The following is a 72,089-nucleotide window of genomic DNA, read 5'->3' on the forward strand; positions in this document are numbered from 1 at the left end:
GTGCCGCGTGACATTATTGCCTCCAAACACACACACCTCCAGGAGAAGGAAATCACCTTTCAAACAAATTGCCAGTATTTCCTCAACTGCTTACCTTAAAAGAAAAAGAGTTTCAAGACGAAACATGAACTTTCTCTCATTTCCTTCACACATACCCCATCTTTTAATCATCATAAAAATAAATGAAACTTTATTTATACCCTGTCACTATCTCTCGAAGGGACTCAAGGTGGCTCACAAAGCAAAGGTGAAAAACAAGCAAAATACAAAAAGTGCAACGAAAATAACACAACGCAATAACAACTAACATAAACATCATCTTTTGACTAAATTGGCAGTTTCTGTAAATCCTAGTAACTAAATAATAATAATAATAACAACAACAACAACAACAACAACATTTTCCAAAGATTCAGAGATCACCTAAATGTTAGAATGAATGCAGCTTTAAACTTGCCATAGGAACTTGGGAGCATTATGGATCTTCTAAAACTACAACTTCAAGGAACCCATAGTATTGAGCCACGGCAGTCAAATTGGTATCAAACTGCATTAATTCTATAGTGCAGATGTATCCCCAGTGCTGTTTGTTTGGCTTAAAAAAAAACTTCACATAGGAAATCAATAAGATTAATGGGAATCTTCGGAATCAAAATTTGGCCACAGATCTCGGTGCATTCAGGATAATGTGCATTCCCCTCCCGATGCTCTCCCTCCTCTTTTTTGTCCAGAATCATTTAATGGGTCCCATTTTAGCCTTGAAGACCACAGCTTCTAAATATAGCAACAAGGGGCTCTTAGTCAGAATACCCCTGCTGTGCCATCCAGATAAACTTCCATCAGTTAAGAGCAAACAAGTTGTTCAGGAAACTCACAACAACCTTTTGTTACAAGACAGACTGTTTTCCTAATGAGCAAAGAACTCCAGAGGCTTTGTTATTTTCCTGCTGAGGAACCCGTTGTCACTTAAGAATATATATAATCAAAGGGAACAAGCAAGATTAGCGAGGCAGCGTTGGCTGGGTGCTGCCCACGGACTCAGCCACAATCCGTGCCCTTTGCTGATGAGAACTCAGTGGGTCGCCTTCCTTTTCTCAGAAGGGAAGTGGCTGTTTATTAAGAGCTCCATGTTTTAAGTCAAGAGAGATGCTTCTCAAGTGAGGTTACAGATCTTAATGTGTTTGCTTATTTGCAACTAGTAGAAACATGTAAGCAGGATAAGAAATAATTGGTTGCAAAGACTGGATAAAATGAATTTTATTCAGAATGGTATAAGGCTGATGAATATGGAATTTAATTCAGTTTCCAGATTTATCTGGTGTGGGATGTTGAGTTCCCCGTTTGAAACCATAGAGGTGGAATGTTTGGCCTGAAATATGAGGTCATGGAAATGTTGTGGATTGCCACATTACCAATGTTTCACGGTGTCCTACAACAATACTTTTCCAACATACTTTTAGTAAATCAAATTTCCTTGGATTGTTTTTCATGCTGTTTATTGATGTTTTCTTGGGGAAAAATTAGTTGCTTCCTTGAGCATTTTCTCTTTTTGGAAGAGAAAGTATGGGGTTCAAGCTGGGTAGATGCAGGGAATGCCGTGGATGTAGCGTATCAGTAAAGCTTTTGACAAGGTCTCCCATGACCTTCTGGCAAACAAACTAGTCCAGTGTGGGCTAGGCAAAACTACAGTTAAGTGGATCTATAATTGGTTAAGCGAACGAACTCAGAAGGAGTAAATTTATTAAATTTCTAAAAAAAAAGAACAAATACAAATGATTATAAAAGCAGAATAAAGAATTATCTCGATTAAGACTTAAAACACACGCTAGGTGGCAGGTATATCAGGAATATTAGGAAAAAGAATTAAATAATACCACTAGAAGCGATCTGGAAGTGACAAGGAAAAACTGATAAATGTATGTTTGTCAGGTGAGTTTTGAGGTGGATACTCCACCTCAGACATCAGAAGAGCTGCAAGACCAAGAACAAGCCACGAGAGTAAAGATGAAGATCCACCCAGAGGAAAAATGTTCCTGCCATACATCAAGGGAACAACTGACCGCATAGGGAAGCTGATGAGGAAACACAACATACAAACCACCTACAGACCCACCAAGAAAATCCAACAAATGCCACGTTCAGCAAAGGACAAGAGGGATTCTCTCACCTCTGCAGGAGTCTACTGTATTCCATGCAGCTGTGGAAAAGTCTACACAGGGACCACCAAATACAGCACTGCCCAAACACGAATCAAGGAACATGAAAGGCACTGCAGACTACTTCAACCAGAGAAGTCAGCCATAGCAGAGCACCTGATGAACCAACCTGGACACATCATATTATTTGAGAACACAGAAATGCTGGACCACTCTCACAACCACCAAGTCAGACTACACAGAGAAGCCATTGAAATCCACAAGCATGTGGACAATTTTAACAGAAAGGAAGCAACCATGAAAATGAACAAAATCTGACTACCAGTTTTAAAAAAACTCAAAAATTACAACAGCAAAACAACAGAGAGTAAACAATCAGGCACATCAAATCACCTCTCAAAGAAAGATTCCCCTAGGCACTTCCAAGCCATTAAATGCTAATCAAGGCAGTCAGTTGAAACATTCACACCTAGCTCCAGCAGACAAAAGTCCTTTGCCCCACCCTGGTCTTTCCAAAGATATATAAACCCATTTTCCTACTTCCAACAGACCTCACTACCTCTGAGGATGCTTGCCATAGATGCAGGCGAAACGTCAGGAGAAAATGCCTCTAGAACATGGCCATATAGCCCAGAAAACCTACAACAACTCTTTGAGGTGATTGTTGTACTGCCCTTTCTTTTACTGTTTTTTTCTCTCCTTTTTTCTATTTCTTTTCATTCTAATCTTTATATTCTCTTTTTATGATGTTCCCCTACTTTCGCTGTTCTAAAAACTAATATCAATGTATAGGTATGTATAGGATATTTTAAACATTCATGTGTACAAAAATTTTGTTCAATGTTCAATGTCTTTTATGTTAGTCATCAATAAAAATTATTAAGCAAAAAAAAAGGTGATTCTCCCCAATGCTTCCTCTTCATCCTGGAAAGAAGTGACGAGTGGTGTGCCATAAGCAGGGTCCCGTCCTGGGCCCGGTCCTGTTCAACATCTTTATAGATGACTTAGATGAAGGGTTAAAAGGCTTGATCATCAAGTTTGGTCAAACTTCGGCTTTGGACGTCAACTCCCACAATTCCTAACAGCCGGTAAACAAGCTGGGATTTCTGGGAGTTGAAATCCAAAGCACCTGAAGGGCTGAAGTTTGCCCATGTCTGCTATAGACCATGTGCAAACCTCCAGGGTCTTCTTTGTGGACCATGAACTATTCATAAGGATTTGGCAGAGACTATGCCAAATAATCCTATGATACTATTTCATCTGCTTTTAAAATGTCCTCTTCCTACTTTCTCCCTTTGTCCTCAGCTGACTGCTCCAAACGGAGACCAAAGTGCAAAAGTATTTTACAGGAAGTAAGCTCAGCAAAGGGGAAAGGCAAAGAGGGGGTAAGACCTCATCCTTCCCAGTTGGTTCAAGCAACGGTAAACTGCTGCAGTCTGATTTCACTTGGCCCCATGTGTCATCCAATAAGCCTGAATTCTCCAAGAGCTTCAGCAACACAAAACCATGGATTTTGATCTGTGGCTGCATTTCATGATATCTGAAAACAGCAGCTGTTGGGCTTCTGCCTTGCTTCTCCTTGAGCAAGCCCGAGAAACAGGCCAAGTATAAAGCCTGAATAATTTGTCTGGCTTTTTGACAGAGGCACAATCTAAACTGATACTACATTAGGGACTCACGAGAATGAAATCGTAGACTGCGGGTTCATTGTTTATCTGTTCTCGCTGCAAGATGGAGTAACTGGAAATTTAGCTGATCCCTGACAAATCAGAATTCTACTGAAATCTAAACCACAAAATCAGTCTCATTCTTAAAGGGTCGAAGGTACCAGGTCCTCTTTGTACTAAGGATCAGCCCTTGATGGGAGATCATCAATTCACATCAGACGTTGTGGGCTATATTTCAAAGGAAGGAACTGGCGAAACTACCTTTAAGTATTCTTTGCCTTATAAAACCCTATGAAATTCATAGAGTCAACATAAGTCGGGATTGTGTAGCACTGGGATGTGGCGCAGCTGGCTGGGAGTCAGCTGCATTAAGATTAAGATCACTACTGACCGAAAGGTCATGAGTTCGAAGCCAGCCTGGGTCAGAGTGAGCTCCCAACCAAAATTGTGTAGCACGTTGTTGACCTTTGCAGGTCGAAAGACAGTTGCATCTGTCAAGTAGGAAAATTAGGTACCACCTTGTGGCGAGGCTAATTTAACTGATTTACGAGGCCATAAAAATCTCCAGGAAGTATGCAAAGAATGAGGAAGCAACAGCTCCCCTGGTGGCCAGAAGCTGGGATATTAATAGCCTTTGAGTGTCTGTCTATATATGTTGTGTGTCTATGGCATATGTGTCTATTACAGGGAAAGCCAGCTGATCTCCAGCCCATCTAAAACACAGACATGTGCCTTTCACCTTAAGAACAGACAAGCATCCCGAGCTCTGAGGATTACCTGGGAAGGAATCCCACTGGAGCATTGCAGCGCACCCAAATACCTGGGAGTCACCCTGGACCGTGATCTTACCTACAAGAAGCACTGCCTGAACATCAAGCAAAAAGTGGCTGCTAGAAACAATATCATACGAAAGCTGACTGGCACAACCTGGGGGATCACAACCAGACACAGTGAAGACATCTACCCTTACGCTGTGCTACTCTGCTGCTGAGTACGCATGCCCAGTGTGGAACACGTCTCACCATGCTAAAGCAGTGGATGTGGCTCTTAATGAGACATGCCGCATTATAACGGGGTGTCTGCGCCCTACACCACTGGAGAAATTACACTGCTTAGCCGGTATTGCACCACCTGACATCCGCCGGGAAGTAGCAGCCAATAATGAAAGGACCAAGGCAGAGACATCTCCAGCTCATCCCCTGTCTGGGTATCAGCCAGCACGTCAACGACTTAAATCTAGAAATAGTTTTCTAAGATCTACAGAGACACTTGCTGGAACACCTCAGCAAGCGAGGGTCCAAAAGTGGGAGGCTCAAACCCAGAACCTCAACCAATGGCTGATACCAAATGAGAGACTCCCCCCTGGGCACACAGAAAACTGGGCAACTTGGAAGGCGCTGAACAGACTGTGCTCTAGCACCACAAGATGCAGAGCCAACCTTAAGAAATGGGGCTACAAAGTGGAATCCATGACATGCAAGTGTGGAGAGGAGCAAACCACTGACCACTTGCTGCAATGCACCCTGAGCCCTGCCACATGCACAATGGAGGACCTTCTTGCAGCAACACCAGAAGCACTCCAAGTGGTCAGCTACTGGTCAAAGGACATTTAATCAACTACCAAACTCACAAATTTTGCACTTTGTCTGTTTGTTTGCTTTGTTCTGTTAGAAATGTAATATAATTGACTGGTTGCCCTGACACGACAAATAAATAAATATGGCATAGAATGTTTGCCATGCACATGTACATTGTAATCCACCCTGAGTCCCCTGCGGGGTGAGAAGGGAGGAATATAAATACTGTAAATAAATAAATAAATAAATAAGTCAGGAGGCATCTTGAAGGCACATAAACACACAGACACGCTGAGTGATTGCAGCTTCCAGATGTTGGTACTAAAAACCAGATTGTGACCTTCTCCTTTCTAGTATAATTAATTAATCCACAGAAGTCTGAGGTTAGAGGTTCTGCTAATGGGCAGGAATCGAAAGGCTCGGAGCCCACCCCGATGCATATGGCCTCTTCCCCTTTCTCCAGTGCCACAGCTTACCAAACCCATTATTGTTCAAACTGCAGATCCACCCTCTGACCTGCCTTCAGCTTCCCTGCAGAGATACTGTATTCATGAACCTGACACCATTAGCACAGGTTAATAGACAATTCATAAATGATTATAAACATTACCATGGCAAAAGGAGGAGGAGATGTGAGCAGAGAGAACACAGTAACTTCATGCCACAGGGGTCTGTCCTGGGCCCAGTGCTATTCAACATCTTTATCAATGACTTGAACAATGGAATAGGGGGCAGGTTTATCAAATTTGCAGATGAAACCAAATTGGGAGAGATAGCTATATTTCCAGAAGACAAGATCAGATTCCAAAATGACCTTAAAAGATTAGAGAGCTGGGACAAAACAAACAAAAGGTATCTCAAGAAGGAGAAATGTAGGATATTACACGTAGGCAGTGAGAATTAAATGCACAAATACACGATGGGTGACACCTGGCTTGAAAAGAGTCCATGGGAATGGGATCTAGGACTCTTTGGAGCCCACAAACTGAATATGAATCAACAGTGTGATGCAGCAACTAAAAAGCCAATGCAATTCTATCCATCAATAACAGTAGAGTCAATATGGAGGAAAATCACAATCCCACTCTATTCTGCTTTGCTCAGATCTCATCTGGAATGCAATGTCCAATTCTGAGCAGAATTCAAGAAGGATTTGACAAGCTGGAAAGTGTCCAGAGGAGAGCGACCAAAATGATCAATAGTTTGGAAACCAAGCCCTATGAGGAACGTCTGAGGGGCCTGGGTATGTTTAGCTTGGAGAAAAGGTGGCGGAGAGGGGACATGATAGCCACGTTTAAGAATTTGAAAGGATGTTTCATTGAGGAAGGGGCCAAGTTTGTTTTCTGCTGCTCTGGAAAAGAGATTCCACCTACACATTAGGAGGAATTTCCAGACATAGGAGATGTTTGGTAGTGGAATATGCTGCCTTGGAGTTTGGTAGAGTCTCCTTCTCTGGAGGTTTTTAAGCAAAGGCTGCATGGCCATCTGTCAGGGCTGCTTTCATTGTGTTGGGTTGGACTGGATGGCCTTTGTGGTCTCTTCCAACTCTATCATTCTAGGATTTTACAAACACACGAGGGCATTACTCGGTTGGGCAACTCGTGGCCTTTCAGATACTGTTGGACTGCAACTCCTAGTGGCCTTAAAGGATGCTGATAATTGTAATAAAACAATATGGGGAGGATTAGAAGTTGCCCTGCCCAGGTTCACAACTAGGCGTATGACACTACAGTGGCCCTCCATATCTATTAGAATCTGGTTCCAGGGAAAGGCATGGATTCGTGAGCCTCATTATATACAATGGCAGAGTAAAACGATGTACTTTATCCGAAATGGCAGAATCAAGGTTAGCTTTTGGAATTTAAAAAATTCAAGCCATGCATAGTTGAATCCATTGATACAGGTTCCAAAATCAGCTCACAACATGCAATAAATAACAACAACTTTATTTTTGTACCCTGCCTTCATCTCCCCGAAGGGACTCGCGGCAGCTTACATATGGCACAGAGTGCCTAAAACAACACATAAAATAAACACACCGTACAATATAAAATAAACCCAGTAGTATATAAAACAACAACTTGAACTCTGAACAGCGCCCAATAACCTATAGTGTTAACTATCATAAAAATATGGCCAACTATACCCAAAAAGATGGGAAAGATATAGTGCAAGTTGTGGCTAAGGAACAAGGGCATGGGATGAAAGTGCTGAGATGTGTCATAATTGCGGGGCATTGGATTTGTCTAAACATCCAAGTCTTCCATTCCTTCCAGAAGAAGGACAGGGTGGAGGTCTGCCTAATCTCTATGGGGAGGGTGTTCCAAAGTTGGGGGTCCACCACCGAGAAGGTCCTCTTCTTTGTCCCCACCAACTGTGCTTGTGATGGTGGCGGGACCATGAGGAGGGCCTCCCCGGCAGATGTTAAAGCTCGCGCAGGTACATGGGGTGGGGGAGTTCAGTCACGAAGATAGGGTCCAAACTGCTTAGGGCTTTATAGGTGATTATTTCACTTTGAATTGGGACCAGAAACTTATCGGCAGCCAGTAGAGCTGTTTTAATAGGGGCGTTGTGTGCTCACTATAATTAGCTCCAGTAAGCACCGGGACTTTGATGCCGCTGGCTGAGTGTCAGCTGCATTAAGATCACTACTGACTGAAAGGTCATGAGTTCAAAGCTAGCCTGGGTCGGAGTGAGCTTCCGACGAAATTTGTGTAGTTTGTTGTCGACCTTTGCAGCCCGAAAGACAGTTGCATCTGTCAAGTAGGAAATTTAGGTACCACTTTGTGGGGAGGCTAATTTAACTAATTTACGAGGCTATAAAGATCAGTGAGCATGCGGGGAATGTGGAAGTACTTCAATAGTGTTGCAGATGGACGGTGAAGCAACAGCTCCCCTAGTGGCTGGAAAAATGGAATGTTAAATAGCCTCTGACTGTCTGTCTATATGTGTTGTGTGTCTAAGGCATTGAATGTTTGCCTGTATATGTACATTGTACTGAGTCCACTGCGGCATGAGAAGGGTGGAATATAAATACTATAAATAAATAAATAAGCAATCTGGCTGCCGACCTTTGCACCAGTTGTTGTTTCCAGGCTGTCTTCAAAGGCAGCCCCACATAGAGTGTGTTGCAGTAATCCAACCTGGATTATACAATATACAAGCCCACAGAACAATCACTGATGCACATTTGCTGTTCATGAAGAGCCTGATCAAAATCAATCCACATTAACTAGTGACCTGCCTTCCATTATTTATGCATCACATTTTCAGAGTAGTCTTTTAAATAGAAATAATAACCCATTCTGTACTCCTCTGCTTTTCCAATTGCATTTGGCGAGACATAAATCCTATCTCCCTTTCCACAATGTTAATACTATTTCAGGCATGTTTGCCCAGTGTCTTCCCAATTACAAGCAATAACATTTGGCATCTACAGACAACCATAACTGTGCACAATACTTTCACAAAGGCTAAGCCATTTGTTAACTGTCAAACAGTGGGCATGTTCTTTTTTAAAAAAAAAAACTGCTGCTGCTGGAAGCAGTTGTTTCCATGGCACCCCAGCCATATCTACCTTCACACCGAAAGAGTAAAGTGCTTCCTAAATCAAGTCAAACTACGGATCTACAAATGAGCAGTTAATGGCACACGTCATGCTTGGCATTCATCTCAGCTCTTGACACCTGTCATTATTCCAACCGGTTGAGGCACATGCCAGCATCACGGTGAGAGATTTGTATCATTTGCCTTTTATAAAAGACCTGTTGAATGAGAAAGCATATGATGGAGAATGACAGATGATGAGAAATGTCAAGTTAGGATATAGCTCACAACAAAGCTAACCATTCTTTTTATATAGATCTTGCTACCTGCTCGCAATATCAGAAAATGGGAACAGATCATATTTTTTCCTAATAGGAAAGGAAAAAGGAAGTCACCATATGGATCCATAAGATAACAAAATCCACAAAGAAGCATTGTCTTGTGGTTGGTCCTAATGAAGGTTTTTTCCCACTTATATTTTTGCAGGAGTTTGTGTTGCTGTTTAGGTGTTTCTGTCTGGTCTGGCTCAGCTACTGCTAGGAGCAGGTCTTCAACAGAAGAGGACTCTTCCCAGTATTTCCAGCAAGCTTGGGAAGAGTTTATGATTCTTTGGAACAAGGAAAGGGTTGCAGGCTTCAGTGATTAGTGAAGGAGCCTGGTTGAGATTACTTCTAAATCAAGAAGCCTCCGTGGAGTAACTCTTGGTAGACAACTTCATATCTTTGTTCTGGACCCTGCTCTGCTGCCCATAGGTTTCCAGGAATTCCTGGCATTGGATTTTTGGACTCTGAGCTCGGATTACTTGCTTTGGACTCTGTTTGTATTCCTGATTTCCTAGCTTGTGACTTATGGATTTAGACTTTGTATTCCTAGATTCCTGGCCTTTGTTTTATGGACCCTGACCACTGAATTCCTGACACTTTACTACTGAATTGTGATCCTGGCTATTGTTTGTTGTTGTTCCTGACCTAACTCTATACTACTCTGCTTGCCTTAACTAATTGGACTTTTGACTCCAACATTGCCTCATCATTATTAATTTGCATTTTAGAAATTTTGTTATTTTGGCTGAACTTGGAAAGACTGAAGACTTTAGGTTTCTTTATGAACAAACTGAGATATTTGGCTTATCTTCCTTTTGCTTATTTGAACCTCAGCTCTGTTATTGTGACAATGCAATACAACTGAATTGCAGAATCTCTCTACCGACTTCATCAGGAGAAATCAGTGGCTGACTTTATAGTTTCCAAAGGTCTATTTCTTTGGCACCTGGTAGCACCAATGTTAGCAGGGTAATAAATCAATTCCATGTTCTAGGGTGTGTTTAATCTGCAGAATTAATGCAGTTTGGCACTATTTTACGTGCAATGGCTCAATGCTGTGGAATACATGGGAACTGTAGTTTTACAAGGTATTTAGTTTTCTGTGCCAAAAAGTACTGGTACCTGAGCAAACTATGAAATGCAGGATTCCATAGCATTCAGACATGGAAGTTAGTGGTGTTAAACTGCATTAATGTATTGTCGAAGGCTTTCATGGCTGGAATCACTATGTTCTTGTGGGTCTTTTCGAGCTATAGGGCCATGTTATTATTATTATTATTATTATTAGCTTTATTTCTATACCGCATTTTTCAGCCCTTAACAGGCGACTCAATGCGGTTTACATGGTACAATTATCAAACAGTGTCAGTGCAATTAAAACATAACAATGCAACAAACAGGATCAACAGCATCAATCCACAACAGTTAACAATCAACAAGACAGAACAACTTGGTAGTGAGGTACCTCTGAGGATGCTTGCCATAGATGCAGGCGAAACGTCAGGAGAAATGCCTCTAGAACATGGCCCTATAGCCCGAAAAGACCCACAAGAACCTAGTAAACTGCATTAATTTTGCAGCATCGATGCACTCTTAATCTGATCTTTAAGAGACATATCCAAGGTGCTGAAACCTAGTCTCTAAATCAGTGGTTCCCAACCTGTGGGCCGCAAGACCTAAAATATGGTCTGTGGCTCTAGACCAGGGGTCCTCAAACTAAGGCCCAGGGGCCAGAAATGGCCCTTCAAGGTCATTTACCCAGCCCTCGCTCAGGGTCAACCTAAGTCTGAAACAACTTGAAAGCACACAACGACAACAATGGCAATTCTATCTCATCAGCCAAAAGCAGGCCCACACTTCCCATTGAAATACTAATAAGTTTATATTTGTTAAAATTGTTCTTCTTTTTAATTATTGTATTGTTTTTAAGCGTCTTTTGCACTACACATAAGATACGTGCAGTGTGCATAGGAATTCATTCATTTTTTTTCAAATTATAATCCGGCCCCCCAACACTTTGAGGGACTGTGACCTGGCCCTCTGTTTAAAAAGTTTGAGGACCCCTGCTCTAGATTATTAAATATTGTTTTCCAGATGGACACTATTGGATGACATATGTTCTGTATCAGAAACTAGAACTGATGTGGTCTATCCAATGCAATTTTCAGCACTCCACATAACCAAACGGAATCCAAAGTTGATCAAAAACTGATTCGTAACCCTTTTGGTACTAATGTTGGAGAGTGGTCCCTGGACAAAGTGGTCTCTGGTCAAAAAAAGGTTGGGAACCACTACTCTAAATCAATTCAGCAGGTTGGATAGCTTTTTCTCAAACTAATTCCCAAACAGGATTCACTACCCAACTGTTATTAAGCCTGTCAGCTTCCTTTGGGATCTAATGCAGAAGAACATAAAATGTGGTTGAATAAGTTTTCAGGATACAACTAGCAATTTCAGCAGGCTGGAAGTTCTTCTCCAAAACCACTTTGTGCAACTAGTATGCACACAGTTCAATGACCACATCTTACACCATTTCCCCAACTGCTTCTACCGGCTGACACCATTTCCCTGTAAGCTACTATGACTTCTTTCCCTTTCCCGGATTAATTGGTTAAGTCTTCAATTCAGTTAGGGGATCATGTTGCAAACAGAGTGACATCAGAATGTTTTGGAGCCACTCAAGTTCGATATCTCTGACAGCAAGTGACACTAATGAAAAGGAATACATTTTTTCACAAGGACTGCCAAAAATGGCCAAAAGGCAAATGGATATTTTGACATTGTCAGATACATTCATACAAAATTGGAAGTAGTTTTAAAGTGATGTTTTAAATGAATGCACAATTCAACATTTATAATTTACTGTGTTTTATTGAAGGTGCAAATATATCCCGAACCACCTTTTTCCTCTTAGAAAAGGGCAAAATAAATAAATAAATATGTGTGTGTGTGTATATATCAAAGCCAGAAGTATTCATGTATATATGCATGTCCACTTATACCACAAAGGCTCTTACATGGCTTGATGGATCTGAACCAAACTTGGCAGACATACTCTTCCTTATTCAACTTCAAATACGTCGGGGGTTTAAATGAAAAGAACCACACCTTTTGGACCCAGAGCAGAGGGAAATAAAAGGATCAAAGGAGATCAACTGTGTCTAGGTGAAGGATTGGCTGTTGCTAGGTGAAGTGGCCCATGTGATGTCACTGGAAAGAAAAGAAGTGAAGCAGCTCAACCACTACTAGGTAACATGCGTATGAGCAGAAGGGAGGAAAGAAGGAAAAAGAAAACGAAAGGAAAGAAGGGAAGGGGTAAGGAAGAAAGGGAAAGCAAAGGGAGAAAGCTATGAGAGAAGGGGGACTTGCAAGGGAAAGTAAGGGAAGAAGAAAATAAAGCAAGAGGGTGAAAGTGTAGGAGGAAAACAAAATAACGCAAAAAGAGCCTGCACACCATTGCCAGTGTTGCATGAAGACATTGTGAGGAAGCCTTCTCAGAGCTGGAAAAGAAAGAAAGCAGGCAAGCAGCGACTCCTCCGATACCCTTGGCCCTTCCACCCATCTGAAAAAAAAAACCCACATCCAAAGCAGATATTGTGGAATTTTCTGCCTTGATATTCTGGGTTATATAACTGTGTGGAAGGGCCCCTAGTATATAAATAAAAGATTTTTTTCATCAGCCTCAACCACAGGACAGAATGAATCAATACGAACACAGGAAACTTTTAAACTCTGTCACTAATTACTGAGCACTTGAGCAATACGTGGAAATATTACATTTATACATGCCTAAATCCTTACTTCCTTTTTTAGGCTGCACTGCCTCCCTTCCTACCACAAATTCTTTGAGCAAGTTTATAAAGGAAAATCACACTCAGTTTAGTCTATATCAGTGTTTCTTAACCTGAGGGTCATAATCCCTGCGGGGGGTCGCAAGGGGGTGTCAGAGGGGTCGCCAAAGACTATTTTCTGTTTGTCATGTGGGAAGTTTGGCCTAATTACATTGTTGGCAGGGTTCAAAATGCTCTTTGATTGTAGGTGAACTATAAATCCCTGAAACTACAACTCCCAAATGTCAAGGTCTATTTTCCCCAAATCCACCAGTGTTCACGTTTGGGCATATTGAGTATTCATGCCAAGTTTGGTCCAGATCCGTCATTGTTTGAGCACACAGTGCTCTCTGGATGTAGGTGAACTACAACTCCAAAACTCAAGGTCAATGCCCACCAAACCCTTCCAGTATTTTCTGATGGTCATGGGAGTTCTGTATGCCAAGACTGGTTCAATTCAATCATTGGTGGAATTTAGAATGCTCTTTGATTGTTGGTTAACTATAAATCCCAGCAACTACAACTCCAAAATGACAAAATCAATCCCCCGCCAACCCCACCAGTATTCAAATTGGTCCAGTATTGGGTGTTTGTGCCAAATTTGGTCCAATGAATGAAAATACGTCCTGCTTATCAGATATTTACATTACAATTCATAACCATAGCAAAACTGCCGTTATGAAGTAGCAACTAAAATAATTTTATGTTTGGGGGTCACCACAACATGAGGAACTGTATTAAGGGATCGCGGTATTACGAAGGTTGAGAAACACTGTCCTACATGAACATACTTCTGACAAATAAAATGAAACTAAATTTGGACAACATGAAAGTGGTGGCAAGGGAAATCCCAATATTCATGAAGGCATAAGAACCATAGGCAACGGCACAAAGCCCAAGAATGCTTTTTGAAAAATGCATTTGAATCTTTCTTTTTTTTTTTTTTCAGGCTAAGGAATCCTGTCACATTTATCCATGCTTGTGTAATCTGCAGGATTGGCTTTACAAGAGGATGTGCCAAATGAGGACTCAGAAAGTGTTGTATGGAAAGTCACAAATTGTTTCCAATTTTTGGAGTGCTTCCTGGCAGTTTTTATTGCCCACTCCTGTCTCGCTAATGCAAATATTTCCATCTTCCCTTTGTAATCCTCTTATATTTGCTTGCCATTTCTTTTTCACAAAAAAAAAAATAAATCCATTAACAGGGAAAGAGGAGGCAGAACAGCTTTCCATTTGGAAGCAACTTGCTGCCTTCTGGTAAGAGTTTTTCTTTTAAAATGATAGTTTTTTAAAAGGTAAATAAATTAAAAACATGTATTCAGCTCAGTTCTAGTCATCTGTAAAGCTTCCTGTCAAATCAGTTGGTTTTCACTAGCTAAGATCATATACCAAGCCTAAATGAGTTTCTCCACAGAGCTGTAGTGCCTGCTGTGTTGACTTTAGTTTAGTGTATCTACAACTGTAAAATTAATGTTGTGGTTCAATGTTATGGCATCCTGGGAGCTGTAATTTTGCAAGGTCTGTAGCCTTCTTTGCCAAAGAGGGTTGGCTTAAAAATTTCACAGCAAACCTAGTTTCTTGGGAATATCTCTGCAATAGCTTTGTCTAAATAACACCACACTCTTAAAAGCTAACACATTCAAGGAAGGTCAAAGTGTAGCAAAGTAATGAAAGTTAGAACAACAGACTGGTTCAAGATTGGGAAAGGCATACGGCAGGGTTGTATACTCTCCCCCAATCTATTCAACTTGTATGCAGAACACATCATGCGATGTGCGGGGCTTGACGAATGCGAGGCTGGGGTGAAATTGCTGGAAGAAACATTAACAACCTTAGATATGCAGATGACACCATTTTGGTGGCCAAAAGCGAGGAGAAGCTGAGAGCCTTCTAATCAAGGTGAAAGAAGGAAGCGCAAAACATTTTAAAAAAAAACAAGATTATGTCAACAAGAATGATTGACAACTGGGAAATAGAGGGAGAAAACGTGAAGGCAGTGACAGACTTTGTATTTCTAGGTGCAAAGATTACTGTAGACGCAGACTGCAGACAGGAAATCAGGAGACACTTACTTCTTGGGAGGAGAGCAATGTCCAATCTTGATAAAATAGTAAGGAGTAGAGACATCACATTGGCAATGAAGATCCGCATAGTTAAAGCCATGGTATTCCCCGTAGTCACCTACGGATGTGAGAGCTGGACCTTAGGGAAGGTTGAGCGAAGGAAGATAGATGCTTTTGAACTGTGGTGTCGGAGGAAAATTCTAAGAGTGCCTTGGACTGCGAGAAGATCCAACCAGTCCATACTTCAGGAAATAAAGCCCAACTGCTCATTGGAGCGAAGAATAGTAGAGGCAAGGATGAAGTACTTTGGCCACATCATGAGAAGAAAGGAAAGCTTAGAAAATGGGAAAATGGAAGAAAAAAGGAAGAGGGGCCAACTAAAGGCAAGAAGGATGCATGGAATCCTTGAAATGACTGGATTAACCTTGAAGGATCTGGGGGTGGTTACGGCCAACAGGGAGCTCTAACGTGGGTTGGTCCATGAGGTCACAAAGAGTCAAAAATGACTGAACGACTGAACAATAACAACAACAATGAAAGCTAATTTTTTGCAGTAAATGCTATGAGAGCTAAAAAGCAGAACTGGCCAACGTTGTTTAAAATATTACAAGGAAGACTTGGGGAAAGCAGGTGATCTCTACCAGCACCCCGTCTCCCCTACTTTTGGACATTTTCAATAAATCTGGCATTACATAATGGTATACTTTTTTTACAACTAGACTGTGAGACAATCATATAGTCTCTAACCCCTGGAAACAAAATCCCATTCGTCTCCCGGTATATAATTTTTGGATTTATTTGAGTGGAAAGCATTTCATAAGCCGATTTTTCCTTCCTTCATTAGACACCTTCTTCCCTTTCAAAAGAAGAACATGCCCAAGCTGCTCTTTCAAAGACATATTTTGGTAGGCAGGAGGAACAAACAGTTCCAAAGGGAAATATTGTGATGTTCATTGTGATGTTCATTTCTGAGCATGAAAAATACAAGCACCAATGATTTACAATAAACATTGTGACTCAGAGTAATTTCCCTCTCCTGTTGCTTTCCTTTCCACTTGTTTTCCTACCGCCGCCTTCTATTTTGATGCACAGCTCAAACAGCGATGTGGATGTGTACCTCTGCTGTGCTAGTCCACCCAATCCCTTTATAGGCAGCTTGTATATGTCACTGGGAATTCCAGCTAATTCTATTCACCAGGATAAGCCCAATACAAGAAAGGCAGGACACTCAATAGGAGAAAAGCTGGGTTAATACCTTGTCTGCTTAACATTTTTTCACTTACTGGCTCTACCAAAATGCTCCTCTGTTCATGGTTTTGGTAAAGCAAAACAGAAAGACAAGAAAAACAACTAATTCCAAATATGGTTATATTATCAGATGTCATCTGCAATCTTAACCTATTTATAGAAGCATATGCACTCTCTTCAGATAAGCTTGGGAACTGGCAGATAATAGATATTGTACCACACACTGTACTATACATCAGCAGGTACTTAAGAATGCACATCTATCTATATCAGTGATTCTCAACCTTCCTCATGTCGCGACCCGTTAATACAGTTCCCCGTGTTGTGGTGACCCCCAACCATAACATTATTTTCGTTGCTACTTCATAACTGTAATTTTGCTACTGTTATGAATAATAATGTAAATATCTGAAATGCAGGATGTATTTTCATTCACTGGACCAAATTTGGCACAAATACCCAATACACCCAAATTTGAATACTGGTGGAGTTGGGGGGAATTGATTTTGTCATTTGGGAGTAGTTACTGGGATATATAGTTCATCTACAATCAAAGAGCATTCTGAACTCCACCAATGATGGAATTGAACTAATCTTGGCACACAGAACTTCCAAAACCAACAGAAAATACAGTGTTTTCTGATGGTCTTTGGTAACAGCCCCTCATGATCCTTACAAGGGTCCCCCCAGGTTGAGAAACACTGATCTATATATCTTTCTATATCTATATATCTATACTATAAAGGTGAAAATATATATTGATGGATAGATGTTTGATGCAGGAAGACTCCTACAAAGCTTGATGTATCTGGACCAAGCTTGGTACATATCCCCTACATGATCCAGTTAAAATAATTGTTGGGGGAAGGGGAAGAGATAGAGGATGATGGGAGTTGCAGTCTAGCCACATCCAAAGGTCCCATTACCCAGCTATTCATTTTCTAACAAGGCCATTCATAAACTGCAAAAACAAAGACTACATATTGTTGTCGAAGGCTTTCATGGCCAGAATCACAGGGTTGCTGTGAGTTTTCTGGGCTGTACGGCCATGTTCCATATAGCCTGGAAAACTCACAACAACCCAAATGTAACAATAATACATAAATAATACATATTTCTGATAAAAACAGCATTACAAATACCTGACTTCGGCAAATCTGGGTATATATGCTAGCCCTAAATAAATAAGATAATGCATTACAAGTTAGTTACTTCTGAATAATATGGATGATAGTTACTTCTGAATGATAGGAATTTTTTTCCCCTATACACTTATGAAATGAGTATATTAAGATGTTTGAGAGGCTGTGTATACAGCCTTGGAAGGAACTAGACATTGTGGATTTTTTGTCCAAACATACAGGTGTCTTGTCGAAGGCTTTCATGGCTGGAATCACTGGGTTGTTGTAGGTTTTTCAGGCTACATGGCCATGTTCTAGAAGCATTATCTCCTGACGTTTTGCCTGCATCTATGGCAAGCATTCTCAGCTGTAGTGAGGTCTGTTGGAACTAGGAAAATGGGGTTATACATCATACATCAAGGGAGAGGTGATTAGCTGTCCACAGATATATAAACCCAATTTTCCTAGTTCCAACAGACCTCACTACCTCTGAGGATGCTTGCCATAGATTCAGGTGAAACGTCAGGAGAGAATGCCTCTAGAACATGGCCATATAGCCCGAAAAACTTACAACAATGCAAGTGTCTGCTTTTTGCTATATATAGGGTCAAAATATACCAAGCAGCAATAAATTATTGATCAAGTAGAATGGAAAGGCTGGGATTGAAATAATACAGGTCTACTGCCTAAGAGGAAGGCTATGTAACAGGTTGTTTTCCTCTGGAGATGCCAAGAGATTTGGATCCAAGTGTTCTGTAGGAATTAATAGGAAAGGAAGAAACAGAAAGGCACAGCCTTTGAAAAAATATATTATAATAAAATATATTATAATAAAATATAATAAAATATATTATAATAAAATATTATAATAAAATATATTATAATAAAAATATTCATGAAAGCATAAGACTTTTTTGAAAACACTGCTGAAAACTCTAAAATAACAATAACAATGTCATCCCTTGTCATGAAAACATGGCTGTCTCTTGAATACAACATCTTTTTTTACAAAAGATTATTCTGCTTCATTCATTTGTAAGTCAGATTCTGAAAATAAGAGAATTACCTTTTTGAGGAATGCCATTCTTGGCCTGTAACGCTGCCCTTGATCTCCACGTTGGATGGTCATGGTGCCCTTGCTTCAAATCACAAAATATGATGATTTTAAAAAGGAAAAATAGACTTAACCAATGGCAGAAAAGAAGGTGAGCTGCTGTTGGTGATTTCCTGAGAACTGCCTTACTCTCCAACTCCTCGGAATAAAGGCAAGCGGTGGAATTGAGCACCGGTGCATCGCAGCCAATCAGGAAGCGAGGCTGAGGTCTTATTTGCATGGGCTAGGGGTGTCTTTCCCACCTGCCAACACTAGGGGGAGCCCGATCACCTAGGTAATCAGCAAAACATTGGGGAAGAATTCCTTCTCTTTTCTCCTTCTGAGTGATGAGCTCAAGGATTAGAAACTGTTAACAGGTTGCCTGCAAGCAATTAAAACAAAAACAAACCATTGCTCATTCTGTCTTTTGTAGTATATTCATGATGTGCTGAAACAGATGGCTCCAGCCAAAAGAGGGTTTTTGAGCTACACACACTATCTATGTGTATAATACACATAAACACACACAGACATATATACATCTATATATAGTAGGTTTATTTTTATTCCCATCTGGATCACTAAGGACCCACACATAAAAGAGCAGTCAATAAAAATAAGCAAAAATGCAGCCAATCTATATATACAGGGTTAGTCAAAATGAATAGGCCAAATGTATGTTTACTGTAACCAATATTGGCCTATTCATTTTGACTAACCCTGTATATAAATGCTCTGTGCATAATGAGTACCTTAAAAACAAAAGAACCAATGTATGAAATCACACCAAATTTGGCAACAAAACATCTCACAACACAAGGAGTGACCATCACTCAAAAAATTATGATTTTGTCATTTGGGAGTTGTTGTTGCTGGGATTTATAGTTCACCTATAATCAAAAAGCATTCTGAACTCCATCAACGATGAAATTGAACCTAACTTGGCACGCAGAACTCTCTTGACCAACAGAAAATACTGGAAGGGTTTGGTGGGCATTGACCTTGAGTTTGGGAATTGTAGTTCACCTACATCCAGAGAGCACTGTGGACACAAACAATGATGGATCTGGACCAAACTTGGCACAAACACTCAATACGCCCAAATATGAGCACAGATGGAGTTTGGGGGAAATAGACCTTGACATTTGGGAGTAGTAGTCATGGGATTCATAGTTCACCTATAATCAAAGAGCATTCTGAACCCCACGAATGACAGAATCGGGGCAAACTTCCCACACAGAACCCCCATGACCAACAGAAAATACTTAAGCCCATCCAGTGAAACTCCCTTCATCAGGACAAGAAAACGTAATCAAAGCCCTCCTGACAAAGAGCCATCCAGCTATAGATATGATTCACACACACACAAATATAGTATCATAGATTTGAAAGGGACCCCTAAAGAAGGACAATGATATGTTGCATGTTCCTAAGTAGGCAAACCAGACACTCTCCACATCAACACTGACAAAATAACAGCAAGAAATACTGTTTACCCACAAGCATCAAGACATTATATATATTAGAAACCAACACTTTCTCATTACTTTATTTTCCATATCAACAGACTAGGCCACAGCAACGCGTGGCAGAGGACAGTTAGTTCTTTATAGAATCACTAGCCGTCCCCTGCCACACGTTGCTATGGCCCGCATGGGATTCTGTGTGGCAGGTTTGGCCCAATTCTATCGTTGGTGGGTTCAGAATGCTCTGTGATTGTAGGTGAACTATAAATCCCAGCAACTACAACTCCCAAATGTCAAGATTCTATTTTCCCCAAACTCCACCAGTGTTCACATTTGGGCATATGGAATATTTGTGCCAAGTTTGGTCCAGATCCATCATTGTTTGAGTCCACAGTGATCTCTGCATGTAGGTGAACTACAACTCCAAAACCAAAGGACACTGCCCACCAAACCCTTCCAGTATTTTCTTTTCGTCATGGGAGAACTGTGTGCCAAATTTGGTTCAATTCCATTGTTGGTGGGGTTCAGAATGCTCTTTGATTGCAGGTGAACTATAAATCCCAGCAACTACAACTCCCAAATGACAAAATCAATTTTTTTTAGTGAAGGACATACATAACAACATTGGGTTGTTAGGTGTCTTGTGTCCAAATTTGGTGTCAATTCGTCCAGTGGTTTTTGAGTTCTGTTAATCCCACAAACGAACATTACATTTTTATTTATATAGAAGATAGAGTTGGAAGAGACCTCCTGGGCCATCCAGGCCAACCCCCTGCCAAGAAGCAGGAAAATTGCATTCAAAGCACCCCCGACAGATGGCCATCCAGTCTCTGTTTAAAAGCTTCCAAAGAAGGAGCCTCCACAATCCCGGGCAGAGAGTTCCACTGCTAAACAGCTCTCACAGTCAGGAAGTTCTTCCTAATGTTCAGGTGGAATCTCCTGAATCTCCTTTGAAGCTATTTTTCCGCGTCCGAGTCTCCAGGGCAGCAGAAAACAAGTTCGCGCCCTCTTCCCGATGACTTCCTCTCGCATATTTATACATGGCTATCATGTCTCCTCTCAGCCTTCTCTTCTTCACGCTAAACATGCCCAGCTCTTTAAGCCGCTCTTCATAGGGCTTGTTCTCCAGACCCTTGATCATTTTCGTCGCCCTCCTCTGGACACATTCCAAGTTGTCAATATCTCTCTTCGATTGTGGCGCCCAGAATTGGACACAATATTCCAGGTGTGGTCTGACCAAGGTAGAATAATCATCACCAACTATTGTCTGTAGACTTACTGACAGATGCTCAGACCTGAGCATTGCTCTGGTGGAAAGGGAATTCCCATTAGATGCCATTTGCTGAAAATGACCTAGAGCTGGCACTAAATTGGACTGAGGCAGCTGCCTCAGGTGGCAGGAAACTTTTATTATTTATTTATTATTTACAGTATTTATTTTCCACCCTTTTCACCCCACAGTGGACTCAGAGCAGATTACAATGCACATATAGATGGCAAACATTCAATGCCAATTAGACACACAACATGTATAGACAGACACAGAGGCAATTTAACATTCCAGCTTTCCGGCTCCATGGGGGTATGCTCGATTCCAGCTTGATTCCAGCCACAGAGGGAACTGCAGCTTCACCATCCATTTGTGACACCGAGTCCTTTGATGGAGTACTTCCTCGTTCTGCACATCTCTGGAAGGTTTTATGGCATCGTAAATTAGTTAAAATAGCCTCCCCGCATAAAGCGGTACCTAAATTTCCTACTTGACAGATACAACTGTCTTTCGGACTGCAAAGGTCGACAGCAAGCTAGAGTAATGGCTGGAAGCTCACTCTGAGCTGGGCTGGCTTCGAACTCATGACCTCTCCGTCAGTAGTGATTTAATGCAGCTAGCTATCAGCTAGTTACGCCACAGCGCAATCTAATAGTAGGTGGGTGGGACAATATTAATAGCCCCCCCCCCCAGCTATGTTCCCTAAGGGTGCATCTACACTGTAGAATTAATGCAGTTTGAAACAACTATAACTGCCATGGCTCAATGCTATAGAATCCTGGGAGTTGTGGGTTCATAAGGCCCATTGTTTGCATTTACAGTGCAGTCTGGATGTAGGTGAACTATAATTCCTATAAATCAAGGTGAATTCCCACTCCCCCCCCCCAAGTCCTGCTGCATTTTGTGCAGATCATGGGGGTTCTGTGTGCCAAGTGAGGTCCAGAGTCATTGTTGGTGGGGTCCAGAGTGCTCTTTGATTGCAGGTAAACTATACATCCCAGTATCTACAACCACAAAATATCCAGGCCAATTCCCCTCCAAACTCACCAGTATTCAAATTTGGGAATATCAGGTATGCATGTCAAGTTTGGATTCACAGTGCACTCTGGATGCAGGTGAACTACAACTCTTCCAGTGTTTTTTTCTTGGTCATGGGGTTTTTGTTTGCCAAGTTAGTTCCAGGTCCATTGTTGGTCGAGTCCAGAGTGCTCTTTGATTGCATGTGATCTATAAATCCCAGAACCTACAGCTATAAATCTAAATGTATTGTTGGTCATGGGGGTTATATGTGCAAAATGTGCTCCAGGTCCATTGTCAATGGGGGTTCAAAGCAGATATTATAGGATTTTCTGCCTTGATATCCTTGGTTATATGGCTGTGCGGAAGAGCCCTTAATCCTAGGATCTGACCTCAGGTTTTCTGCTTTAAACTGGATTATATGAATCTGTATTGCCAGATAATCTGGGATAAACAGAAAACCTGAGACCAGATCCTCAGATATACAGCCTGTCTGGGGTCCTTCCACATAGCCCTATATCCCAGAATCTCTCTTAGGCAATCCCTCGTTTCCGAGTAGGATTGTCTTCCAAGATCAGTGTCTTGGCGGTGGGTCCGGAGGTGGCTGTGGAGCCCTATTCTTGACCTACATCTTCTCCCGCAGTGAGGACATCGGTTTTCAGGTGGAAGGCGGTCCCGGTCAGGGTTGGCTTGACACGCCTTCCTCTTGGCATGTTTCTCTCTTTTGCCCTCCATTTGTGCCTTTTCAAATTCTACACCACTGTTGGTCACAGCTGACCTCCAACTGGAGTGATCAAGGGCCAGAGATTCCCAGTGCCTATCTCTTTTCTGTTTTCCATTCTTGAGTTCGGAGTAGAGCAACTGCTTTGGGAGACGGTGGTCGAACATCCAGACAACGTGGCCAGTCCAGCGAAGTTGATGGCGGAGGACCATTGCTTCAATGCTGGTGGTCTTTGCTTCTTCCAGCACACTGACATTTGTCCGCTTGTCTTCCCAGAATATCAAGGCAGGAAATCCCACATTATCTGCTTTGAACTGGGTTATGTGTCCAGTGACATATATTCCAGCTCAAAGCAGATGACTCTGAGACTAGGGTTCAAATCTCTGCTTGGCCATTGAAACCCACTGGGTACCCTTAGAGCCCTTCCACAGTCCTAAATCCCAGAATATCAAGGCAGGAAATCCCACATTTTCTTACTCAACCCAGTTCATATTGTGGGATTTTCTGCCTTGATATTGCCATACTGCCACATATTCCAGTTCAAAGCAGATAATGTGGGATTTTCTGCCTTGATATTCTGGGATATAGGGCTGTGTGGAAGGGCCCAAAGCCATATAACCTATAATTTTAGGGCAAAAAATCATAGAACCAGAGTTGGAAGAGACCTCATGGGCCATCCAGTCCAAGCCCCTGTCAAGAAGCAGGAATATTGCATTCAAATCACCCCTGACAGATGGCCATCCAGCCTCTGTTTAAAAGCTTCCAAAGAAGGAGCCTCCACAATATCTGCTTTGAACTAGGTTATCTGAGTCCATACTGTCATATATTCCATTTCAAAGCGGATGTGGTATTTTCTGCCTTAATATTCTGGGATATAGGGCTGTGTGGAAGGGCCCAAAGCCATATATCCTAAATATTTAAGGCAAACAATCCCACAATATCTGCTCTGAACTAGGTTAGCTGAGTCCATACTGCCATATATTCCAGTTCAAAGCAGATAATGTGGGATTTTATTCAGTGGTGTGGAAGGGCCCTCAGAAGCCACTTCCCAAATGCAAAGGAGCCCTGCCTATAAAGAAGAGCGGGAACGCTCCTCGTAAAAAGACCAAACCACTTTGCGCATGCGCCAATAAAGACTCCGCTGAGTTGGGGCTGGGCGAGCGCGGGGAAGTGGAATAGGGCGGGCGGGGCCACGACGACGCGAGTCCAAGGATCAACGTGCTCCGCGCGCCGCCAAGCGCAGCTCTTAATTGGGCAGCCGTCACGTGACGCCGAGCGGAGGAAGGAAGGAGGGCGAGGGAGGAGGAGGAGGAGGGTGTGTGTGTGTGGAGGGGGAGAGAGCGAGCGCGAGAGAGCGCGGTGCGCAGGCGCAGAGCGGCCCGGGCCGCGGCGGCCGCTCCCTGGTTGGCAGTGCTCGCTAAGATGGCGGATTTCCTGCCATCGCGGTCCTCGCTGTCGGTGTGCTTCCCGAGCTGCCTGCTGAACAGCAGCGAGGCCGAGCAGCAGCGCAAGTCCAAAGAGATCGACAAGTGCCTCTACCGCGAGAAGACCTACGTCAAGAGGCTGGTCAAGATCCTGCTGCTGGGCGCCGGCGAGAGCGGCAAGAGCACCTTCCTCAAGCAGATGCGCATCATCCACGGAGAGGACTGGGACCGCTCCGCGCGCGAGGACTTCCGCGCCACCATCTACAGCAACGTCCTCAAGGGTGAGGGGGGCCTTCCTTGGGAGAAGGAGAGGGAGGGAGGGAAGGCCGCAGGCGGAGGCTGAAGGAGCAAGCTAGGCCTCAGGCGCAGGGAGGCGCTCAGGAGGAGGCCCAGGCCTCTCCTCCTTCGAGAAGGCCAAGCAGGTGGGAGGAGGAGCAGGAAAGGCCTCCTGAGGCGTCAAGGGGAAGTGGCGCCAGGAATCATAATCATCATCATCATCATCTATATATAAACAAAAATATAATGTTCGTTTTGTGGCATTAACAGAACTCAAAAACCAGTGGCCGAATTGACACCACATTTGGACAGCATACACCTAACAACCCAACGTATGTCCTTCACTCAAAACTTTTTGATTTTGTCATTTGGGAGTTGTAGTTCTTGGGATTTATAGTTCAACAACAATCAAAGAGCATTCTGAACTCCACCAAAGGTGACACACAGGACTCCCATGACCCAACAGAAAACACTAGAAGGGTTTGGTGGGCATTGACCTTGAGTTTGGAAGTTGTAGTTCACCTACATCCAGAGAGCACTGTGGACTCAAACAATGATGGATCTGGACCAAACTTGGCACAAATATTCCATATGCCCAACTAATGAACACAGATGGATTTTGGGGGAAATAGACCTCAACATTTGGGAGTTGTAGTTACTGGGATTTATAGTTCACCTACAGTCAAAGAGCATTCAGAACCCCACAAATGACAGAATTGGGGCAAACTTCCCACGCAGAATCCCCATGACCAACCAAAATACTTAGGGCCATCCAGTCCAACTCTCTTCACCAGGGCAAGAAAATCTAATCAAAGCCCTCCTGACAGCCATCCAGCCATAGAAAGATAGATCTATATGATTCACACACAGAGAGATATAATATCATAGATTTGAAAGGGACCCTTAAAGAAGGACAACGATTTTATTTATTTACTTACTTAGTTCATTTATATACAGCTTCTCTCAGCCCTTAGGTGACTCAAAGCAGTTAACAACAGCAATTTCAACGATATGTTGCATGTTCCAGAGTAGGCAAACCAGACACTCTCCACATCCCCACTGACAAAGAAACCACAAGAAATACTGTTTACCCACAAGCAGAAAGAAATTGCATAGATTAGAAACCATTACTTTATTTTCCAGATCACCAGACTGCGCCACAGGAACGCATGGCAGGGAACGGCTAGTAATAATAATAATAATAATTGTATTTCTTACCCACCTCTCCTCATGGCTCGAGGTGGACTACCAAACCATTAAAATACACAAACACCAGAAAAACTCTACAAATACACGCGCACTAAAGCATACCTCCATAAAAGTTATGTACCAAAATGTATCTCTAGGAAATAGAAGCAGGAAAATTGCATTCAAAGCACTCCCGACAGATGGCCACCCAGCCTCTGTTTAAAAGCTTCCAAAGAAAGAGCCTCAACCACACTCCGGGGCAGAGAGTTCCACTGCTGAACAGTGCTCACAGTCAGGAAGTTCTTCCTAAATACACATTTAAATATTCATATTAAAACAGACAAAACAGAGATCAAAATGCATCTTTGTATTTAAAGACTTTCTGGGTGGGCCTGCAGGAAGAGACAGGTCTTCACTTGTGTTTTAAATTCCGACAGCTGATTTAACTGTCAGAGCTCTACCTGCAGGTCACTCCACAGCCTTGGGGTGGGCAATGGAAAGGTCCTCTGGGTGACGGTTACTGGTTCTGGCTGGTTGGACCAGGCGCCCTGCAGAAGTCCGAAGTGTGTGGGGCGTATACAGGGTAATATGCACATTCCTAGATGTTCCCGTAACCAGTCTGGCTGCTGTATTTTGAACCAGTTGGAGTTTCCGAACTTGGTATAGGGGTAGCACATTGCAGAAGTCCAACCTTGAGGTTCCCAGTACATGCACTACCATCTGTTGTTGTTGTTGTTCATTCGTTCAGTCGTCTCCGACTCTATCTGTAGGACCTCCAAATCTAGGAAGGGCATAGCTGGCAGATCGGTTGAAGCTGATAGTATGCACTCATGACCATTTGCATCTACCTTGGCTGACATTTGGAGAGACAGATCCTGAAGTACTCCCAAGCTTCTGTAGGCCTCTTTGCCTATTCCTTCTAAAGGTATAACTTCCAGGATTCCATTTCACTACTTTGAATGCAGTTTGAACCGACGTAGCTGCATGCTGTGGAACACTGGAAGTTTTGTAGAATTTAGCTCTCTGTGCCAGTGTTTCTCAATCTGTGGATCCCCAGATGTTTTGACCTTCAACTCCCAGAAATCCCAACAGCTGGTAAACTGGCTGGGATTTCTGGGAATTGTAGGCCAAAACATCTGGGGACCCAGAGATTGAGAACCACTGTTCTGTGCCATCAACCCTTAATGCACTTTGAGCCCACTTGAATTGTCACGGCTCCATACTATGGAACCCTGGAAGTTGTAGTTTTCAAAGGTTTTTTTTTTTAGCCTACGCTTAGTGCACTTTGGCACCACTTGAAGTGCCATGGCTTAGTGCTACAGAATCATGGAGCCATAGCAGTTCACTAGCACTCTTTTCTGCCAAAGAGTTCTGGGAGCCTCACCTGTATCCCAGGGAAAGGGATCCTTGACTTTTTTAAAGCTGAAAGGTTGGTTCACTATCCCACAAAACTTTAGTTTGAAAAAAACACAAATGACTTCCGATGCACACTGCACATATTCTGTTTGTAGTGCAAAAACAAACAAATAAATATAAATTAAAAAACTTCTATTATTAACATATTATACCTCGATTTATCTCCCCAAAAGGGACTCGAAGCAGCTTGACATGAAAGTATTAGTATATAATTTAAAATATACAAAAAATGCAAGCATTAAAATAGAATTAAATGCATACAGCACTAAAGCAATTCACAATTAAAAACCATCAAAACAGTTAAAAACCACAGCACCCCCTGAATTGATCTTAAACACCTTCATCTTTAAAAGCCTATCTGAATACAAAAGGTTTTGGCCTGCTGCCGGAAGGACAGCAGGGAGGCGGCCATTCTGGCCTCCCTGGGCAAGGAGTTCCAGAATCATGGAGCAGCCACTGTGAAGGCCCTCTTTCTTGTTCCCATAAACCAAGCTTGAGATGGAGGTGGGACTGAGAGAAGGGCTGCTCCTGAAGATCTCAGGGCCCGTACAGGTTTGTACAAGGGAATGCAGTCAGCCAAATAGCCTGGACCTGAACAGTCTATGGCTTTCAAGGTCATAACCAGCACTTTGAATTGTGCCTGGCAGCAAGTGGAGCTGCACCAACAGGAGGGTTGTTTGCTCCCTGTAGCCAGCCACAGTGAGCAACCTGGCTGCAGCTCTTTGGACCAGCTGAAGTTTCTGAGCACTCTTCAGAAGCAGCTTCATGTAGAGGGTGTTACAGTAATCCAGACAGGATGTAACTAAGGCATGTGCCACTGTGGCCAAATCTGGCTTCTCAAGGAACGGGTGCAGTTGGTGCACAAATTGTAATTAATTGTACAGTTTTCAGCAATATAAACTTACCAGTATTTCAATGAGATGTGTGGGCCTGCTTTTGGCTGATGAGAAAGTTGAGTCAATGAGGATTGTTGTTGTCTGCCTTCAAGTTTAGGGCGGGGGCCAGGCAGATGGCTTTGGAGGGCCGTTTCCGGAGCAGGCCTTAGTTTGGGGACTCCTGGTGTATATCGTTGAGCCATGGCAGTTCAAGTGGTGTCAGTCTGCATTCCTTCTACCTACCGACATCTCTGCCGTTTACAGTTCATACAGTTTGATGTCACCAATTGTACTGCCATGGCTCAATGCGATGGAATCCTGGGATCTGTCATTTTACAAAGCCTTCTAATCCAAAGAGTGGCGGTGCCTAACAAACCACCGTTCTCAGGATCCCATAGCATTGAACCATGGCACTTAAAAGTAGGTCAAACTGCATGCATTATACAGTGTAAAAACAGGCAGATGAAGGGTCTAAGTTTCAGTGGCGTGGATAGAAATTTAGTGTATTGGCAGTTCCCTCACTAGTGACGCTTGACATTTATCCCACCCTTGCTGATCAAACTAGAAACATCCAGGGGTACATCAGTCCTGCAGAATGAATGCAGTTTGACTCCACCTTAGCTTCCATGGCTCAATGCTATGGAATCAGGGGGTAGTAATTGGACAAAATTATCTGCCAAAGAGAGCAAATGCCTCATGAAACTACAGCTCATAGGATCCCATAGCACTGAGCCTTGTCCTAATTCTGCAATGTAGGTGCACCTTTTGTTCCTTCCAGAGTCCTGTCTCCTTCCCCCTTCTGTGGCAGTGAGGAGACTGGAGGAAGGCTTGGGCATTCAGAAGTTGCATCCACAGTGTTTGATACCACTTTAACTCATGGCTCAGTGCTATGGAAACCCAGGACTTTTACTTGGGTGAGGCAGTAGCAGTCTTTGGCAGGGAGGGCAAAAGTGCTTGTAAAAATACAACTCACATGATCCCATAGCATTGAGCTTTGGCTTATAAAGTATGGAAGAACTGCATAACTCTAGATGTACACAAAGTGTTAGTTTTGTGGACATAAGTGTTTCTTTTATGCATGTTTGGGAAGTGGGTGTTAACCCCTGGAGGTGTACTGGAGGGTTAGTGCAACCATTATTTACAATGTTGAACACTGTAGTTTGTATACAGGTTGAGTCTTCCTTATCTAAAATGTTTAGGACCACACGTTTTGGGGATTTTGGGTGAATTTGGAATACCTGCATTTGGATATATGTATATAACAAGCCACCTTGTACATGGGACCAAAGTCTAACTGCAAAATGTATGAATCCTTCATAAACAGTATATCCCCAAAGCCCGCAAGGAATTTTATTCTTTTATTAAAAAAAATAATTTGGACAATTCTGAATTTGGGGGTATTTTGAAATTATGGATAAGGAATGCGAAACCTGTATGCAGTAGTCTTAGCAGTAACGTACTGGGTTGTGTTGTGGGATCATCTGGGAAAGCCGTGGAGTGCAGGAGAAGAAAATGCATAAGTTTATGAAGGGTGGTTCTGTGATCAGAAAAAAAGTATGTGGGGCTACAAGGAACTAAGTTGAGGAGGCTGGCAGTGCATTGGAGGGAAGATTGGAAATCTCAACACTGAGGTTTGATCCTAGAGTTTGTACTTCATGCTTTGAAAATTTGGTAAAGCATGACTGTTAGTGGCTCATTGTTTATGTGATGAGGAGTTGAAAGGCTCAAGGTGAAGGGGGTTGAACTTATTGTAGAGCCTATAACAGAGTGGAACTGTTTCTAGTTTAGTCCAGGGGTGCACCTACATGTCAACTGAATGTAGTTTGTCACCACTTTAACTGCTATGGCCAAATGCTATGGAATCCTGGGAGTTGTCCTTTGGTGGGGCACCAGCAGTCTTTGGTAGAGAAGGCTGAAGACCCTCTAGAACGACATCTCTCACAACATTAAGCCGCAACAGTTAAAGTAGTGTCAAACAGCATATTTCTACAGTGTAGATGTAACCCAGGCAGAAATTGCAAAGGTGTGTCCTGATAACCAGGGACAACTGAAGATTAAAGAACTGTAAGAATATATTGGACGTGTTATACATTTTTAGTGGTCTGGAAATATACCGAGTCCTTTCTCAATTAATATTCCTATACCTTGTTTAGTGTGCTTTTGGGCCATCTTTTGACAAGGAAACAAGCATTCTAAATGGCTCTGTGATAGACACTTCTGTGGTTAACGTTCAGCCTCCCTCCCCCCTCTCATACATACACACCTTAAAAATACTTGAGTTTGGCTTGAGTTCCAACTAGTGACATATTATGGTACAGTCTTAGATTACAGTTTAAACCTGTTCAATCTTGTTTTCCGTTCTCATTTCTTTACAACATGCTCTGTTTTTGTACCTGTTCTGGCAAGTAAATTTGTGTGAGTTGTAACTGTCCTGTGTCAAGTAATAAATACAGAATGTAGTTTTATAATTAATGGTCTATTATAGATTTATAATTAATGGGATATTCAAGTTGAAAATGTATCTTGAACATCTACTAAAGCATTATGTATACCTAAAGGCACCAGATCCTGTCTTAGCTTGGAAGGTAAGCAGGATCAGCCCTGGTTAGTACCTGGATGGGAGATTGCCAGTGAATACCAGGCACTGCATGCTATATTTCAAGGAAAGGAACTGGCAGAACCCCCCATGAGTATTTTTTGCCTAAGAACACCCAATTTGTGTAGTCACCCTAAGTCAACAGGCAACTTCACTCAAACATGCATCATATATTTCTGTGGTAAGAAGAGGTTTGTTCTCCATTTCCCAGGCAGCCAGACTTGTGAAATCCCCTTGTCATCTATAAATATTCAAATATCATGAGATGGCATGCTGAATATGAAGTTTAGGTTTTTTTCTTTTTCTGGTTTCTGAGTCTATTGTCATATTCAGTTTATAGAAAACTATTCATGGTAATGACATATTAAGATTTGTTTTGCAAAGAAAGAGCAGTCATCTGGGCTGCTCTTTCAAATTGATACAGTTTATAGTATACTTTTTAAAATTTTCAAATTGATACAGTTTATAGTATACCTTTTAAAAACATGTTTATATATTTTCCAAATGGCAATTCCGTCATGCTGTTTTACAAGTTTTAAACCTAAAATTGTCACAATCACACATTTTATGTTAAGAACAAATAAGTTCAGACGTTACGAGAGTAGCAACATTTTAGAATATTCAGACTCCAAATTAATAAACATAGCAGGTAAAACAAATTGGTCAAACTTATTTTTCCATATGTAGCAAAATGTAAGCCTTAGATCCAGATTTAGGGCTATTTGAGTAGACTAAGATAAATCTCCATCTCATGTAAAGTATTACATATGTTAATTTGTAACTAATTTTTGTAATCCAATACAGTTTGAGCAAAAACGTAGAAAGGATGCACGGTGAACTGACCTCTTTCTATTATTATTGATTTGTTTTAACTGTTGCTAAATGTGACTTTCATGTTAACTGTTCCAAAAGAGTTGTAATTTTAAATATTAATACCCTGTTCTGGCATCTGCTTTAAGCATATTTAGAATAGATGTTCTCCAAGTCAAAACCATTGCATATCTAGTAGAAAGTAGTGGGGGCTATTAATTAAGCTCATCTTTACATGCGTTTAATCTGGTGTGAGGATCGGATAATGGGATAGAGCTCAGTTAGTACAATGGGGCTGTCCAGTTGTAATTTGGCTGGCTCCATCTACTACATTATTCTTATAGAACAGGCGTTTTTGCCCTGGGGCCGTCTTGAGGGCCAACTGCAAGGGCTGGATCAGGAGGAAGTGTTAGTGGGGCCATAAGAGGCAGGGTCGTGGACCAGAAGAGGTGGAGCCAGAGTTGAAAGGAGCAGGGCAGAAGGGTGGGGCTGGGGCCTCTGTAGGAGCAGGTCTGTCTGCAGGGACAATGGCCTGTCTTCCTCAGGCCCAGAAGAGGGAGACAAGCATGCCGCCGCCAAGTGGCAGTGGTGTGTTTCTCTCCTCAACTCTTCTTTGAGTCCTGGGAACGCAGCGGCCCTCCTTCCTAAGGCCCAGAGAAGGGAGACACACACACCACTGCTGAGTGCTGTCCAAGGAGCGCTTGGAAGAGGCGTGTTTCTGCCTCCACCCTCCTCTCAGCCTAGAGTGCGGCTGGTCATTGCGTCTGCATACTGAAAGGGAGGCCGAAGCAGCCGGCAGCCGGGGTGAAGAGCCCAAAGGGCCACGTCCAGCCAGCGAGCCTGGGTTTCCCCACGCCTGTTGTAGAGTGATAAGGAAGGGGGTAATTTCTGTCCGTTATCAGTTTAAGTTAAAATTGCACTTTTCCTCACATTTACTAACTGTCACAGTTTTGCATCTGATCATTAAGTTTGTCACTTTTTGCTTTTTAAGATAAACCTTTACTCTGAAACACCGTTATGGCTTTCTCCAATGGAGGCTAACCAAAGGAGACTTCTGGGCTGGTCAAAATGGCCAACCTACAAGGATCTCTTGAAAAAAGACTTAATGACATTGAAATCTCATGAAGAATTTAAACAAAATTTTACTAATATTACATGGTTGCATTACTTACAGATCAAATAATACTATAATCAGGATAAGAAATTAGGTTTCAACAAAAAGGAAGAATTCTGGGACAAAATTTTAAAAGTGGAAAAAATGTATAACAAAAATATATGATAATTACTAGAGTGGTCCACAAAGGGAGAGGTAATTAAAAATTGCACGCTGAAATGGGCTGAGAACTTTAAAAAATTGATATCGCTAGCAGATTGGGAACTAATGTGGAACAAAAAATAAACTATACATATGCTACTGACTTAAAGGAAAATTGCTTAAAATGTTCCACCGGTGGTACATTACACCGAAAAAAATAAATCTAATGTATAAAAATACATCTAAGAACTGTTGGAAGTGTAATGATCACAAAGTTTCTACCACTTGTGATGGACTTGTAGGAAAGCTCAGAATTACTGATTAATTCATGAAGAGTGCCAACAATTTAAAAATATACCCAAAAAAAACCTGAATATTATTTATTAGGAATAACTGATGCAGACATAAACTAGATTCCAACGAAGATGTCCTCTTTATGTTTATGATGACAGCCGCAAGGATTATTTACGCGAAACTCTGGAAGCAGAAGGAAAACACTGGATTTAGATCAGTGGTTGTTCAAAATAAATGAAATAAAAGACATGGATAAACTAACCTTTCTATTAAAGAGAAACTCGGGTAATCTAATAAAACAAACAAACTGGTTACAGTTGGAGGAATACGAAGAAAAGAGAAAAAGAAAAACTATTAGAGTAATATACCAAGAATGGATATAATTGAAGTCTCCTTTTTACATATATATAGTTACATATGTATTAATCTACTTTTTCTACTTTTACTAACTATTATTGTGAAGATATGGATGGAACAAATCTTAAACCGCAAAGGATTAGATGGAAGTCACCATGTTAATTTTATTTTTATTCTTCATTTTATATTTTTTATCTTTTTTATCTTCTTTTTCCTTTTTGTCTTTTTTGTTTTTGTTTTTAATTTGATAGCCCTAGTTTGTACCCCGCCTCCTCCTTCTCTTTTATCCTTCCTACTTTCTCTTAACAAACTTTACTTGTAATATTGAACACTCTTTCCCTCTTATTTAAATAAAATAAAAATTTATGACAAAAAGATAAATTGATTATTTAGCCTAAAATAAGTCAGATATCCCTTATCCCAATTGCTTTGGATTTTGGATTTGTATACAATGTGAGATATCTTGTAGATATCTTAGCACAAAATTATTTTATGCTTCTTATGTACCTTATACACATAACCTGAAGGTCATTTTATACAATATCTTTATTAACAAAGTTTGTGCACATTAAAGGATTTCAAAGCAAAGATGTCACTATCTCAACTAATTCTGTGGACAATTTGGAATATTTGGGATATCTGGATAAGGGATGTCCAACCTATATAATTACCAGAAGTATTTGAAAACTAATACATGTTTTTCATTTTGTTTAAGGTGTAAGAGTTCTTGTAGATGCCCGAGAGAAGCTTCATATTCCCTGGGGAAATCCTGCTAATCAAACCAATGGTGACAAGTTGATGGCCTTCGATACCCGCTCAGGAGTAGCAGTGCAAGGGATGGTGGAGACCCAGGTTTTTTTACAGTACCTTCCAGCAATAAGATCTTTGTGGGCAGATAGTGGGATCCAGCATGCCTATGACAGACGCAGAGAATTCCAGTTGGTAAGAAGACCTCTTAATATTCCTTTTCCTGTTGAACCATATGCTTTAAAATAATTCTGCAAGTGAAATAGTTATAAATGTGGAGCTTGTTTCCAAAAGTTACCAAATCCATCTGAATAAATTTTACAAGAGTGGAAAAAACCTGCTGAGGATATGCATTCTTTTGCTATAAAATGCAATTTTCCAAACCCTGTACCAAAGTGATTTGATATACTTTGATAATTTTGATATGTACATAATATTCTATTCCTAGTCACTCGTGTGGTGCCACCTATAACTCATTTTTCATTTTTGTTTTTCCTTTTTCTTTTGGATTTGGTACCTTTTGGAAACAATTTCCACAATTGTATTACCAACCTAAAAATTTATGTTAAAACTACTTGAAATAGTCTGTCCAATTTTAGTTCATGTATGTTATTTATTATTTACAATTTATATATTGCCTGCCTCTTAATAGGTTCTTAGTAGCATACATAGTTGTGCTTCTCATTACATTACTTTCACAGCAGAACTACTGGCCCAAGGTTATGAAGTGAATTTCATGGATCAAGTCTTGGTCCGGTATACTTGTCTTGTGACCTTTAGAAGCATGTGTAACATTATCCATAAGAAAGTCATTGAAGCAAGCTATATAGAATTAACAATGCATCCTTATCTAGGAAAAAGAAAAGCTCCCTACTAGTATGATTTCCATTTGGCAAATGGATAACTGAGGCACAAAGATGTTAATTTCCAGGAAGTCAGAACTGTGTTAGAACTGTATTGTCGAAGGCTTTCATGGCTGGAATCACTAGGTTCTTGTGGGTTTTTTCGGGCTATAGAGCCATGTTCTAGAGGCATTTCTCCTGACGTTTCGCCTGCATCTATGGCAAGCATCCTCAGAGGTAGTGAGGTCTGTTGGAATTAGGACAATGGGTTTATATATCTGTGGAATGGCTGGGGTGGGGCAAGGAGCTCTTCCCTGCTGCAGTTAGGTGTGAATGTTTAGCTGATCACCTTCATTAGCATTTGGAGGCCTGCCTGAGCCTGGGAAAATCTGTTGCTGGGAGGTGTTAATCTGTGCCTGGTTTTTTCCTCTCTTTGTGTAGCTGTTATAATTCTAGAGTTTTTTAATACTGGTAGCCAGATTTTGTTCATTTTCATGGTCTCTTCCTTTCTGTTGAAATTGTCCACATGCTTGTGGATTTCAATGGCTTCTCTGTGTAGTCTGACATGGTGGTTGTTGATGTGGTCCAGCATTTCTGTGTTCTCAGATAATATGCTGTGTCCAGGCTGGTTCATCAGGTGCTCTGATGAACTTCTGCTTTAAACCTGATGTCTTCATTGAAACTCCCTACCCACTGAAATCTTTGCTTATTGCTTTGAAAAATAATTCATAATACTTAATGTGTCATATGCACCATAGATTTCTTATTAAGTGCAGATTAAGTTTACGAAATGAATTTAAGAAACAATGAAATGAAGCAGCTATAATCCATATCTAGATGTGAATAAAAGGTTCTCTCTCTCAAAGTTGCAAGGCAACCATAATGTGTTGTGCTTTGCTCCTATGAATAATTTTGCCATCCTAAGATTTCATTGGAGGGTAGAAATGTTATGTGCATATGAATGTCTTTCTGTTTACACAGGGCACCACTGAATCCAAACCATTCCCAACTGCTTGTAGTGTTAAATACCAATAATTCCCTTAATTGTTTTTTTTTAAAGCAAAGGATAAAGAAAGTATGTATATGTGTTCTTTAAAATGTATTCATATCTGTTGCCAGGCCAGATATATGCAAGTATGGAAAAAGAATGAATTAAGTAATATCTGGTATAGGCTTTTAGAAATGTGTGTGTGGGGGGAAGTTGACAGGCAGTTTCACTTCTGTTTGTACTCTTCAGTGTTTCCTGGATATTGAATGCTGGGCCTAAGCAGAGCTTTCTCCGTGTCATATGTAGATACAAAGAAATGGAGTCGAGACCATTTCTGTGGGCAGGTTTCTGCAAATTGGATACCCTCTAATTTGTATATGCAAATACGGTGCTTTTACCGCCTTGGTGTGGTGTAGTGACAAATTCAATGTTTCAGCATCAAACAGGAGCTGATTATACACTGAAACTCCTACTCATTTTTAAGGTTAAGATGGCTAGTCACTTCTCATTTTATATTTTTGTGGAAGATGATTGCCTTGCTTCCTCTTATATTTCTTATGTGGGTGCTCAAATATAGCAACATTTTTTTCATTTTAAGATTTTGCTTAGTTGCAATTTTTTGTTAATGTATTTGATCTAGATGTGAGAAATAAGAAGCTTTGGCTATATTTCTACTGCCAAACTTGGGTGGTATTTTTAATATTCAATTTAAGTTGTTTTCTGTGCTGGTCTAGAATTTAGAAAGCTACTTAACGCCAGTTTGGAAAATGTTGATTTCCAGGACAGTGTAAATTATGCTCTGTAAAGGCAAAGAGTCTTTCTGTATATGTTGTAAAAATCCATTTGATTAATTTGCATGTGGACACTGATTCCTTCAAAGATAATTGATTATAAATCTGTTTTATTATAATGTGGTTCCCATGTATACTGCAGCATAACCTTTCTTAGATACGAGTCCATTTTGTTGGATTTTGTTGTTTAATTGTGTTCTAGTCCACAAAAACCCTTGCTTCAATTTTGAGTTTTCTTCAAGATGCTGCAGAATGTCTTTGTTTTTGCTATAACTAACTAACATGGCTAGCCATTTTGATGTCATATAGTATATGTCTAGCAGTGTGTATATATATCTCACTTTGTTCATGTTTTGTGCCATCGGGGCATTTCTTATCTATGGAAACTCTTAAGGCAGTCCTATCATGGAGTTTATTCAGAGTAGATTTGCCTTGGTTTTCTTAGGCTGAGAGAGTGCAAATTGTAAAAGGTCACCAAGTGGGTTTCTGTGGCTAAGCAGAAATTAAATTCCTGATAACATTCTGGATCTGAAACCACTATAGCACACTGATTCACTTATATTTAACTTAACAGATTTGTTATACAACCTCTGTATGCTCTGTTCATCTGCCTAACTGTATTGTAATGTGAACGATTGTGGGGTAGGAGAGATTTTTGAGGTTGTTGTATACATATGTGGTAATTTTAATCTTATATAGTACTATATATTTAGAATGGATCAAAAGAATCAGATAACTCTGAGGATATGGAATAGACTGAACCATGTGTTACACAGGCAGTGCAATCAGTAAGAGATTAGCCCAACCCACACATGTACAATGTTTTATAAATAGTATTATGCCTTGCAGTCCATTGGTTGCATCTAATCTCCCTCTTACCCTTTTGTTGTATTAGGAGGAGACCATTCATTGTTTTCATTGTTTAACATGTCCTAAATATAGTAGTTCCTCAGTGATTTTTACAGTTTCTGTTACAGCCTAAAAGACAGTTTGAAAGAGGGATTACAGGGCAGATTTAAGCAACGTAAAGTGAAATTATGCATGTGATTGCCATATGCAGCACTTTTTCCTCTTGAGTATATTTGTAAATAAGTACCTATCCCGTAGTGTGTGCACATACAAAAAGTAGGAAAACTATCTACTATCTGTCAACAATCAGATAACTTATTAGTAAAATACCAGTTTTGATTTGTCCCATTTCAAGTTAGAGCATTTAATTTATTAAATGGGGGGCATGAAGTTATGCCTGTACACTAGATGATCAGGGCTTGGTATCCATAGCCAAAATACACTGGTATTACTCATCTGTATGGGCCATTGGCCTTACTGTAAAAACACAGCAGTCACTTTATACTTGGAATTATGAGGAAACACCACTGGTAGGAGAATATACATATTTTCTATTGTGCTTTAAAATCTGTAAGAAATGTCCCTTTACGTCCATGTTACTCAGACTAAGACTGCATCTACACTGTAATGAATGCAGTTTGACACCACTTTAACTGCTGTGGCTCAATGCTGTGGAGTCATGGGAATTGTCTTTTTATAAGGTTTTTAGCTATCTCTGCCAAAATCGTGCTGCTGCCTCACTGAACTGCAGGTTCCATGATTACATAGCATTGAGACATGGCAGTTGAAATGGTGTCAAACTGCATTCATTCTCCAGTGTGTAGATACACACTTACTCTTTGATGTAATTAGATGCTTCCCTCTTCCCATGTCTTCAGTGACGTTTATAAGAGGCTAAGTAACTAGTGTAGTTAATAGTCGTTATGAAAACCTGATCTCTCTTCTGTGCGAAAGATAATTTCTTGTGATTTATTATGGCTCATCCTAACTTCTTGCCTGAACCTGTCTCATATTATGGAAAAATTATGGCACAAATTGGACATGCACACGTCACCTAGTATGTGTGAGAGACATACATCAGACTGGTGCAGGACTAGTAGCCTGCAGGATTTGTATAAGCCTAGTGACCAAGGCAACAGGTATCTCATGGCATCATCACTCAAATGGGTTGTGGAGTACGTTGATTTGGCCTACACTTCACTTGACAAATCCATTTATTAAGGCCTTTGGTGCTCTCAACTAACGAGGACATCATTTTAACTACTATACAGTCAAATTGAAATGATTTTTTTTCACATAGTGTTTGATCCATGTTGCTCATGGGCTTGATGGTTGACTCCTGTCTTAATAAAAAATAGTTTTGGAAAGGCTAATGTAACATGTATTCTCCTTTTTGGAAAAATAAAAGTAAAATCAACATCAAAAATATGATTGTAGTCCTTTTATTAGAACAAAGAATGAGAAATGCTATAAAATCAAACTTATGCATGTCTTCTTTACAAAGATGAAAAAAATCAATGTTTTTCAGAAATTTAGACCACATGCACCCTTTCTTACTTTTAATTTCAATGAGTTTAGCTTGAATCAATATACAGAGCATTAAACTATAGTTTTCCAATAAGGGGATGAGGTCTCCTTGTCTTGCGTATTCCATTTACCAGTAATTAGTTATTTAATAATTGTGACAAACACATTGGCAAATGCTTTTGATTCACTTCAGACTGGAATTGTAAACCAGGACTCATTGAAATTTGTACAGTCAGAAGAAGATGCCCTGCAGCCATTTGTGCAGGCCAAACCTATATCTGGTGGATTTCCTGATGTTCCAGAGCTGCTTTTTGGGGTACATGGAGGACTGACATAGGGAGCCCTTTCCTCTACATTCTGTTGTGCTCAACGTTACATATTGTCCACAGTCCAAACCAGCATATTTTATTTTCAGTGACATGCCTAACAGTGAACAATTGAAAAGTAATATATATCCATTGACATTTCATATATGAGAGCAGCCATGGTGTATTTGGAGGATAAGGCTCACACTTGTGTTTTTAGATTCCCTTTTCACTTTGTTGTTCAGATAAACTGTCATTTGATGAAATCAAGTAGTAGGGGAGGGAATCAGAATACACAGGAGGAAAGGGAATTTCTCAAAACTCAAGGTACAGTTCACCAACCAAGCCATGACTTGGCTATTACATGTCACACCATGGTGTTAGAGCACTTTTAAAATCCATTAGTTAACATTCGATACTGTATATAGACAGTTCCCAAGTTATGAACAAGATAGGTTTTGTAGGTTTGTTCTTAAGTTGAATTTGTTTGTAAGTTGGAACAGGTACATTTTTAAGTATAACTCCAGTGTCATATCCATCTATTTATCGATCTAGCTATCTTTGGATAGCACAGGGATAGGTTAACACGCCTTTAACATTTATTTTGCTGTCTGTCAGTTTGGAGAACATTTGGCAATTCAAATCAGGCCCCAGAGTGGTCCCAGAGTCTCCATAAGAGTCAGAAAGCTATCCCACCTTCCCTTAATGGCGTAAATTGGAAAGTCATAACAGCTTTTAAAAATGTATTTTTATAAAATTTGCAGACCTCACAGACCCTACAGAGGGGATATAAACTGAGCCAGATTTTACACATTTTAACAATGATGATTAGTTTATATCCTGTTTTTCTTTTGATATTGGGACTCAAGGCAACTAACAACATTTTTAAGACAATACATTAAAACAATGCAGATGCCAAAGTAAAAGTATAAGCATAAGATTTAAAATTAAAAACTTATGTTCAAGCATTGAATATTAAATAATAAAATACAGTAGAAGATTATATACAAAACTTTTTAAAATAGAGTACTAAAAGACCAAACCCAATTCATTTGCAATGCCCTGATGGCACAAAAGGATTTTGTGCTGCTGACAGAAGGAGAGCAAGGATAGGGCCATCTCAGCACCACTAAGGTGGGTGTTCCGAAGTTTGGGAGTAGCCACTGGGTCTCCTCCCATATTCCCATCAAACAAGCTTTATAGCAGTGGTTCTCAACCTGTGGGTCTCCAGATGTTTTGGCCTTCAATTCCCAGAAATCCTAACAGCTGGTAAACCAACTGGGATTTCTGGGAGTTGTAGGCCAAAACACCTGGGGACCCACAGGTTGAGAACCACTGCTTTAGAGGGTGGTGGGACAGAAAGAAGAAGGTCTCCAAATGATCGAATGTGCTTTTACAAGAAGATTGTCTTTTAAGCTATATCACTTTCTACAAGGTGTGTTCATGTTAATGTTTTTAATTGTTTTATATGGTTTTGGTGCTGACTGTAAACTGCTCGGAGTCACTTGTGGGCTGAGAGGGGCGGTATATAAATACAGTAAATAAATAAAGGCTTTATAGGGCAAAAGAAGCACTTTGTAAACAAACCAGTAGCCAGACCTGGACTGCAGCTCTTTGGGACAACTGAAGTTTCTGAACACTCTTCAAAGGTGTGCAAAGCACATTGAAATAATCCAAACAGGGTGGGACCATGGTATATACCAGCATGGTCAAATCCCATTTCTCCAAGAATAAGCACAATTGGCACTCTAGCTTTAACTGTGCAAAAGCATTCCTATGACTGCTGAAATCTGAGCTTCCAGGTTCGGAACTGGATCAGAAATACCCCCAAACTGTGGATCTGTGTTTTCAGGGGGAGACATCAGCATTTGCATATAGAGTATCAGGCAATATAGCCCGTTAAAATGTTTACTTATGATCAGATACGGTGGTGATTACTTGAATAGCAATATACTTTATGCTAACAATAGATCAACTAGTGAGATTCAGGGGGGATAGAGTGAATACGTTTTTGCCCATCCTACTGATAAGGTCCCCCTGATTTTTGAGATCAGGGCTAGTTCTAGAAAATCCTGCCACATGTCTCTGTGCTTCTTTTTCCATGGAATCCTGCCCTCTTCCCTTGGTGGGAAGAAGAGGCTAAGAGCTTCCATTACTATAAGATTACACAGTTTTTATTCAAGTACTCTGGAACTTGTCCCTGCTGTCTGGCAACTGTGCTTCATAGTATGAATTAAATGGTTGTGATGATGATTACAATAACATGTATTTTGTGAATTAAAGAAGTTTACTTGCTGTGAGATCACATACATACAGAAGAATTAGACACAACTTTTAAAAACAAAACCATTATTGGTGAGAAAGCTAGTCAGATACCTCACACAACTATGTGCAAGTGAAGTTGGGGATGGTTAAAAATTGCTGCTGTACACAAACACACACAGTTATTCATACTCAAACAACAGTCCACCAAGATGGCTACTGTAAATATTTTTCTCAGGACTAAGTTCCACTATTCATTAAGACAAATGGTTTCAGAGAGACCTCAGATGATAATACTCAAATTTTCAACATGACTCTTTTGACAGAAAGATACAGCAAATGAATGAAGAGATGCAGGAAATTGATTGTATAACTTAAATGACCTCATAGCTCCATTCCTATAAATTGCAATTGGAGCGTGCTGTTGAGACATTTGCTTCCATTGCCTTTTAAGTTCTAGCAGCACCCAAAGTCCTTGTAATTGCACCACCCTGACATTTCTCTTAAATGATGGAGACACAATGTTCCTTTATATTTGTCATGTCCATATTCACCTAGATCATTTGATTGTGTTTAGAAATTAACTGTATAGTGGATGTGCTTTCATTGTTAATGTTAACCATTATTCTCATTATTTAACAGAAATGTCATATTTTCACTTTCTTATTAAATTCAGTTTTACTCCTTCTTAATAATTTTAAAATATGCCATGCAACTTGGAACAATGTTTGTAGCTTTTTTTTTCTCCCAACATTAATTTTTCCCAAACTCTTCAGGTTACTCAGATTAACATTAACAATAAAAAAAATTACCTACTCAATGAGGTACAGTTTGGTTACGGTTTCCATTCTAGCATCTGTATCAGATTATCAACCTGATTTTTTAAAAAAAGAAGAGAAACATTTAGTCAATTGGATTGAAATGACAAGGAGAGACTGTTTTTATGTGGTGGTAGAATTGAAGTAATTTGAGACAGTGTAAATGAAATTAAGGAATATATGAGAGATGCTTTTCAATTTTCTACTTATTTTGAAGTGTGAAAATAAAACAAAAAAACCCACTGACTTGCTGTTTTTGGAACAAAATATATACCAAATATTTATTGAGAAGATATTTAATGAAACATTTTTGTAAGTACAGAAAGTTATCTAAGTCTCTTTTGCTTATTTGTCTGTTTAGATTTAGAATAAAAGTTGGTAAATCAGATTACAACTAACTTACACAGGGATTTTTATGTGTTTGCATCCAAGCAGGTGAAGTTTTTGTTTGAATAATGTTACTGATGCTTTATTAATTTAGTTTCACATCAAAAAAACATTGAAAATTATGTATATTTGTCCATTCAGTATTCACAGGTATGGAATATGTACCTTAGCATAATGATCTCTAAATGCTTTCTGGAGATGTTCAACACATCTGGAATTACAATATTTTCTTAAATAGAAGAAAGCTGTTGTCACTTATTTCTGATCCTGTAATAAACTCAATCTATAATCTCCATTTGATTACTAGCAACCTCTTTGAGAGAAGATTGTTTTAATGATATTGATGCAGGAACATGTTGGGTATAGTTAGAATATACTTATTTTCATCTTAATCTTGTTTACCTCTGTGAAATTGCCTGTAAAGCTTTTGATCAGATTGTCAAAGACAGGAAAAGGTGTGTTCGCTAAGTCAGACTCTCTACTGCCTATTTCCTTCTTTAAGCACAAAAAACAGTGGCAAAATCTTGTTTCATTATCTGTATGATGTATTTTATCCCTGTAATTTGCCTATCTCCTAATTGATAGGTAATTAGGAGATAGGCAAATTGTTACCACTACTTATGGTTTTGAGAGTATTGTTGGACAAAAATAATTAATAGTATATCATAGCAAACATTTTTTTCAGATATACTGTAGTTCACAAAAGTTTTCTGTTTCTTTCTGCTTCTATATGTTCAGGTTTCTAAAATTCTTATATGTAGATTTTTATACACTGTCCTGTAGGTATGTCCATTATTTTGAGACAATTCTGTGCCTTTTCTGCTTTTGCTTGTGCCTTTATTAAGAGTCTGAAGTTGTCCTGTTGGAAAAATTCTGTATTTTCTAACTTGCATCTAGACTTTTTTCCCTCTGAAGTATTTTCCTTTCTGATTTCATAGAAGTTGGTTTGGATTAAGACATGCAGACATTTCTTCATTCTTTCCCAAACCAAGCAGGAAATGCATGCCATAGAGAGACAATGTTTTCAGAAAAGTCGCCAGTAATGGAATTATGAAAAGTAGCTTGCTAAATGCAATAGTTTTTTCACACTTGACATACTATTTAAATGCTCTGACTGCTTTCCTTTCTCTTTTAGGAATGCTTTTTAGATACTAAAAAATCAACTGTGTAAGATTGTTCACTAAAGAGTGGAAACAGGAAGTCAATATTGTATTTATTACTATTTATACTTTGGCGTTTAGGGTCATCCCCTCACTAAGCAACCAGATCAGATATCTGTACAGTTACCAAGAGGAAAACCTCTGAATCACACAAGTTTTTCATTGTCTAAAGTGGAAAATCTGCGAGAAAGAGGAGAAACTGGGTGAATAATTGCAGTAACATAGAATGTTAAGTTACTTAAGGAATAAGCAGTTCACAGGCACTAATGTGTGAGCAAAGGAAAAAGTGTCAATTTGATAGGGATTAAACTGTCACATGATCAAAGACCTTTAAGAGATTAGGGAAGGAGCAGGAGTAAAGAGGTTGAAGGAAGAGTTTAAGATAGGCAATGGACTGAGAATGACAAATCTGAGGGAAAGTGGCTGTAAATTGTGGCTTCAGTTAAAGCTTATAGAAATGGACATTGGATCTTAGAGCCGTAGCAAACTACAGGAAGCGAGAGCGAGCTTGTGCTAGAGCTGGCTCCAAAGCCCCGCCTTTTTCCCCCCGAGGCTATGAGCCAGTTTTGCTAGCGAAACAATTCTGCATGAAGCAGCAGCAAACTACGATCCATGCGAAGCCATGTCATTGTGTTCTTTCCTTTGAGTAGGGATGGTGTCAGATCAGAAAAGAATGGGCGATTGTGAAGATAAAACGGATTATGCAGTGTGTGTTGGGGGGGGGGGGGTAATTGATTTTGTAATTTGGGAGTTGTAGTTGCTAGGATTTATAGTTCACCTACAATCAAAGAGCATACTGAACTCCACCAACAATGGAGTTGGGGGGATGGATCTTTGGGGGGGGGGGAAACCATGACATTTGGGAGTTGCAGTTTCTGGGATTTATAGTTCACCTACAATCAAAGAGCATTCTGAACCCCACCAACGATGGAGTCTTGGGGGAAAAAAAACCATGACATTTGGGAGTTGCAGTTTCTGGGATTTATAGTTCACCTACAATCAAAGAGCATTCTGAACCCCACCAACGATGGAGTCTTGGGGGAAAAAAACCATGACATTTGGGAGTTGCAGTTTCTGGGATTTATAGTTCACCTACAATCAAAGAGCATTCTGAACCCCACCAACGATGGAGTCTTGGGGGAAAAAAACCATGACATTTGGGAGTTGCAGTTTCTGGGATTTATAGTTCACCTACAATCAAAGAGCATTCTGAACCCCACCAACGATGGAGTCTTGGGGGAAAAAAACCATGACATTTGGGAGTTGCAGTTTCTGGGATTTATAGTTCACCTACAATCAAAGAGCATTCTGAACCCCACCAACGATGGAGTCTTGGGGGAAAAAAACCATGACATTTGGGAGTTGCAGTTTCTGGGATTTATAGCTCACCTACAATCAAAGAGCATTCTGAACCCCACCAACGATGGAGTCTTGGGGGGAAAAAACTATGACATTTGGGAGTTGCAGTTTCTGGGATTTATAGTTCACCTACAATCAAAGAGCATTCTGAACCCCACCAACGATGGAGTCTTGGGGGGGAAAAACCATGACATTTGGGAGTTGCAGTTTCTGGGATTTATAGTTCACCTACAATCAAAGAGCATTCTGAACTCCACCAACGATGGAGTTTGGGGGGGGGGGGAATGACATTTGGGAGTTGCAGTTTCTGGGATTTATAGTTCACCTACAATCAAAGAGCATTCTGAACCCCACCAACGATGGAGTCTTGGGGGGAAAAAACCATGACATTTGGGAGTTGCAGTTTCTGGGATTTATAGTTCACCTACAATCAAAGAGCATTCTGAACTCCACCAACGATGGAGTTTGGGGGGGGGGGGGGAATGACATTTGGGAGTTGCAGTTACTGGGATTTATAGTTCACCTGCAATCAAAGCATGGCTAGTTTTCAGCTTGGAGGGGCCAGCCGAAAACTATACAACATTTATACTATTTTATTTTTAATTTGGAATCTATTAGTCATGTAATTTACTTACATCTATATAATTCAATAATTTCTTTCTCAACTTTCTGGTCGTTCACACAGTCATCCATCTTTAATCCTCTCTCTATTGCTAGAGAGACTGCTCTACCAGTTGAATCCAGCCAACTGAGAGAGTATGCTGGCAATGCAGCCCTAGCAAAGGAAAAACCACTCTGGCAGGGAGAAAGGGGCGGAGAGAGAGGCGCAGTCTCATGACGTCAGGGCCATGCTAGCACAGTTTGCTCCAGCAGGAGGCTAGTTTGCTACGGGCCTTAAAGAACCTCTGAAGAAGACACTGTGAAAGTCAGGAAGGCCTGTTTTCTCCTTAGGGAAGGGATGGAAGATGGGTGCTATGAAAGGTTACTGAAGGAAGCAGGGCAATGGACTGACAAGCTTCAGTAAACAAAGAATGGAGAAGACATAAGACTAAGAAAAAGAGGAACCAAGAAGGAAAAAAGGCTGGGTCAAAATTATTTAAATGGTCTACAGAGAGGCAAGAAACTTTTGAGGAGTGGAGGGAACCATTTTGTTGCTCCTTAGAATGGCAGTGTCTTCACCCACCTCCCAATATTGAGATTCCAGAGTTTGTTTGGGGGGGGGGGGGTCCAAAATGGCCACTAGTACACAGGGGCAAAGGATCAAATTGGTAAGGACACCAATCCTCCGATACCTGGGCAACACCAAGTATATACGCTGGTATGGAGTAGACCAGGCTCAATTGTCATTATGGCAATTATGTACTTATTTTAAAGTTTTAGAGTTTCAAAGTTTTAAAGTTTTAAATCTCTCAACCCTTAGACCTGATGTATTTGTGCAGGACTGTGTCCCTCTTCTCATGAGCTGGTCGTTGACCGTAATAAAGTGAACTTGAACTACACTGGTATGATTATAAAGCTTTGGATATGTTTTGTATAAAACATAAAAAGTAAAATAATGATGAAATTTAGATTGGACTGGTATGCCAATTCATCAGATGACTGTTAAATATTCTATAAACTCAAGGTATAGATAGCATTCTAGCTTTAATTCATTGTGTTTTAATTTTTTTGCCCCCAACTCTGCACTAATCATCAGGAGGAATCCTTGCAGAGTCGCAGAACTAGCTGGCAACTTGTAAAAACTTCAGGCGTCTCCCGATAGGAACATAAGTAGTCATGAATGGAAAAAGACACAAAGACTGACCATGACTACATCTTACTTGCTCCAGGAAGTAGGGCGTACTCCTTTCATGTGACAAGGCTGTTTTTAGTAACTGCTGCTGTCCATTTGATCATCTTAGGTGCATCTACACAGTGCACGTTTGTCTTGCAGAAAGTACCAAAGACGCAGGCCTGAGAGATAAGTTATTGTACAACATGTTAGTGTGGAAATAATTTTCCACTTGCCCCATGCAATTTTTTTAATAAATAAATATGAACCTAAAATAGCCCATCAAGTATATTGATTTTGACCAGGTGAATGTAGAATGTGATAAAACATGTCTCACACTGATATGATAAAGCAGAACTGAGGCACGCTGATACCTAGGTAGCAGGAAGACACTGGTATCCTCTGTGATCAGAGACTATAACTCACACAAAGCAAATTTGTTGATTCTAGAGCATGAAATTGAATTCAGCTCTTTATAGCTATTCAGGTTTCTTTACTACTTGCCTAGTTTTCTGCAACAAATAAAAATGGCTTCTAAGTAACATGACAAAGAAGCTCGTGTAAATGTTCAGGCATAGGTAATAGGTCTAGGTGGGTGTAGGCATTTAGTCTTAATTTAAAGTTTTGTGTGCAAATAATTTTTGATATGTATTTTGAGGCAGTCCTTATGAAACATACATTGTATCTGAGAAGTACTCAGACATGTACTCCAAAATAGTATGTGTAGTTTCTGATGGTTTTGCTTCCAAGCAGAAGCAATAACTGGACAAATGATTAGAAATATTATCATCATGATTTCCCTCCCTCCCACCTACCTACCTACCTACCTACCTACCTACCTTCCTACCTACCTTCCCTGTCTGTCTGCTTTTCTTTTTCTTTCTTTTTTGCCTTCTGGCTTAAGGAATGCTTTCACTAATAATTGCACAGATTACGAACTTATTAAATTGGAATACATTAATGATCTGATGCTGAAATGTCTTGATTTTTTTTAAATTTGATATTACCATAGTTTAGTAGCAAAGAATTGTGAAATAATTACTTTTCTTGTTAGACAGAATCAAATTACACTACTAACACATTGGTAGGTAATTTAATTCTGCTGCAAGTGAGTTTTTGACTGTTATGGGTTTTTTGGTATTATTTTAATTCCCCCCCCCCCCTTTTTTTGCAAGAAAGATACATCGGTGTATACTGTAATTGCTGTTCTCTTTTGATAAACTGAAACTGGGTTCAGTGACTAACTTGGCAGATATCTGACCCAAAGGGAAATAGGCTAGGCTTATGTAAATGAATGCAGCATTTAAGGAGAAACCTTATTTTGATTTAGATGTGTCATCAAAGATCTAGACTAATTGTTTTCATTCTCACAATTCATCGTAAAGGAACAGTTGTCCAACTGTATCAACACATTTGTTTAAACTTTCTTCATCTGATCATAAGACATTGGAGTGAACCACGTGCTATCTAAGTGCAGTCTCTGAAAATTGAATACTTGCTTATTAAAGAATCTATGTTTTTGGCAGTGAACATCCATAGTTTACTCAGATCTCTCTATTGGAAAGAATAGAGCCTGTAGTTGAGTTTGTCCTTTGAAAACACTGATGAATTCAGCAAAAGAGCAGATGTCACATGAGTACCCAGAAATATTGGCGCAATGCCAAAATAATGACAGAGACCCTATTTTAATTTTTTATCAAAGTCACAAAGACATTGTGGAGGCTTCTTTGCAGTCCCATCATACAGCTGAGATGGGGAACATGTTGTCCTCCAGATCTTGGTGGACTACAATTCCCATCAGTCTTCACATTGACAGCACTGGCTAAGGCTGGTGAGAGCTGCAATTCAACAGCGTTTGAAGGCCCATGTCTTCCCATTCCTGTTGTGCAGTGCACAAAAGTCATTTTGCATTAAAAATGTTTGACTCAGGGTAGTAAAATTGACGTCCTATATGTGTACACCTTTCATTTTTGATATACAAATTAAAATAAAGCTCACAAAATTGCTATGTCTAGAGCATTGATACTTTATGTATTGGATTTAAAATGTTGCTTTCTGATTTGAGTGTTCTGTATGGACTTGTTTTCTAAATAAAAACAGCTGCAAATAGAGTAGAGGGAACTTGGTCCCAAATAGAGTAGGACGGAGAAGCCTGGGGAAAAGTATAGTGGTGGAGCACTGATGCACATTAAAAGCTTTCTTTCTCATGCTTTTGTGGGAGAGTTTGCTGCCTGACCGCTGCAGTATGAAGTGCATTACACAGTCATTGTAGATGTGGCCAGTGAATTCTTTGTGCTGTTTGTCCATGTTAAGGCAAAGCTCCACACTGAAGATGCTAGTGATTGGCTAGTGATCATTCATTGCTTTCAACTTCTCTTAATTGAAATCCATTGATTGCCATTGATCTTTTGTGGCAGCAGTTTATTTCTGTACCCAAGCTTTATTGCTTCTTTTAGTCTCTTTTTGATAATATCTGATAACCTGTCTATCTTTCTTGCTGCTCAAAGTATGGTGCACAGATACATGAAGGTGATGTTTCTTTTTGATTTACTTTTTTTTTTACTTTGGCAGCCCCCATTTTGAAACAAAGGTACTGTTAGCATTTCTACCCTTTTTAGATAACCTGGTGTTTTCAAAATGTTTTGGACTCCCAGCTCCAAAGCACCAGGTAGCATTGTAAAGGTGTTATGGAAATCCTATTCAAAAACATTTTAAAAAGTAGTAAAATAGAAAGTGGAAAATGGCTTTAATTTCAGAAGCAACTTTAGATATTTGAGACTGTTAGGTATAATGGAGGTTTTTTGTGCAAACATGTGTCAGCCTGCTGGAAAGACAAGTCTTTATTAACTAAAGAACTCAAAATTAATAAATATTTTCTATTATAGAAGATTCCTCACTTCAGAGTGTAATTTTAAACATTTGTTCATATTATGCATCACAGGATTTTTGAAACAAAATAGTACATGTAGAATGACTTGGAAAATGTAGAATGATTTGGAGAAATGGTATAACAGTAACCGTTTTTGTATTGGAAATTTATGAAAGTTTTCAAAGTTAAAAAAGAAATGCTTTCCAGGCATTTCATTCCTTGGACTTGTAAAAATTGTCCGAATTGCTCAGACTTTGACATTGTAGAACATGGTTTGCTGTGTGGCTGAAAATCCAACGTTTAATCCTATCCTTGGTCATGAGAAACCTCAGCTCAGTTCCTTCTTTTACCACAGAGATCTTTGTGACCTCAGAAAATTACTAAGTGGTTGATTTCTTCCGCTTCAGAGGTGCAAATGCACTATATGTAGCCTACTTTATAACATTGAATGGTTAAAAGCACGGTACTTTGCCTATCAACTAAAACAAATTCCACTAAATTCAGTTGTGACTTAGTGGTGAGTAAGAATGTTTAAAACTGTCGCCTCTTAAACAAATCCTTAAAATGAAGGAAAGACTAGACTTGGAATGCAAGACAATAACTAGATTTGGACATGTTCTGTGGTTTTAGGCATGGTAGAGAAAGTTTTGAAATTCCTCTATGTAGTTTGTACAACTAGTCCAAGACATGTAGGTTTTGCTGGTACAAAATGAGAGATTATGTGAAGTTTCACTAGCACAGATCATATACTCTGTTTTATAGAAGCAAGCCCGTCAGCTGTTGTATTTCACTCTGCAGATACTTAACTTTCTTTCAATTATGCAATTTAGCACTGTTTCCTTATGTTAAAAGGATTATTAGAGGCTCTCTAGTAAGTATTTTCTTATTTGTCATTGCATTGGAGTGAAGGAGCAGCAAATGTTGAGATGTTGGGAAAGAAGTTGCTATAAGTCTCTATTGGATCTGCATTGTGTATTATTTGCTATTAGCCCAAATCAGCTGTGCTTCCATAGAATTCTGGGCTTCTTCAAAAGATGGCTAGGGGTTCTGTAAAAGGTTATGTGTGGGAAAGAATCACTTTTTAAAACTGTAGAGATAATGGCAATGCATTGGTTCACTGAGAAATTAAATAATTTTAAGGGCTCCTCCAGAATAAAAAAGCTTGACACAAAACCTGTCTTCTGTCATTTGGTTCATGCTGTGAACCTACTGTGAACATGACAGGCAATGTCATTTTTTTTGGTTGACAGTGGAATCTTTTTCCTGGGCATCCCAAGGAGTCCCTCTTTTGGTTCTGGATGTATCAGCATTCTTTTGAAGTGTTGCTATTTCATTTAGCTAGAGGCCTATAATGGTATTGAAAATTGGCATGAAACTATTTCAGACTTCATTCTTAGCCATCTACTGATTTATACCATATAGTATAAAGCTGGCTACTGATGTCTACATTATTGTTTGCTTGTCTGGCTGCCTAGTGTATGTCTATGTTGATTATCAGTACTGCGTCAATTGATACAGATAAGATTCCTAAGAATGACTTGAAAGAGTTGTGGTGTCTGAGTATCCAGCTGCAATTTTTTACATACTGGCTTAGGAGTAAGCTCTAGTGCAATAACTTGGTTGCAACACACATCTCAGATCTGTGCAAGGTAAAATATATTGCTCAATTAGAGCTAACACTAGAAGACACATTTACATGGAAGTTCCTCACCCTGAGATTAGTGCACGGTGACTTTGACTAATGTAAATTCTACTTTCCTCTTTTTATGGTGATTATGTTTTCAGAAAATTTAAATTCTACTTGGTACTGACTGAAGCCCATTGCATTTATTGGAATAAAATTGATTCAATTGAATTTTGTCTGAATTTCATTTTACCAAGCTTCTCTTTATATCTTTTTTAAACAAATAAACTATATTTCATTTGAAAGATAATTCATATTAAACCGCTGTAATCAAGTACATTTTTCATGAATAAAAATAATACATTTTTCCTTAATTTCAGGGAGAATCTATAAAATACTTCCTGGACAACTTGGACAAACTTGGAGAACCAGTAAGTTTACTCTTTATTTATTTATTTTTAAACACTATTGCATGGGGAAGGAAAACTTTGAACTTTTAATACTTGGAAATTTAATAGTTAACTGTTACCTCAATGCAAAGTAAATGTGAGAGAACATGACAATTTATTACTGGTTTTGATAGGGAAACTCAGTAGTGGGTTTGCTATTCTCTTTTAAAGAACTTTGGTTCTTGAAACACTTCTTTGATTTATACATGGCAAAACAGTCCTAATTACCCATTTCTCAAGAGTAACTTCTTCACTATGTTACGCCTTCCACCCTGCCTTACATATATTAAAAAGAAACCAAAATACATAAAAGAAGGATTAAATGGTGAACTTCAGTAGTAGAAAAGCATGTTCTAAGGCAGTAGTTCCCATTCTTTTTTTTGTCCAGGGACCACTTTGACTAGGGCCCACTCTCCAACATTAGTACCAAAAGAGTTACAAATCAGTTTTTGGTCACCTTTAGATTTGGTTTAGGGTGCTGATTCAGAAAATTCCATTGGATAGACCACATCAGCTCTAGTTTCTGATACAGAACATATCATGGTCGGCTACAGGGAAGGAGTGGCAGGCAGCCGAAAGGAGCAGAAATAAAATAAAATAAAGAGGAAAGAGGCTCACGGACCAGATTTTCATCCTCGTGATCCACAGCCCACAGGTTAAGACACACTGTTCTAGAGGAACTGGAAGAAGGTGTCCCACCACAGCCCCATGTGCTCCCAAACCCAGCTCTGGAAGCTTGAAACCAACCTCTGCATTTTATTTTTCAGAGACCTACGGGGCAGGGTAGAGAGCAATTCTGCCTTTGCACTTGGACCACTAATAATAAACAGTGATTTGAAATGTTTCTAATTCATATCTAAAATTTACACAAGTTTTATCTCCCATGTGGGAGGGGATCCTCTGTTTTACAGCATTATTCTAGATGTCACAAGCTTGATGCCAGTTTGTTGAATAAAACAGGAGCTGAGACTAAACAGTCCTTTTTCCTCATTCTTTTCACTTTCTGCTTTCACAATGCACACATTCTGTAAATATTTAATTCAGTGAAATGAAAGATACTTAGAAGATCAGCATTCTTTCTCATTATTTTGATTTTGATTTTATGCCTAAATTTGGTTTGAAGTTTTTAAAAACATGCTTAGATAACGAAGAATCAAGTTGTTTATATGCTAAACATGCTGAGTCAATAATTCTAAGGTTCAGTAACATGCACAGTTGATAGTATTAATAACAGTATTTTTCTTTCTTTCATAGGACTATCTTCCTTCTCAGCAAGATATTCTATTGGCACGAAGACCTACCAAAGGGATCCATGAGTACGATTTTCAGATTAAAAATGTTCCCTTCAAGATGGTTGATGTAGGTGGCCAAAGGTCAGAGCGAAAACGTTGGTTTGAATGCTTTGACAGTGTCACTTCAATATTGTTCCTGGTTTCATCAAGTGAATTTGACCAGGTACTTATGGAGGATCGACAAACAAATCGCCTTACAGAATCTCTGAACATTTTTGAAACAATAGTCAACAATCGGGTTTTCAGCAATGTGTCCATCATTCTTTTCCTAAACAAGACAGACTTACTTGAGGAAAAAGTGCAAAAAGTGAGCATCAAGGACTACTTCCCAGAATTTCAAGGTGATCCCCACAACTTGACAGACGTCCAAAAATTCCTGGTGGATTGTTTTCGTACCAAACGCCGGGACCAGCAGCAGAAGCCCTTATATCACCACTTCACCACTGCTATTAATACAGAAAACATCCGCCTTGTGTTTCGTGATGTCAAGGATACCATCCTTCATGACAACCTCAAGCAGCTCATGCTACAGTAATGGGCAAAAAAGATTTTGGGTTAATAGTTTACAGCAGGAGTTGAAAAAATGGCCTATTAGACCTCATCATGTGTGGGTAAAGGCTGCTGCTGTTCAAGTTATTGCCAATTTCTCTTGAAATTCGGGCTTTACTTTTTCCACTGTAATTTTGTTTTCAATCAGTTTTAATTTCTTAACAGACTTTTTAAAGCTAACTCAAAGTTTTAACCTCTTCCATCTTTTTCAGTTTGATAAAAGCTTGTATTCCTATAACATCTATTAATGTATAGACATGTGGTTGAAAGAATTTACTTTGGAAATTTGCTAAAGTGGTTTGGCATGTGAAATTGATAACAAGAGACCTGATACAACTTTGGACTGCTCTCCAAGCTTGGCCAACTGCTACCACCTGTGCTCTCTGGCAAACTGCTCTGCCCAACTATTAAGCTGTACTTGAAGTTTACAATTGTGTTTATGCTTCCATGCCATTGGGGGTGCTCAGAAATGGTACCAGAAAGGAAAACAATTGTCCACTACCACTGAATATTTTAATCAAAATGGTTTCTGTATAAACGCCTGGTATTGATTGCTGATTGATAGCTCTTACAGTTTGAGAAATCTATGCTTTCATAGTTTGATGCCAAAATAGCATAAAGCACACAGCTGCTTCTAGCTTTTGAAAGCCTCTTGTCATTTTCTGTGAATAAGCCATTGTTGAACACAGCTACTTGGATTTTTTTTCTCCCACTTAGAACAGATATTGTAGTTTGGGTAATCAAGGAAGCCAAGCATGAGATTTGTTTCTGCTCAACAATCACAGTGTTTATAGATGTCAGATGCAACTTGTTAAAGTCATATGACAACACTGAGAGAGTACACAGCTGTAGTTGACACAGTGCTGGCTATTATATTAGCAAAAAAGACAAAACTTGTTTTTAAAAATAAAAGCACTAAATGGTGTTCCAGCAATTCCATACTGCAAAAAAAAAAAAAAAAATGAAATGAAAAAGGGATGCCATGTTCCATCTTGATTGCTGCACACCTCAGTAATTTAGCCTTGCAATCAATCACTCAGCGGAAATGAAACTGATGTCTTGACTATTTTTCATCTCAGTTTTAAGAATGCTAGTAGTACTTTGGTTTCTCAGGAATTTGTTGAAAGCCTATACATTACTGGTTACTCTTACATTGCCATATAATTCAAATTATTAAAGGAAAGAATCCACATTATCTGCTTTGAACTGGATTATCTGAATCTACATTTGCATATAATCCAGTTCAAAGCGGATAATCTGGATTTTATATGGCAGTATAGAAGGGCCTAAGTCTTATTATACTGTGCTTTAGCAAGGACTGCTACAAAGAGATTAGCACTTATGCTTCTTTTAATACTTTACTGCCATTATATATGTGAGTGGTTAACATGATCAGAGATTAGCAGCACAACTTCCTTTTTGTTGTTGCCCAAATATACATTGCTAGGACTCTCAGATGCATAATATTTGTGGAAGGAAGTCAGTCTGCAAAATGTCTGTTATTTTGAAAACCAATTTAAATTTCTGCCTCATGTTAGATGTGGGAAACAAAGAGCTTTTGCAAATTATGTGCTTTAATAGAATAGGCTCAACATTTTTCTCAGTTCTTCAGTGGGCCTACTTCAGTGCTAGTAAATGCTAGTTAAAGCAAAAACTTTTAAACCTAAAGTGCCTGTTAATTTCTTTTTCTTGCAGTGGCCTTAACATAAATGCCAGTTTACCTGATAGTGGCCTTTGTTTAGAGAAAAGGAGCACTCCATTGCCAGAATAGTACACAGCACAAAGTTGTTCACAAGCTTTTCCATATTTTCTAGACAGTGTATACATGTCACCAGCAGATTCTTGAAGGTTATAAAGGGAAACGGAATATATGTTATAGGGGTGTGCTATTTCTCCTGCACCATCATTCTTTCAGAATCCCACAAAATTCATACATTAGAATGAGTTTAGACTTACTATGCTCCTGTCTACAAAATAGTATGTGGATAAGGACAGTTCCTGTTTTTAATCAGATTCTCTATTGGTTTTAGCTAACAAATCAAGATATATGTAAACTCTGTATATTATGAAACAAGAATAACGGTTGAGTCAGTTTTGTAATAGGGTACAGAGCTTACTGCTAATGGGAGTAAGATGTTGCATTGTATTATAGAAAGAAAGCAATAAAAAGACATGAGCTTTGGGAATAAAATAATTTTCATATATAATCAGGGTAAAGCACATGCTGCATGCGACACGCATGCTGTACATGCTGTTTTTTCAAAATCAAAAGCAATTGTAGAATATCCCAAATGGAAAAGGGAAGGGCAGAAAAAACTGCTTAAAACAAATGTCATATTTAATTTACATATTATGACATTGGTGTTGATACCATATATCTTTAAAGAGATTCTCAATCTCAAGAAAGCAGTATCACAGATTGTTCGCTATTTAAAAAGATACTGTCTTGTCCTGCTATGAATCCCAATCACTGTGGTTCCAAGGCTATAGGACAACTATCTTGGAGAATATTGTGACATATTTTACAATCATCTTGCTGCCATTCCAAGATGTTCTGGTGGTTTCTAATTGTGCAAAGACAGCTAAAAAATAATTGTCTGGCTAAGAGGAATGGCTCAATCGTCTAAATTGACCCTATGGATATCAAAATCTATTTTTATGTAGAAATATTTTGAAAATCTTGTATTTTCAGGTGCACTTGTTTCAAATTACAGGCCTGTTTGGCCAGATACATACTGTCTCGATCTTAAAACAGGAATGAGACTATGTCTTATTCCCAGGCTTGCCTGTGAATAGATTTCCAGTAGGAAGGAGTAACTTGAAGGATCCCCAAAAGAGGACATTTGAGTAAGGGCAGGGATTGGTAGATGGCAGAGATGCTTCATGGGCATGGTCTCTTTAAATCTTTTCTATCAATATAGATTTTACTGTCTTACAAAATTATGTGAGGAAGTAATCTTAGGAAGCCTGGATATCAGGGCAGTGTCAACCATTTTGGTTCAAGCCACTGATTAGATTTGGATATGCTACTCAGTTGCTCACCAGTAATCTTTTATACGCTTTTCTCTATTTGACGGTACCACAAGATAAATATTTCTAAAATTAGACCTTAAGGATACATAATATTGCAATAGTGCCATTTGCAGGTTTATGTTGTGCTTGAAAGCAGTAATTGCCACATAATTAAAACAGCTTCCCCATCTCAGAGCACCAGTCAAGAGTTTTTATTCTATAAAGCCTTTCTCTAAAATACATATTTTGTAATAAAAAGCCCCTTATCAATCTTTTAATGAAACCAAGATTTGTAAGTTTTGTATAAATGTGGGGTGTTTTGCGGCTTTACATTTTTTTATATGTATAACTTTTATAACTTTTCCAGAGACTAAGAGAATCCTCTACTTGTAAATTTCTCCCTTGCCTTGGTTCAGTGTTGGCAATAAATTATTTCTAAAGACCTTCTTAAAGGAATTACTTTAAAATGGTTCGATTTACTAATAGATAAAGGTCTCCATTAGTTGTACATTGCTCTCTGTACATACTTTGCAGGTGTTTCAGCCATTAATATTGCCTTATGTAAAGTAAATTACTGACAACAAATAAACAATCTACATCCTCACTGTGCATACGGAGTATATATTTTTGTGGTTTTGAAACTGGTTTTCTTCAGAAAATAATTTTGCTCACAGCAAAGGCAGTTTTGGTCTTTGCCAAACTTTGATGGAAATGGGTTGCTGTGAGTTTTCCAGGCTCTATGGCCATGTTCCAGAAATATTCCTTCCTGATGCTTTGCCCACATCTATGGCAAACTTCCTCAGTAGTTATGAAGTGTGTTGGAAACTAGGCAAGTGGGGTTTATATATCTGTGGAATGACCAGGGTGGGAGAAATAACTCTTGTCTGTTTTAGGCAAGTGTGAATGTTGCAATTGGCAAGTTTGATAAGCATTGAATGGCCTTGCAGCTTCAAAGCCTGGCTGCTTTGCCTGAGGGAATCTTTTGCTGGGAGGTGTGTTAGCTGGCCCTGATTATTTCTTCTCTGGAATTCCTGTTTTCTGAGTGTTGTTCTTTGCTATCCTGATTTTAGAGTTTTTTAATACTGGTAGCCAGATTTTGTTCATTTTCATGGTTTCCTCCTTTCTGTTGAAATTGTCCACATGCTTGTGGAGTTCAATGGCTTCTCTGTGTAGTCTGACATGGAATCAAGGAACATGAAAGAAACTGCAGACTAGTCAACCAGAGAAGTCAGCCATAGCAAAGCTCTTGATAAACCAACCTGGATACAATATATTATTTAAGAACACAGAAATGCTGAAGCACTCTAAACGTCAGGAGAGAATGTTTCTAGAACATGTGTTTTTTTAATAAATTGTACTTGTGTTTTTGTGGCATTTAATTTTACAAGTCACAGGAAGGCTGAGAGGGGTGGTATACAAATACAGTAAAGAAATAAATCAAGCAAAAAGTGGGTGCTAGAAAAACTAACTAAAGCTGACTGGAACAACATGGGGATCACAACCAGACACAGTGAAGACATCTTGCCCTTGCACTTTGCTACTCTGCTGCTGAGTACACATGCCCAGTGTGGAACATATCTCACCACGTTAAAACAGTGGACGTAGCTCTTAAGGAGACATGCCACATTATCACAAGATGTCTAAACTATACTGTTTAGCCGTTACTTACTTTACTTAGGCGATCACTCGTAGTCTGAGGATGATGGTCCTCCAAGTTCGGTGTTGTGGCGGTGGGTCCGTAAGTGAATGTGGAGCCCTATTTTTTTATTTTTTATCTGCATCTTCTCCCACAGTGAGGGCATTGGTTTCCAGGTGGAAGGTGGTCCCAGTCGGGGTTGGCTTGATGGGCCTTCCTCTTGGCATGTTTCTCTCTTTCGCCCTCCATTCATGCCTCTTCAAATTCTGCAGCACTGCTGGTCACAGCTTACCTCCAACTGGAGCGCTCAAGGGCCAAGGCTTCCCAGTTCTCAGTGTCTATGCCAGAGTTTTTAAGGTTGGCTTTGAGCCCGTCTTTGAATCTCTTTTCCTGCCCACCAACATTCCGTTCTTGAGTTCAGAGTAGAGCAGCTGCTTTGGGAGACAGTGGTCGGGCATTCGGACAACGTGGCCGATCCAGTGGAGTTGATGGCGGAGGACCATCGCTTCAATCCTGGTGCTCTTTGCTTCTTCTAGCACGCTGACATTTGTCCGCTTGTCTTCCCAAGAGATTTGCAGGATTTTCCGGAGACAGCGCTGATGGAATTGTTCCAGGAGTTGCATGTGACGCCTGTAGACAGTCCACGTCATACAGGCATAGAGCAGGGTTGGGAGGACAATAGCATTATGAACAAGCACCTTGGTACCCTACGGATGTCCCGGTCCTCAAACACTCTGCTTCATTCGGAAAAATGCTGCACTCGCAGAGCTCAGGCAGTGTTGAATTCCAGTGTCAATGTTGACTTTTGTGGAGAGGTAGCTACCAAGGTAGCATTTTCTAATGTTACTTAGCTGTATTTCTGGCATTGGAGAGGGATTGGCTGGTGACTGCTGGAAGAGCACTTTGGTTTTCTCGATGTTTAATGACAGGCTGAGCTTCTCGTATGCTTCTGCGAAGGTGTGTAGAGTGGCTTGTAGATCTTCTGAATGTGCACAGATGACATTGTCATCAGCATACTGGAGTTCTATAATAGATGTTGTTGTAACCTTGGTTTTGGCTTTCAGTCTGCTGAGGTTAAATATCTTGCCATCTGTCCGATAGATGATTTCCACTCCAGTGGGAAGCTTCCCATCAACAAGGTGAAGTATCATAGCAATGAAGATGGAAAATAAAGTTTAGGTATTTAGCCGGCATTGCGCCACCTGATATCTGCAGGAAAGTAGCAGCCAGCAATGAAAGGACCAAAACAATGAAATCTCCAGCCCATCCTCTGTTCGGGTATCAGCCAGCATGCCAACGACTTAAATCAAGAAACAGCTTTCCTAAGATCTACAGAGACACTCACATGAACACTTCAGCAAGTGAGAGTCCAAAAGTGGCAGGCTAAAACCCAATCTTCAGTCAGTGACTGAGACTGAATGAGAAACTCCCTCCTGGGCACACAGAAGATTGGGCAACTTGGAAGGCGCTGGAGAAACTGCAGTCTGGCACCATGAGATGCCAAGCCAACCTTAAAAAATGGGGCTACAAATTTATTTATTTATTTATTTACTTTGCTTATATACCGCTGTTCTCTGCCCGGGGGCGACTCACAGTGGTGTACAACATAGGAAGAACAAAATTTAGAACACAGTATAAAAACAATTCACAATCCTTTATACAAAAGCATTATACCAAAAGCATTATACAAAACACTGTCATTGCTACGAAAACCATTCAGTGTCGTCTCATCGTCTAAACCACAATCCAATATCATTTTCTGTTGATCCATTCCTATAGTCATTACCAATCATTGCACTTCTTGTTCAAACGCCTTCTTGAACAACCAAGTCTTTAACTTCCTGCGGAATATCATCAAGGAAGGAGCCAGTCTAATGTCCACGGGAAGGGTGTTCCACAGCCGAGGAGCCACCACCGAGAAGGCCCTATCTCTTGTCCCCACCAGCCGTGCTTGTGAAGCAGGCAGGATCGAGAGCAGGGCCTCCCCGGAAGATCTCAAAGTCCTGGTGGGCTCGTAGGTCGAGATGCGGTCGGAAAGGTATCTTGGGCCGGAACCGTTTAAGGCTTTATAGGCCAACGCCAGCACCTTGAATTGAGCCCGGTAGCAAATTGGCAGCCAGTGGAGCTGGTACAACAAGGGGGTTGTATGCTCCCTGCATCCCGCTCCTGTAAGTATCATGGCTGCAGCATGCTGGACCAATTGAAGCTTCCGGGCCGTCTTCAAAGGCAACCCCACGTAGAGAGCGTTGCAGTAGTCTAAACGGGATGTAACCAGAGCGTGGACTATCGTGGCCAAGTCAGACTTCCCAAGGTATGGGCGCAGCTGGCGCACGAGCCTTAGCTGTGCAAATGCTCCCCTGGTCACCACCGAGACCTGGGGCTCCAGGCTCAGTGATGAATCCAGGATCACACCCAAGCTGCGAACGTGCGCCTTCAAGGGGAGTGCGACCCCGTCCAGCACAGGCTGTAACCCTATGCCCTGTTCGGCCTTGCGACTGACCAGGAGTACCTCTGTCTTGTCTGGATTCAATTTCAATTTGTTCGCCCTCATCCAGATCGTTACAGCGGCCAGGCACCGGTTCAGGACCTCGACAGCCTCCCTAGTAGCAGGTGGAAAGGAGTGACAGAGTTGGGCATCATTTGCGTACAGATGACATTGTACCCCGAAACTCCGGATGATCTCTCCCAGCGGCTTCATGTAGATATTAAACATGGGAGACAGTATTGAGCCCTGAGGAACCCCACAAGACAAAGGTTGTGGGGTTGAACAGGTGTCCCCCAATAACACTTTCTGGGACCGGCCCTCCAGGAATGACCGGAGCCACTGTAAAACAGTGCCCCCGAGACCCATCTCCGCAAGGCGCCCCAAAGAATACCGTGGTCGACGGTATCGAAGGCCGCTGAGAGGTCCAGCAGCACCAACAGGGACACACTCCCCCTGTCGAGCTCCCGGCGCAGATCATCCACTAAGGCGACCAAGACTGTCTCGGTTCCATGTCCCGGTCTGAAACCAGACTGTGCGAAAGGAGTGCGAATATGGAGAAGAGCAGACCACTTACTACAATGTCGTCTGAGCCCTGCCACATGCACACTGGAGGACATCCTTATAACAACACCAGATGCACTCTGTGTGGTCAAAGGAAATTTAGTAGAATGCCAAGTTTGTGGTTTTTTATACACCATAACTGTATTCTCAATTCGCTTCTGACACGATAAATCAATAAAATGAGTCACAAGTGGGGTCAAACTGCGACAGTGTAAGACAGTTGCCTTTACAGGCCAATGCTTGGAGGCCTCCTTGCAGTCCTGCTTGCCTGTCTGCTAAGAAGCCGAGGAGTGAGCGGGGAGAGGGGCATGCGCGCGGAAGGATACGCTGCTGCTGGCGAGTTGGTCGCGTGGCGGAGGGAGACCAGAGGCTGTTGAGGGAGACCGGTGGGCGCGCGAGAGGTGATTCGACCACTGAGGGCGGAGGGAAGGAGTGAGTGCTGAGTTTTGTAGTTCCAAGAAGCAGCCATTGCTGCGCGCGGGCGGGGGGAGGAGAGGTGGGGTGGGGGGTGCTAGGCGCGCGGGCGCCATTTCAAGGCTCCAACCTCCACGAATTCTGTCAGAGAAGGGCTGTCAAATAAGATAAAACTACTTGCCTAAAAAAACATGGTGAAATGCCTGGGGTTACCATAAGTCGACAGGCCAAGCTTTGAAAAAAAAAAAAGAGGCCTGAGGTGCTTTTTATGCCAATCCTTCCTGTCAGTTATGAACCTTTAAAAAAATACTGGTCCACAGATGAACCTCAGCGTGTCTGGGATGATGCATAGCATGGATATGTATGTGGGGTTTTGTTTGGGTTTTGTTTTGTTTTTTTTGGTGTCAGAAGACTTGAGAAACTGCAAGTCACTTCTGGTGTGGGAGAACTGGCTGTCTGTAAGGATGTTGCCCAGGGGACGCACGGATGTTTTGATGTTTTACCATTCCTGTGGGAGGTTTCCCTCATGTCCCCGCATGGGGAGCTGGAGCTGACATTGGGAGCTCATCCACGCTCTTCCCCAGATTCAAACCTATGACCCGATGGTCTTCAGTCCTGCCAGCACAAGGGTTTAACCCACTGCTCCTATATGTATAGATATAGATCAGGGACCTGAGGGTCGGGACCCCTGAGGGGGTCGCGAAGGGATGTCAGAGGGGTCACCAAAGACCATCAGAAAACACAGTATTTTCTGATGGTCATGGAATTGCATGTGGGAAGTTTGAGCTAATTCTATCGTTGGTGGAGTTCAGAATGCTCTTTGATTGTAATAAACTATAAATCCCAGCAACTACAACTCCCAAAAGTCAAGGTCTATTTTCCCCAGGCTCCACCAGTGTTCACATTTGCGCATATTGAGTATTTGTGCCAAGTTTGGTCCAGATCCACCATTGCGTGAGGCCACAGTGTTCTCTGGATATAGGTAAACTACAACTCCCAAACTCATGGTCAATACCCACCAAACCCTTCCAGTGTTTTCCAGTGGTCATGGGAGTTCTGTGTGGTAAATTAGGTTCAAATCCATCGCTGGTGGAGTTCAGAATGCTCTTTGATTGTAGGCGAACTATAAATCCCAGCAACCACAACTCCCAAATTACAAAATCAATCCTCCCCCAACCCCACTTACATGTGGGTGCATTGGGTATTTGTGCCCAGTTTGGTCCAGTGAATGAAAATACATCTTGCATATCTAATATTTACATTATGATTTATAACAGCAGTAAAATGGCTGCTATGAAGTAGCAACAAAAACAATGTTATGGTTGGGGGTCACCACAACATGAGGGATTGTATTAAGGGGTCGCGGCATTAGGAAGGTTGAGAACCACTGATATAGATAGACACACACATGTACAGGCAGTCTCCAATTACAAACAGGATAGGTTCTGTAGGTTTGTCTTAAGTTGAATTAGTATATAAGTCAGAACTGGTACATTTTCTAAATGTAACTCCGTGTGTGTATGTATGTGTATATGTATATCAATATATCTCATATCTATCTCAGCACAACTCATAGAACAGAGGATGGGCCAGATATGAAATGAGAGAAGCCTCCCCACAGGATAGTAACACATCCGGGCATTCCCTGGGCGTTGTCTTTGTAGACGGCTGATTCTCTCACACCAGAAGCCATTTGCAGTAAAAGTACTTCACTTTGGTTTTTAAAAAAGGCCCCATATGTCATATTGGTTTTATTGACTTGATATTAATATTGAAATACAGTAATTAAAAGCAGATTAGGGTAACTTAAAGTTAACATTTCCCCAAAAATGATTTTATTTTTATTTAAAGTTTTGTTTCTTCAAATTTTCTTGCCAGTTGCTTGAGATTTCTGCTTACTTGAATTCCAGTGAACTGAGAATCTACTGTAGATAGATATGTAGATAGAGTATCCCAAAATGTTTATACATCCTTAAACAATTAGTAGTATACTGTGTATGATGGTTATTCGAAGGCTAAATAAATACACACACATCATCATAAAAGGGTGTGCATACCCTATAGCAGATAATAGTAACAATGTTGGGTATTTGAAGGCCAAATAAGTGCATTTATGCTGAAGAATATATGTTATACTATAAAATCTTTGCCATGGCTCAGTGTTGAGGAATAATGGGAGTTACAGTTTTACAGGGTCTTTAGCCATCTCTGCGGGGCCTCACTAAACTACATCTCCCAGGAGTCTACAGCTGTGACATTTAAAGTGGAGTCAAACTGTATTAATTTTACAATGTAGCTGTGCTCCTAGGGACTCACAACCATTGGGGGAGGGGGAGAGATATTGTCAGGTCATGGCTAAGTGAATCTATGGATAAGGTGGGGGTGTTTGTAATCATGATTTGATTAGGATTATAAATTCCACCTTCAAATATAATTTTATGTAAGATGTTAAAATTGTCATTCATGTGTAGTCATGTACTCCACTGTTTAGCACCAAGTTATGAATCTCATTTAAAGTTGCTCTTGTAATTTTGTGACACTTTTCTACTTCTGAACTCTTCCATTCTATTACAGATGTATACATTTTTGGTGAAGAAAAAAATTGCAAATGAAGCTCCAGAATCATAAGTCATTAAGGATGTGTATCTGCTTTGGAATTCATTGTACATGAAATTTGATTTCCTTCCTGTTACTTTTTAAATTGTGTTTAAATGCATTTTGCCCCAGAAGGAGGTATGTAGCTTTCATTAAACTGTCAAAAAACTCTAAGCATCACTGTCCTGTGGAATTGCAGCAAAACTAGTCCTGTCATTAATTAGTCAAGTGCCCTAAGCAGCAAAAAGTAGTCACCTCAAGCAGAAAAATGTAGGTATCAGCAGGTTGTTACTTAATTAAGATTGTATTTTCACTGTCTAGATTGGGGAAGAGCCAGAAGGAAACTTATCTGTTTCAAATGTCAAAAAGAGTGTGCAGCTTGACATTGAAAATTGTACATTTGTTGATGTTCCTCAAACAACTTTGACCCAACCTCTTACTTTAAATCCTTCTTTTAAAAAGATCTAGTATTGAATTATATGTAATAACTGTATTTTAAGATAATTAATTGTTATTTAAATTTGCACCTCAAAATGATAATTGCAATGTTACTAAAAAGGTAAAGTTTATTTAAGTATTTTTAATATATAGTCTGATCAATTATATTAAATTTGGTTGGGATGCAGAGTTTTGTTCACAGAATAAAACTTTTGTCTCCGTCCCCTGGAGCCACAGTCCCTTGATCTTCCAGAGCTGCAACTTAGAGCCAGGTTGAATCTTCACTGCCTAATAATCCAGTTTAATACAGTTATTCTGGATTCTGAAACTGCATTATATGGCAGTGTAGATGGGGCCTGAATAAGGCACCTTTTGGAAAAAGGCATGGAAAATGGGTCTGTAGCCACAAAGCACAAAGGATAGAAATTAGAGGCCCAGTATTGCTGTTCCTTCAGCTCTCAGCCTTTTAATAATATCAACTAACTGTTTGTGTACTAATAATTTCTTTGCATTCTTGCCTGCCTTACTTTCTCAGGAGTGTTTAAATATTATTGACTATTAGGTCATCATGCTATATTCTTCATTTACTGTAAAATATGTTGCAGAAACTGATTAAACATATGAGAATTGATATAACACAAACTCATCAGCTGATTTTAAGATGATGTATGTGGTGTGTTCCAAAAATAATGGGAATTGTTTATTTTAAAAAATGTTTGTCTTGAACAGATGTGCAACTCCAGTTTACCCTCTTGAAAATAGGCTCTTTGTGATCAAATACAGCAATGATTCTATCATTGCTGGACACTTCTTATAGCAGTGGAGGAAGCCTTTACTTGAGATGCTGCCATTCAAAGCCATTGTTGCAGCTTCCTGGACATTTTCACCTGCCCCAAAAAGATATTGTTTGAGGTGGGTTTTGAGCTTGGAGAAAGACACTGCAAGGAGCCATATGGTGGGTGGGGAAGCCATCAGAACAGCCCTCACATGATGAGCCACATTGTTCTCAGTTCGTGAAGCTGCTGCTCCAGACTCTTCCGCATTTTCGCTCATGACAAGACACAAAAACTATTACACACTTTGCTAACATAAACTATTGCTACAAAGGCACATACTACACTGAAGAAGGCCAAACTGTGGTTTCCCCTCCATCTGCCTTGCCCACACTTTCCTTTCCTGGTCTTTCTGTGCTTCATCAGATAATCATTCTCATTACTTTTAGGTCAGACAACATATATATGGGTGTACAAATAAAAGGCAGTCTCATTATTTGCTACTGAAATATTTCTTGCATACCAATATGAGATGTGTAAAGCAAAAACAACGAGAAGCACAACAAAACAACCTCTCCACAGTGTTGTAATTGTATGCTTTCTCAAGTGCGTGCAAGAAAGCAATGGCAGTATTATATATTTATAGGATTTATAAACTGTTACATTTCACCTTTCCTTCAGAGCATTCATGAAACATCTGAACATTTACTTCAGGCAAGGTTTTGGCTGAGAAACAATTTATCTTGAGGAGCTTTTTGACAAGAGGTGTCAGAGTCCAAAGACCTGTCAATCACACAATGTGAGTTTCAATTCTTTTGATAAAGAAAAACACCCCTTAAATTCATCACATGGTGAATTTATTTTGAAAAATTGGGAGCATTAAAACTATGTTGGTAGAGGGCATGATGTATTTTCTTGCTGATCATAAGTAGCTGTTTGAATCTTTCTGTTGTCTGGAGTTTATAACTTATGAACATAATTACTCTGGTGTACAAACAAAATAATTGTGCCTTAAAATCAATATTAATGTAAGCACACATCTCAGAGTAATGAATTAGCATGGTGGGCATGTAAGAGCTTGTTAAGATGTTTGTTTTTTCTTTAGTATGGACTTAGAAGGAGTCAGCACAATGTAGTGGGTTGAGTGTTGGATTAGAGCTGTGGGAGACTCCCTGTTTAGCCATGGAAACCTACTGGATAATCTTGGGGAATTGACATCCACATAAAAACAACTCAGAGCTATGTGCTACTTACATTGGGAAAACCCTTTTGATGCAAAACTGAGGTCCATAAAATAAGAGTTCTGGCAGTGTATCTTGCTGTGCTTGGTAGGAAATACTTATATGAAAAAGAAAAATTTAAACTGGGCTGAATGCTCCATGACATAATATATGTAACTAGTGATGACTGAGCTTTCAGCAATGTTTTCCCTTGCTGGTTTTGTCTAAAAGCAGAAGCTGATTGTGAAATGGCGGTTGGCATGGAAAAAAGGAAGGGAATGAGGAACCTGAACCTTGCATATGAAGGACATGATAGTTGCTGAATAAGCAGCAAACTGCAGAAGATGGGTGGTTGGGTTACTATTCTGTTCATAAAAGGAATAATAGGAACTTGCAATGAGTACTGATGACATGATGGAAGAAGAGGAACTTTTTTTAAACAGATGCTGGCGTGAGAAACAGTATTCATAAACTTTTTTTTGTCTTTTCCTCCCCTCATTATTAGATGAAAGTAATTAAGCATTCTGAAGAGGCGCTGAAATTGGCTCTGATCTCCAAAGACACAAAGCTTGTGAGGCTTTATGAGAACTTTGAACCAAAAGAGAAGCTTTTGCTAAGTCAAGCATTTCAACCAGGCAGTGTTCTCTTTAAGCCCATCACACTATATTCTGAGTCGGATTGGATCTCCTCACATCCAGAACCTACCCAGGATTTTGCACAATTTTATCATGACCCTCACAGAAACACACCATCTCCTCAGAAAAATCGGATTTATGTTCAGCCCATTGGTAATGTCCCCTTGATCTCTCAAACAGATGATAACAAAACCCGTGATAATGAAGTAAGGAAGTTGAGCTATCAAAGTATATAATCAACTACTAAATATGTAGTAATATGCCTAGTGACTTTTAGGGTTTCTACTTTAGACAAGGCTTCAATTTTTGACTTGTTCAAAGAATCCTTCCACAAAAAATTCTGGAAAAATCTAGAACATTTTGTATGGGAAGATGTCCTAACCAGGCATCCTCCAAATGTATTGGACTACAGCTGTCACCATCTCCAGCCATTATAGCTTTCAGGGAGGATAGAGGTCTGGTCCAATGAATCTGGTGCGGTCATGGTAACTAAAGGCAATTCTAGGAAATTCTCAATGTTGGCCCTTGCTATCACCTTGTGCAAATGGAAAGTAAATTGTATCTCAACACTGACCCTAACTATCAAACATTAAAGTAGAGTTGGCAGTAATGGGACAAATATATTTTCTTTGATGTCTTGTAGAAGGCCCCATTGCTCCTTGAAAAACAGCTTGAAAATCAGCATTAAGGGTAATGTGGGCTTTTTCCTGCTTGAATAATTGACTATAAACTAAATTTCAACCTATTTGTTGCTGATAAGAATATTCCCATTGGATTTGGTAGAACCATTCCTGTGATAAAAACTGCAGAGGTGTTTGTGAGATTAGTAACTAAACTAGCCTCCCCCAGTTTTTATTCTCCATGTCATAGTCAAATTCAAGTACTCCAAACTGAAGGACACTGCTATGGCAGAGTAAATTCCTGCTCTTTTAACATGACGTGTACAGAGGTGAGTTAGTACTAATGATATGGAATAATAACAAGAACCCCATCCATTGATTCCTGATGATAGGGCAAGGGGAACCCTAGTATTTGTCCAGCATAAATCCATGAAACATTCCCACCTAGCCTGTGAAGGCTCCTCACATCTGGAAAAGGGGCTTGGTAATTTTATTTTCACTATCATTATGCAGAAGATCTTAAAAAATGACAAGTGGACCACAGGTTCAGAATTAAATTTAGTAGAAATGTAAGCTGAACCCTATGTTTGTTTAGTTAGGAGCAAGTCCTGCTGAATTTAATGGGATTTATTCCCAACCAAATATGCATAGGATAAAAGTATAGTCTGTGTCTACATGTGTCTGGATCATGGCTAGGTTATTCAAACTGCAGTTATTGCAGTTCATTAATTGGTCTTTGCAAGCCATTATTTTTTCAATTTGGTTCCCTATTATTGAAAGTTTGACTGATTGTATCTACCGCAATCTGCTATTCCAAATGCAAATAAGAAATAGGTTGCAAAACACATTGCATATTTTAAATAATTTACATCAAATGGCTTTTTAAAAAATACTTTGAGGAGATAAATTTGTAGTGATGAAACTGCAACATAATAACATCCTTTCCTGGATTTCTTATTTTCAGGCTCTTTTGGAGATTCTAGAGTTAGCACCGATGTCTACATGCAATGGCTAAAGGACTACTGTGAAGCCTTTTACTATGGCCTGACTGTAAGATTCCTAGAGCCAGTGCCAGTTTCACAAACAGGTTGTGCTTTTCGAATCAACGAATATACTCACAATTTGCAGATTCATGCAGGTATGAGGAGTAGAGAGCGCATTGTAGAAAAGGCACATCCATATGACTTTGGTCAAGTTGTCTATTCTTATCTGTATTATGTAGAATTCTTGGAGAAAATGGACAAAACCATAGAGTTGTAAAATTAGTCAGCTATGCAGGAGGCAATGCATTCATGGGGAATCCTGAATGACAGCTATAAGCAGGAGGCAAAGAAATAATGTAAACAAATATAAATAAAATATTGTATTGATAATAATAAGAGTAATGTTTGTCAAAACAATACAGCTTTTATAACAGCATCATGATTTTGAACTTTGGAATTGGGAACCCTGGTATACATCTGATTATGCAGACAGGAAGTGTAGCTGGTAGCTGACACATATGTGTGTATCAGTGAGAGAGAGGGGAAAAGAGGTTGTCAGAGTATTTGTCCATCCAGCCCAATGTTGTAGTAGTAATGATAGCAACTCATTCATCTGGGATCTTCAGCTGAGCTCTTTACTATTGCTGACAACGGTTACTGACTCCTAACAAATTTTGGCCCTGAGATCCGCTGCATATATTCTACCACTGAACCATGGCTTCTCCTAGTGAACACCTGCTGCAGGTTCTGTATAATGATTGTATATGGTTGCCTTTGTGTATAATTGCTTGCCCTTCTGTAATTGAACTGTACGTATGTGTTTCTTTAAATACAGGACATCTTCTGAATTATCTAAAGAAAAAAAAGGCAAAGGATGCTTTTTGCATTGTGGGAGTAACCATGATAGATCTTTATCCAAAGGACTCCTGGAATTTTGTCTTTGGACAAGCCTCCCTGACTGAAGGTATATATATAAAACTATTTTATTAAGTCATCAAGGTGATATATAGTGGTGGTAGTTCTACTGCTTTTGTCTGGAAACATCATTAGGGCTGAGTGCTGACTATACATAAGAGCAATTGACTAGTACATTTGCTTTACTTACTTTTCCCCGTTTTGTAGTCTTGATGTTCAGGTAATTATCTTACAAAGGATGATTATGACAAAACATTTTTTAAAAGCATTTTTATGTGTATATTTGCCCTGGAGACAATAGTTCATAAAGTGGCATTAAAGAAAGAATAGACAACCTGCCAAATGTATGGAACTGAAATGATAGTGAATACAGTTGATAAATATGTCCATTGTTTTCCCTGTTGGAGCTAACATGACTCCTTTTTATATTACACTAGCTGTGCCCTGCCACGCGTTGCTGTGGCCTATAGTAAAACTTATCAAAGTTGAGGTAGATATCTGGACTATTACGAAAGAGAGGTCCCTACCTATTCCCTCCCCCTTTTCCTCCCCCTTTCTCTACTTTCTTCCTTCTCTACCTCTTTCTTTCTTTCTTTCTTTCCTTCTTTCACTACTTGGTTTCATCCTTCTCTCTTTCCTTCATTCCCTCCCCCTTTCTTCATTTGCCTTTCTTCCCTCCCTGTTTGCTTCCTTCTTTCACTTTTTATTTCCTTTTATTTCACCACCATCATAACAATAACAATAATGCAATGCATTGCCTCTGGGACCTGACACCTCTCCCATTCCCCCTAAAAGGGTCTCATAGGAACAATAGCATAATAATAATAATAGAAATAACAACCTTTACCCGCCACGTGTTGCTGTGGCCAATCTTCCCTCTTTCTCTCCTTCTTTCACTCCTTCTTTCCCTCCCTACCTCCCTCCCTCCTTCCTTCCTTCCTTCCTTCCTTCCCATCTTTCCTTCTCCTCTTCTTTCTCTATCTCTTTCCTTCCCCCTTTTTCTTTCTCTTCTGCTGTCTCTCTTTTCTTTCCTTCCATCTTTCCTTTTCTTTCCTTTTCTTCTTCCTCTAACTTTCCTTCCTTCCCCCTTTTTCTTTACCTCCCTTTCTCTTTCTTCCTTCTTTCCTTCCTTCCTGTCTTTCCTAGATTTTGACAGGGCGGGAAGGGGCAGGGTGGGGTTTGGAGGTGGCCTGAAGTAAAAGGAGGTAAGATTGGGGCAGGGGAGTGATGGAGCGTGGGGTTGCGTGTGTGTGTGCGGCGGCGGGGGGAGTGATGGAGCCTGGGGTTGCGTGTGTGTGTACGGCGGCGGGGGGAGTGGGGTTGCGTGTGTGTGCGGCGGTGGGGGGAGTGATGGAGCGTGGGGTTGCGTGTGTGTGTGCGGCGGCGGGGGGAGTGATTGAGCGTGGGGTTGCGTGTGTGTGTGCGGCAGGGGGGGTGTGTGTGCGGGAAGCGGCGCGGCGGGGCTTGGAGTGGGCATGGTTTCCGCAGAGGGAACGTTGGCCGGAAGGCCATGTGCGCGCGCGATGGAACTTGCGGCTGGGCGCCAATGCACATGCTCAGTTGTTTTGCCGTTTTGTGAGTGTGTTGTGTTGTTTTTCATTTTGAGTAGATATGTTTGTACCTT

The 72,089-nt window shown here is 40.2% G+C and overlaps 3 protein-coding genes across 12 annotated transcripts in view; 2 read left to right on the top strand and 1 right to left on the bottom strand.

Moving 5' to 3' along the window:
- The window catches only part of RGS9 (regulator of G protein signaling 9), a 115,496-nt gene extending 96,686 nt beyond the window's left edge, over nt 1-18,810 (bottom strand). For 2 of the 4 annotated variants that reach the window (XM_060763051.2, XM_060763053.2), the window contains exon 1: nt 18,598-18,807. In XM_060763051.2, the coding sequence (XP_060619034.1) occupies nt 18,598-18,660 (63 nt within the window). In that variant the 5' untranslated portion in view covers nt 18,661-18,807. Of the gene's footprint in view, nt 1-18,597 lie in introns of all 4 variants that reach the window. The other 2 variants (XM_060763047.2, XM_060763052.2) reach the window with 2 other exon arrangements.
- Nucleotides 18,811-24,441: 5,631 nt separating this feature from the next.
- On the top strand, nt 24,442-57,794 carry GNA13 (G protein subunit alpha 13). Its single transcript, XM_060763046.2, has 4 exons — nt 24,442-24,803; nt 34,305-34,531; nt 52,269-52,319; nt 53,592-57,794. Exons 1-4 carry the CDS (start codon nt 24,521-24,523, stop codon nt 54,162-54,164), a joined length of 1,134 nt encoding a protein of 377 aa, XP_060619029.1. The 5' UTR covers nt 24,442-24,520; the 3' UTR covers nt 54,165-57,794.
- Nucleotides 57,795-62,173: 4,379 nt separating this feature from the next.
- The window catches only part of AMZ2 (archaelysin family metallopeptidase 2), a 16,915-nt gene continuing 6,999 nt past the window's right edge, over nt 62,174-72,089 (top strand). Inside the window, exons 1-6 of one of the 7 annotated variants that reach the window (XM_067464225.1) lie at nt 62,174-62,273; nt 64,861-65,019; nt 66,807-66,891; nt 67,818-68,100; nt 69,532-69,705; nt 70,386-70,514. In XM_067464225.1, coding sequence (XP_067320326.1) covers nt 67,818-68,100; nt 69,532-69,705; nt 70,386-70,514 — 586 coding nt within the window. In that variant the 5' untranslated portion in view covers nt 62,174-62,273; nt 64,861-65,019; nt 66,807-66,891. Of the gene's footprint in view, nt 62,305-62,386; nt 62,648-64,860; nt 65,020-66,048; nt 66,232-66,773; nt 66,892-67,817; nt 68,101-69,531; nt 69,706-70,385; nt 70,515-72,089 lie in introns of those variants that run through there. The other 6 variants (XM_067464227.1, XM_060763042.2, XM_060763043.2 and 3 more) reach the window with 6 other exon arrangements.

The sequence above is a fragment of the Anolis sagrei genome, chromosome 2 (genome assembly GCF_037176765.1).
Source record: "Anolis sagrei isolate rAnoSag1 chromosome 2, rAnoSag1.mat, whole genome shotgun sequence".
NCBI lineage: Eukaryota > Metazoa > Chordata > Lepidosauria > Squamata > Dactyloidae > Anolis > Anolis sagrei.

Coding starts and splice junctions, on each gene's coding strand:
- GNA13 (XM_060763046.2), top strand. CDS start 24,521: ATGGCGGATTTCCTGCCATCGCGGTCCTCGCTGTCGGTGTGCTTCCCG. Junction 24,804..34,304: donor CTACAGCAACGTCCTCAAGG/GTGAGGGGGGCC, acceptor ATTTTGTTTAAG/GTGTAAGAGTTCTTGTAGAT. Junction 52,320..53,591: donor TGGACAAACTTGGAGAACCA/GTAAGTTTACTC, acceptor TTTCTTTCATAG/GACTATCTTCCTTCTCAGCA.